Source organism: Phyllobates terribilis, unplaced genomic scaffold (assembly GCF_046119375.1).
Source record: "Phyllobates terribilis strain yellow unplaced genomic scaffold, ASM4611937v1 Scaffold_9__5_contigs__length_417890890, whole genome shotgun sequence".
Taxonomy (NCBI): Eukaryota; Metazoa; Chordata; class Amphibia; order Anura; family Dendrobatidae; genus Phyllobates; species Phyllobates terribilis.
In genome coordinates, this window is record NW_027362769.1 from 27460465 (window position 1) to 27532553 (window position 72089).

Here is a 72089-nt window from a genome sequence, read left to right on the forward strand (position 1 = left end):
AAAGAAACCATGCAAAACCAGAGCTGCCCAAACCTTGCCCTGGCAATCTGCGAGGGGCCGCACATGGCACTGCCTGCACGGAGGTAAAGGCGGGAGAACAGGGCAGACAGGGAGCCGCTCCATCCTGGAGGGAGAGCGGGGGCAGCCGGTGCCAGGGAGGGCCGCGAGCCGGGACACGACCCCGCTCCTCCGCCGCCAGACTCCCCATGTCTGCCCTGTGCACCCCCGGCTGCTCAGCGGCCGCCATTATCCTTTGTTCCGCGGCTCTCCGGCCGTCCTCCCGCACTCGGCTGCGGGGCCTCCATGGCCGCACTCCGCACACACAGCGGCCGCACGTGAAGCATCGGGGCCGGAGGAAGGAAGACAACAAATGCGGGGAAAAGGCTCCTGAGCGTGCCGAGCCCCGAGCGTGTGCGCCTGTGTGTGAGGAGAGCCCGCGGCTGCGGCCTGCCTGCTCCACGGCTCTCCTCCAGCCTCTCCCTCTCCTCCTCCTTCCTCTTACCGGGTTACACTGCCTCTCCTCCGTCACTGCTTTCGTTCGCGGCTGGGATCTCGCTGGGCTTTTTTTATTCTCTTCCCCACCACGTAACACACCGCGTCAAACTACACCTCCGCCGCGTCACTGTGCTGCTCGCTCCTCTCTGCTTCCTCTGCTGCTGGGCGGGCGGCTGCTGCTTTTTTTTCTGTTTTTTTTCCCTCAGACTATGTCGGGCGCGGCATTGTGCGGCCAGCCCTACTCCGGCAAGGCGCTGGCCACGCCCCAGCAGCCAGACAGCCAACCACCGGAGAGGGGGCGGGTCTAAGACAGTATTGCCTCTCCCCACTTCTCTTCGCCGCTCCTCCTACGCATGCGTGCTGAGGAGTGGGTGCCGGAAGTCTTGTGTTCAGGCTAGCTGTGTGTCTGGCCTTGGCGCTGTGGGGTGTTTGGTGTGGGGCTGTGCTTCCTTTAGCTGAGGGCTGAGTGTGTGCGTGGACGTGCTGCAGGTAACGAGACTCTTCAGGGTGGAGAGTAACCACTTGTGTACAGACCAGAGCTGTGGTGCGGCTGTTCACTATGTCCTAAGATGGTCGCACCTAGTGTTGTGATGGTAACCCAGTTATAATATTGCCTGATGGCAAACACTGACAAGCCTTGGCTGGAGGAAGAGCTGCCCCTGGACCACCGGCCCCTTGAGCTTCCGGATGGGCGAGATGACCAGTGCGCTAGACCTGAAAACGCCGTGGTGTAGGAGACCGCACACAATCCTTCCGCCGGTTGCATGGATTTATATAGTGTGACCAAATTGTCAAGCACTTTCCAAGTGATGCTAAATTTGCTTGGAAAGCGCTTGATAACCCGCATGCAAAATCGTTTGTGCAAAACGCGTGACAAGCGCTTGTTGCTAGCTGAAAAAACGCATGTACAATCCGCATGTCCCTGGCAGGAAAACGCATGTACAATCCGCATGTCCCTGGCAGGAAAACGCATGTACAATCCGCATGTCCCTGACAGGAAAACTCATGTACAATCCGCATGTCCCTGACAGGAAAACGCATGTACAATCCGCATGTCCCTGACAGGAAAACGCATGTACAATCCGCATGTCCCTGGCAGGAAAACGCATGTACAATCCGCATGTCCCTGACAGGAAAACGCATGTACAATCTGCATGTCCCTGACAGGAAAACGCATGTACAATCCGCATGTCCCTGACAGGAAAACGCATGTACAATCCGCATGTCCCTGACAGGAAAACGCATGTATAATCCGCATGTCCCTGACAGGAAAACGCATGTACAATCCGCATGTCCCTGACAGGAAAACGCATGTACAATCCGCATGTCCCTGGCAGGAAAACGCATGTACAATCCGCATGTCCTTGGCAGGAAAACGCATGTACAATCCGCATGTCCCTGGCAGGAAAACGCATGTACAATCCGCATGTCCCTGGCAGGAAAACGCATGTACAATCCGCATGTCCTTGGCAGGAAAACGCATGTACAATCCGCATGTCCCTGGCAGGAAAACGCATGTACAATCCGCATGTCCTTGGCAGGAAAACGCATGTACAATCCGCATGTCCCTGGCAGGAAAACGCATGTACAATCCGCATGTCCTTGGCAGGAAAACGCATGTACAATCCGCATGTCCCTGACAGGAAAACTCATGTACAATCCGCATGTCCCTGACAGGAAAACGCATGTACAATCCGCATGTCCCTGACAGGAAAACGCATGTACAATCCGCATGTCCCTGGCAGGAAAACTCATGTACAATCCGCATGTCCCTGACAGGAAAACGCATGTACAATCCGCATGTCCCTGACAGGAAAACGCATGTACAATCCGCATGTCCCTGACAGGAAAACGCATGTACAATCCGCATGTCCCTGACAGGAAAACGCATGTATAATCCGCATGTCCCTGACAGGAAAACGCATGTACAATCCGCATGTCCCTGACAGGAAAACGCATGTACAATCCGCATGTCCCTGGCAGGAAAACGCATGTATAATCCGCATGTCCCTGGCAGGAAAACGCATGTACAATCCGCATGTCCCTGGCAGGAAAACGCATGTACAATCCGCATGTCCCTGGCAGGAAAACGCATGTACAATCCGCATGTCCCTGGCAGGAAAACGCATGTACAATCCGCATGTCCCTGGCAGGAAAACGCATGTACAATCCGCATGTCCCTGGCAGGAAAACGCATGTACAATCCGCATGTCCCTGGCAGGAAAACGCATGTACAATCCGCATGTCCCTGGCAGGAAAACGCATGTACAATCCGCATGTCCCTGGCAGGAAAACGCATGTACAATCCGCATGTCCCTGGCAGGAAAACGCATGAACAATCCGCATGTCCCTGTCAGGAAAACGCATGTACAATCCGCATGTCCCTGGCAGGAAAACGTATGTACAATCCGCATGTTCCTGGCAGGAAAACGCATGTACAATCCGCATGTTCCTGGCAGGAAAACGCATGTATAATCCGCATGTTCCTGGCAGGAAAACGCATGTACAATCCGCATGCGTTTTTTCTGCCAGGGAGATGCAGAAACGCTCAGGAAAAATCCGGAGCATTTCTGCATCGTGGGCACATAGCCTAACAATCTGCGTTCTGGTGCTGGAGTTTCTGCAGCAAAAACTCAGTGTGCACTAACCCTACTGATGGTATGTTCGGCCCCATAAGGCCATGTTCCCGAATGCTATAACTGTTTATTTTTCACTGCATTGTTTCTGGAAGGGATCTACATTAAAATCCTCAATAGCAATCTGCTCTGATTATTTTATTTTTGCTGCATTTTTTTCTGCGTTTATCCCTTTTTTGGATGCAGCATTTTATTTTTCCACTGTTTCCAGACCACCCATAGACTTTAAACCTGCAGGCGGTCCGGCTCTTGCTCTGCAGTCACATTCTGTCACTGCATAAGAGCACAGCTGCATGTAACTGCGGGAGCAGGAATCTGGTTGTCAAGAGACCGCGAGAGTCCCCATAGTGAACAGATAGGGGGGTGGAAGTGGAAGCTCTGATGGCACTTCCTTCTCCATACACAATGGTCATGTGAACGCTGTTAGGCTGTGTGCCCACGATGCTTTTTTTAAGCGTTTCTGCAGCGGCAATTCCGCTGCAGAAACTCTTGGTAGAATGTCTGCCATGTTCCCCAATGATAATCCGCATGTGCTGTGCACATGCTGCGGAAATTTCCGCTGCGGGTTATCATTGCGGAAAAAAACAGCGCTACCAATTATTTTGCGGAAGCGTTGTGTTTTCGCCGCCATTGACTTGCATTGGAACGCTTGGATTCCGCATCACTGGATCTGTAGATGCGGAATCCATGCGTTTCAATGTGGGAGTTGTACCCGAGTCTGGAGGACTGCCAGGGAGATGCAGAAACGCTCAGGAAAAAATCCGGAGCGTTTCTGCATCATGGGCACATAGCCTTAATAGGGAGAGGGAGCAGGAATTGCTAAGTCAGCTCTGCTATCCTTCTAGGTGGCTGCATTTCCCTTGTGACTGGAGCTAATATACGAACCACAGTTACAAGGGAAATATTAAAATAAAAAGTTCAAAATGTAAATGTCCCCCAAAGGTCTTTTATGACTTTATGGGTGGCACACTGTGTGAAATAAAAAAATAATAGGTGTCATAGAAGTAATGGTAAAATGGGACCAATTTATAAAGCAATCTCTTGAGAGGGGACGTGCCACCTCATATTGCGGATTGAAGCATGGCTTCATCATAATTGTAAAGAGGTAGCACTCTAAACACTCCACATGACCCCTGTTCAGTTATGACCCCCTGCCATAAACAAGTAATTGAACTGGGTTATCAAATGGAGAGGAGACATAAAGTCTATACCAAAGGCTAGTAGGTGACACTTTTAGCGCCTGTGGAGATAACTCTTCCTGGGTTCAAAGGAAGTACAGTCAGACGCTCTGACACCAAAGTCTGGTTATGAATATTGTTTTTTTTGTGACAGGCATAGGTTCTATAGTTATGTGAGAAATATTTTCGACAAAGTGTGGAATATAATGCATTTACTTACGTCACTATGCGCTTACACATCAGCCTCAAATTAATATTTGCCAGATGGACTAAGTTATTTAAGCCATATCTACTTTTTATAGAAAGCTACAATCATGATGGGAAATATCACATTAATATCTTCTGCCTGGGACCTCCAGGGGGGGCAGATATCCTTACAATTGGGGATCACAATTTTTTGGGACCCATCCCATTGACCAGCCCCAACCTGAGGACACTAAAGTTGGTATGTGGGCGTCTTGTCTAATAAAAGTGGATTCTGAATTCTTGTCGTTCAGTACTGGAAAATACAGCTTGATCTAGGATTGCTTCTTTTTCCTAATAGGAGTACTTCCCTCCATAAAAGATTTGCACAATTCCTGCAACCACATGTTTAGTGCTTTGCTGTTATCCTTTTTATTTGATGTAATTGTATATATTCTATTGTTTTGTCCCCTTTTGTAATATCTTTTGTATATTTTTTTTTATAAACTTCCTACTTTTCGGATTAAATATATAAAATTGAATAGCTTTGTTCCTCTTGCTCTATAAATTGAATCCCTAAACCCTCATGAGGTCGTCCATTTGGCCTGTATAAACAATCAGATGTTAAGAATGCTGTTTTTCACTCATCACCTTTCCGAATGCATATCAAATTGTAAGCCCTTCTAAGATCAACTTTAGAAAACCACCTCGGTAAATGGACCTGCTTTGAGGAAGTATAACAGGCAGCCTGCTGTTTGCCACGTGTCTCATGGATTCTGCAGTCCATTCATATGGTCTGGGTCACGGCCTCCAGCAGAGAACATGAAGGACCAGAGCATGCTTAAGAGTTTTGGAAAGGCCTTTGTGAAACTGGCAGCTGAGAGCTGCATCTGGACCACTGCCGGAACTAAGTACAGTAGTCCTCAGCTGTGCGCACCCCCCTCACCCTGTGCCAGGTTCATGATCTTAGCCTCATCGACCTGGTATCGTCATAGTTTAGACCTAAACTGTCAAAAAGGCATCAACAGAAGACCGTTCTGGGGCTTGTGGGGACAAGGAAAATTCCCAGGTCTAAGCATCCCCTCGCAGTAGAGACAATTATTCCCACTGGCTGGAACTCATCCCATGACGACCAGGGCTGTAGGGTGAAAACTAACCTACAGCTCTCCCTGAACACCCTAAACTTTTTTTTTTCTTCTGAAATTATATCGGGTAGAGCCATTACAGGTTCGGGAGAGACCAACTGTATATCAGTGGGTACTGACGTCACAGCCACTGTTGGCAGTAGAGGGCTATAGGAAGTATCCATAAAATTAATTATCTGACTCTGCAACTGATATTGTGATGACCCCAGACACTGGCATTCCTTAGCCAGATCTTGAGTCCTCTGCGTCAAATTTGCCACATGGTCACTAAGCATGTAAACAGGATCCATACTGGCGAAAAAGAAAAACGTATTAGCCAGACATAGTGTGACGCTGAGTCACTTCTCACGGACAAGCTGTGAGTTGGGATAGTCAAGGAGTCAGAGGTTAAAAGCCAGGAGGGTACATCATAAATAAAGGAAAGAGACAAAGGCGTAGTCAGGTAATGGTCTAAGGTCAAAAAACCAGGAAGATAACGGATCAGAACAAAGGGGTTAAGCAGACAGATGATCAGAACGAGGTCCAAGTTCCGGCAATGAAAGATTTACAAGCAGAACACAAGGCACAGAGAGACAAAACACACAGAGCTGAATGTATGTCTGTCAGAGGTCTGGAGCTAACAGTCCTGCTAAGTAGCAGAGCAATCACCCGGGACAATGAACACCTGGAGACAGCCAGCACCTCCCAGTCTCAGATTGGACAGTCGAGCTGTCAATCAAAACACTGACCGCTCAGCACGCCCCTGCACCAGACTGGACACTGAGCTGTCAAAGTACTGACAGCTTCAGCTGAGCCGTCCGTAACTGCATCCCAGACACAGTGAGGGCTGGAATCGTGACAGAAACATTGCTAATTTAGATGTTGCTTCTGCCAGTCCTACCACGTTTTTTACTCGCCAAAGTCTCACTAAGGCTATGTTCCCAGGATGAGTTTTTGACGTTGCATAGTTTTGAAAAAATGAAAGTAACCTATTTTACTTAATGAGTGCAGAAATTGTGCAACATCAAAAAATTATTGTGGGAACGTAGCCTTAGATGTGTGATAGTTGCCCAGGGGGAGTAACTAAGTAACAATTCAGATACGTTTCAAGCACCTCCCATGTTTTTAGCTTACCCTATATTTGTTCAAAGACGGACATATTTATTTTTCTTTCTCGACTATTGGAGAGTAATAATACCTAAGCCCCGACTCATCGAGACTGACATGTGGTACGTCAGTCGTGATGAAGAGTGTGTTGGAGTAAGATGTGTTAAATCCTTTTTTAAGGCGTGCACCTCTTAACAATATGGTGCATCTTTCTTCTTTCGTTCGCAGATAAAAGAAATGTACTCCAGTCAGAGACTGAAGCTCGTTTCGGTAGTAATTTATGCCACGTTTTTGGAATAAATTATGATGAATTTGTCAACTGTACTCTGTCACGTCTCCTAATGACTAAGTCGCTACCAGTTTTTTAAAAAGTTGCTGGAGCTGGCCGGGACTAGCATAAAAATGGCAAAAGTAACTGAACTTTTGTGCAGTTTTGAATTGTGGCATTTTAGGCAGTTTTCATCAGAAAACACTTAAAAACTGCTTGATGATTCACGGTCCATGTTTATTTTGCTGTAGACTAAATATTTCTGAGTCCAGAAAGAATGAGCGCAGATAAAGTATTCCAAAAAATTGAGTATTAGAAGATTGTTAGAATATTTTAGAGTGAAATGTGTTCTCAAATATAAGAAAACCTGGTTTGCATCAAGCAGTTTAGGTCCTATAATAGGACAATGACCCAAAGCACACGCCCAAAAATGGTAAAAAAGGCACTTCCATGTTTGTTTGTTTTTAGGTCAAATATGCATGTCCTGTCATATTATTTGTATCACTATATTAAGTTTATCTTTTTACCTACTGCATTACCTTTTTCTAATACATTTCAGTAGTGAAGACTGGCGCCATCTTCTTCTGCTTTCACCAGAACGAATATGGCTAATTTTGTGTAAAAATGTGTGCATATTCAACTCAGCTTGTGCTACAAGTTCCATGGTTCTTCTCGACCAGTGACGCTCTTAAAAGCGCTGTTGTGCCCAGTGACGCTGCTGAAGGTGTGCTTATGCCTGGCGACGCTGCTGAAGGCATGCTCTGACCCTCCTTGCTCTGACGTTCCTTCCAGTCCTCTCCTCACAATTGTAAGTTCTGCGATCTCCTTTTGAAGAGGTGGTCCACTACATTGTACACTGCTCAAAAAAATAAAGGTAACACTCAAATAACATATCCTAGATCTGAATGAATGAAATATTCTCATTGAATACTTTGTTCTGTACAAAGTTAAATGTGCTGACAACAAAATCACACAAACATCATCAATGGAAATCAAATTTATTAACCAATGGAGTTCTGGATTTGGAGTCACCCCCAAAATTAAAGTGGAAAAACACACTACAGGCTGATCCAACATTGATGTAATGTCCTTAAAACAAGTCAAAATGAGGCTCAGTATTGTGTGTGGCCTCCACGTGCCTGTATGACCTTCCTACAACGCCTGGGCATGTTCCTGATGAGGTTTCGGATGGTTTCCTGTGGGATCTCCTCCCAGACCTGGACTAAAGCATCCGCCAACTCCTGGACAGTCTGTGGTGCAACGTGACATTGGTGGATGGAGCGAGGCATGATGTCTCAGATATGCTCAATCGGATTCAGGTCTGGGGAACGGGCGGGCCAATCCATAGCTTCAATGCCTACATCTTGCAGGAACTGCTGACACACTCCAGCCACATGAGGTCTGGCATTGTCCTGCATTAGGAGGAACACAGGGCCAACCGCACCAGCATATGGTCTCACAAGGGGTCTGAGGATCTCATCTCGGTACCTAATGGCAGTCAGGCTACCTCTGGCGAGCACATGGAGGGCTGTGCGGCCCTCCAAAGAAATGCCACCCCACACCATTACTGACCCACTGCCAAACCGGTCATGCTGAAGGATGTTGCAGGCAGCAGATTGCTCTCCACGGCATCTCCAGACTCTGTCACGTCTGTCACATGCGCTCTGTATGAACCTGCTTTCATCTGTGAAGAGCACAGGGTGCCAGTGGCGACTTTGCCAATCCTGGTGTTCTGTGGCAAATGCCAAGCGTTCTGCACGGTGTTGGGCTGTGAGCACAACCCCCATCTGTGGACGTCGTGCCCTCATGGAGTCGGTTTCTAACCGTTTGTGCAGACACATGCACATTTGTTGCCTGCTGGAGGTCATTTTGCAGGGCTCTGGCAGTGCTCCACCTGTTCCCCCTTGCACAAAGGCGGAGGTAGCGGTCCTGCTGCTGGGTTGTTGCCCTCCTACGGCCCCCTCCACGTCTCCTGGTGTACTGGCCTGTCTCCTGGTAGCGCCTCCAGCCTCTGGACACTACGCTGACAGACACAGCAAACCTTCTTGCCACAGCTCGCGTTGATGTGCCATCCTGGATGTGCTGCACTATCTGAGCAACTTCTGTGGGTTGTAGAGTCCGTCTCATGCTACCACGAGTGTGAAAGCACAACAAACTTTCAAAAGTGACCAAAACATCAGCCAGAAAGCATTGGTACTGAGATGTGGTCTGTGGTCCCCACCTGCAGAACCACTCCTTTATTGAGGGTGTCTTGATAATTGCCAATAATTTCTATCTATTGTCTATTCCATTTGCACAACAGCATGTGAAATTGATTGTCAATCAGTGTTGCTTCCTAAGTGGACAGTTTTATTACACAGAAGTTTGATTTACTTGGAGTTATATTCTGTTGTTTAAGTGTTCCCTTTATTTTTTTTGAGCAGTGTACAACCCCTGGCAAAAATTATGGAATCACCGGGCTCGGAGGATGTTTATTGAGTTGTTTAATGTTGTTGAAAAAAAGCAGATCACATACATGGCACAAAATTAAAGTAATTTCAAATGGCAACTTTATGGCTTTAAGAAACACTAAAAGAAAAAAAATGTGGTACTCAGTAAGGGTAATTTTTTTCAGACCAAGCAGAGGGAAAAAATTATGGAATCACTCAATTCTGAGGAAAAAAGTATAGAATCACCCTGTAAATTTTCATTTCCAAAACTAACACCTGCATCAAATTAGACCTGCTCGTTAGTCTGCATCTAAAAAGGAGTGATCACACCTTGGAGAGCTGTTGCACCAAGTGTACTGACATGAATCATGGCTCCAACAGGAGAGATGTCAATTGAAACAAAGCAGAGGATTATCAAACTCATAAAAGAAGGTAAATCATCATGCAATGTTGCAAAAGATGTTGGTTGTTCACAGTCAGCTGTGTCTAAAATCTGGACCAAATACAAACAACATGGGAAGTGTGTTAAAGGCAAACATACTGGTAGACCAAGGAAGACATCAAAGCGTCAAGACCGGAAACTTAAAGCAATATGTCTCCAAAGCAGGAAATGCACAACAAAACAAATGAGGAACGAATGGGAGGAAACTGGAGTCAATGTCTGTGACAGAACTGTAAGAAACTGCCTAAAGGAAATGGGATTTACATACAGAAAAGCTAAACAAAAGCCATTATTAACACCTAAACAGAAAAAAACAAGGCTACAATGGGCTAAGGAAAAGTATTTGTGGACTGTGGATGACCGGATGAAAGTCATATTCAGTGATGAATCGTGAATCTGCATTGGGCAAGGGGATGATGCTGGCACTTTTGTTTGGTGCAGTTCCAATAAGATTTATAAAGATCACTGCATGAAGAGAACATGCAAATTTCCACAGTCATTGATGATATGGGGCTGCATGTCAGGTAAAGGCACTGGGGAGATGGCTGTCATTACATCTTCAATAAATGCCCAAGTTTGCATTGATATTTTGGACTGTTTTCTTATCCCATCAATTGAAAGGATGTTTGGGGATGATGACATCATTTTTCAAGATGATAATGCATCCTGCCATAGAGCAAAAACGGTGAAAACATTCCTTGAAAGAAGACACATAAGGTCAATGTAATGGCCTGCAAATAGTCCGGATCTCAATCCAATTGAAAATCTTTGGTGGAAGTTGAAGAAAATTGTCCATGACAAGGCTCCAACCTGCAAAGCTGATCTGACAACGGTAATCAGAGAAAGTTGGAGCCAGATTGATGAAGAGTACTGTTTGTCACTCATTAAGTCCATGCCTCAGAGACTGCAAGCTGTTATTAAAGCCAGAGGTGGTGCAGCAAAATACTAGTGATGTATTGGAGTGTTCTTTTGTGTGTTTGTTTTTCATGATTCTGTAATTTTTTCCTCAGAATTTAGTAATTCCATAATTTTTTTTCCCTCTACTTGGTCTGAAAAAAATTACCCTTACTGAGTAACACATATTTTTTTTTATTTCTTTTAGAGTTTCTTAAAGCCATAAAGTTGCCATTTGAAATGACTTTAGTTTTGTGCCATGTCTGTGATCTGCTTTTTTTCAACAACATTAAACAACTGAATGAACATCCTCCGAGCCTGGTGATTCCATAATTTTTGCCAGGGGTTGTATAATGCCCCCATCGATTTACACTTTTTTGGTCATGGCCCCACTATCAGTATTTGGTCAGTATTCGGTCAGTATTTTTTCTCAGGAGTGGGAGCCAAAACCAGGAGTGGGTGATAAATGCAGAATTGGTGACTTATTTGTATTATACCTTTTCTCTGATTGTTCCTCACCCGGTTTTGGCTCTCACTCCTGAGAAAAAATACTGACTGAATACTGATAGTGGGGCTGTGGCCTTTCACTAAGTATTTTTGTAAATACCTTCTGCTTCCATATGTGCCTATGAGTGGTGCTATCGCTGACCAATCAGTCCGCATCTTGTGACCCCGGCTGCAGCCGCTGCCGAAGTCTGCTGATTCACCCAGGCGTGACCCAGTCGCACGCATCCCCCCTGATTGACTGGGTTGCAGCCAAGGTCACATGATGCGGATTGAGCTGTCAGCGATAGCGCCACTCACAGGCACCTATGGAAGCAGAAAGTATCTACAAAAATAATTAAAAGGTGTAAATCGATGGGGGGCATTATACAATGTAGTGAACTACCTCTTTAAGTATGTGTTTAGCCAAAACTCATACTTATCCTATCCTCCACTGACATACCAAATTTTCTTTCTAATAACCTTGCTTCCTTCCTAATATCTTTTGCTTTCTTGTGCTTTGTTTTTCTGAAAGACAAAAATATGTATATAAACATCCTCCAGCTATAACCATATATTTATAGCAATATGAAAATAAAGAAAAAATATATATATTTAGAGTTGGTGTCATAACTTTCATGGCTTTTTGCACAGCTCTTTCTCCATGCATTCAATACTTTTTCCCTGTGCCATTTCACATTATCACACACAACTTACTTTATGGACATCTATGGTTTGATTTCTTTGCCTGTGTGGATTGAATGCATTGTTACCTTCATCTGGTGAGAATTTCATGTCAATAGTACCTTTAGAATATATTTATTTAAAAAAAATATACACGTATATATGTATGTATATATATATATATATATATATATATATATATATATATATATATATATATATATATACACGAGGGTCAGTCAATAAGTAATGCCTCCTATTTTTTTCTTCTTTTAATTGGCAAGAAATTCAAATGCAATTACATAGGTTGAAAACCACAACATTAACGATTAATTTGTCACTTTTCAATATAATCTCCATCCATTTCCACAGTCTTGGTCCACCGTTTAACAAGGGCATGTATTCCAGCATGGTAAAAAGCATTCTTGGGACCCACCGTGCACAAACTTTTCTGTATCCCAGTTGTCCAATAATTTTCATCACACTGCCTTTACTGAGGCAGATAATGGCACACAATTCATCTGCAGTCACCCGGCGGTCACCACGAATGATGTCATCGACTCGCTGAATGTTGCTTGGAGTCACTGCGGTTACTGGCCTGCCACTCCGCATTTTGTCAGCCAACGGTGATGGCCCTTCAGCTGTATTACAGCGACGAACCCATCGTCTAACAGTACTGACATCCACTGTTGCATCACCGGACACATTTTTCAGTGTCTCATGAATTCGAATGGGCGTTTCACCTTCTGCATGCAAGAATTCAATCACAGAACGTTGTCTAATACAAACATCGATGTCAGCCATTTTGCAAACGGATACAGTCCTGCCACCTGTTGGTGCAGGAAGTTGCAATTGCTGTGGATTGGAGAAGAAGGTTTGAGGAATTGTGCCAAATTCGAATATTTAACATAACTACTAGTGTTGAGCGAACATGCTCGACACTGCTCGGTACTCGCCCGAGCATCACGCTACTCGGGATGTTCGGCGAGCACCGAGCATTTCCGGGTTACTCGGGCGGGAGCTCGGGTCTCCGCCCTGCATGTTTGGCGCTCTTTACAGAGCCAATGAACATGCAGGGATTGCCAGCCAGTCACTGTAATGCCGCAGCCATGTTGTTTGTGGGCATTACAGTGAATGGCTGGCCGCACAGCGTCACCTCGAGTATTTAAAACCGGGTGCCGCCATCTTGGACACAGTCACTCCGGATCAGACAGTGTAGGGACAGCGCTGCTGATTTAGGGAGAGATATATCCTGCAAATTAGTTAGTGTAGGGTCTGTAAAGGCTGCCAGATCAAACAAACAGTCCTTCTCAGGACTAATATCCATCCCAGGTATATCAGGCAGGCAGGCTGTATAGGAGACGCAGTGGTTATACCAGCAAACGCTGCATTACAGTCCTGTGTGCTGCTCCTGTTGCTGAAATTGCTGGACTTAGCTCCAGGTCCCGGGGGCCAGGAAAAATCCTTTTTTTTTATCTAAATCCTCTTTTTTTTTCCTCCTTCACAATGTACAAATACCCATCTTATTAACCTTTTGGTAACCCCCCCCCCCAAAAAAAAGTGTGCCTCTGATATTTCAGACACAAATATATCTGTTGAAAATAGTCTGGTGTAGGCCAGAGAAATAGAAGTGTGGTTTTGCAGTTCTATGGGCCATTTGTATCTAAAAAAAACAGTTTGAGTGTGTCGCTCACTGTTCAGCCGCAAATATATATATATTTTAAAAAGCCTGGTATACACCAGTAAATTATTACTGTGGTTTTGATGTTCCACGGTAAAAAATCTCTATTATCCTGTTTTTGGCATTTTTTGCTGTATAAAAATAATAATAGTGTCTCCCTGATTTTTCAGACACAAATATATCTGTTGAAAATAGTCTGGTGTAGGCCAGAGAGACAGAAGTGTGCTTTTGCTGTTCCACGGTAAAAAATCTCTATTATCCTGCTTTTTGCATTTTTTGCTGTAAAAAAAAAAAAAAAAAATAGTGTCTCCCTGATTTTTCAGACACAAATATATCTGTTGAAAATAGTCTGGTGTAGGCCAGAGAGACAGAAGTGTGCTTTTGCTGTTCCACGGTAAAAAATCTCTATTATCCTGCTTTTTGCATTTTTTGCTGTAAAAAAAAAAAAAATAGTGTCTCCCTGATTTTTCAGACACAAATATATCTGTTGAAAATAGTCTGGTGTAGGCCCGAGAAATACAAGTGTGGTTTTGCAGTTCCACGGTACAAACCTCTGTATTATCCACTTTTGGGCCATTTGTATCTAAAAAAAACAGTTTGAGTGTGTCGCTCACTGTTCAGCCGCAAATATATATATATATTAAAAAGCCTGGTATACACCAGTAAATTATAACTATGGTTTTGCTGTTCCACGGTAAAAAATCTCTATTATTCAGGTTTTGGTAGTTTTTTCCGTAAAGAAAAACAGTAATGTCTCCTGACTGTTGTGACACAAAAATATATCTGTTGAAAATAGTCTTGTGTAGGCCCGACATCCCAGTGTGGTTTCGCAGTTCCACGGGTCAAATCGCTGTACTATCCAGTTTTGGGCCTTTGGTATCTAAAAAAAAAGCAGTTTGAGTGTGTCGCTCACTGTTCAGCCGCAAATATCTCTATTTAAAAAAGTGTGGTATACCCCAGTAAACAATAACTGTGGTTTTCCTCTTCCACGGTTCTAATCTACTCTTTATTACCCTTTTTCCATTGATAGTGCAAGTGTAAACTATTTTACTTCATTTACAATGGGCAAGGCGCGTGGCAAGGGACGTGGAAGTGGACGTTCTGGTGATGGTTCGTGCAGAGGACGGGGCCGTGGCCAAGGTGAAAATGTGCCACAACCAACAGCCACATCTTCTCGCTCCCACTTCTTGACCGAATTACTAGGGAAGCACAGAACAACACCAGTATTGAGAACTGATCAATGTGAACAGGTTATTAATTGGATAACAGACAATACTTCCAGTTACCTGGGCACCACCACCTCCGGTCTGTCTTCCACACGGTCAACTCTTAGTAGCCGTGAGTCTCGACCGCATACTCCTCCTCACCCTGATGCTCCTTCCTCCCACCATGCCGAGTGTCGTCAGACAGCAAGTGATCCCACACTTGGACACTCTGAAGAGCTGTTCACTGGTCCATTTCCATATTTGGGCCCCTCGCCTGATACGCTTGAAGTGGTGGAAGAGGAGATCCCATGTTGCGATGCCCAAATATTTGAACAGCCACGGCCACAGGAAGTCGAGGTTGGCAATCTGTCACAAGAGGTGGACGATGACGAGACACAATTGCCAGGAAGTGAGGAGGAAGATCGTGGTGCGCAAGTGGAAGAGGAGGAGGTGGTGGATGATCTAGTAACTGACCCAACGTGGAAGGAGGACATGCAGAGTGAGGCCAGCAGCACACAGGGGGAGGGAGGCAGAGTACCCCAACAGGCAGGAAGAAGCAGTGTGGTGGCCGCAGACAGAAGGCAGGCAACCGTTCCCCGTAACACCAACACGAGGGACGTTGCCAGTACAAGCGGTAGGTCTTCCAGAGTCTGGAATTTTTTTAAAGACTCTGCTGATAACCCCTAAAAGGCCATATGTTCCACCTGCCATGCCATCATCAGCAGGGGTGACAAAACTACCAGCCTGACCACCACCAGCATGATCAGGCACATGGCAGCAAAGCACCCGACTTTGTGGGGCGAAACCCAGGGTCCACGACCAGTGTCAGCGGGTGTCACCACTGCTTCTTCCATTGTTGTGCGTGCAATAGAACCCCCTGTTGTGTGTGCAAGGCAATCCCCTGTCCATACTGCATGTAAAGATGCCCCCTCCTCTCAGTCTTCACTTGTTATGGCAGTTTCTCAAGAAACAGCATCAACGTCCACGTCCCACCGCAGCGTTCAATTGTCCATATCCCAGACCTTTGAACGAAAGCGGAAATTCGCAGCTAACGCCTGTAGCATCGGCGCCCCTGCCTCCTGCTAGGCAGGGACGCCGGTCCCCTCACCTCTCCACTCCGTGCCCAGTGTCCTCCTCCCGCTCTGCTGGCAGTGCGCGCTGCTTCCCGGCCACTGTGCTTAGGGCGCGCGCGCGCGCTCCCCCTCTCTTAAAGGGGCCGCGCGCCCCGTCCTAAGGAGTCCCTGGCCAATGGCCGGAGGACCTCACCATATATAAGGCACCTCCTCCAAAATGGAGGTGCCTGAGCAATGTTGTTGCAAAGCCTTCACTCTGCTTCAGCCCTCAGGTCCCGTTACCAGTTACCTGCCAGTCACCTGCCAGATTCCTGCTTGTTACCTGCCAGTCACCTGCCAGATTCCTGCCTGTTACCTGCCAGTCACCTGCCAGTTTCCTGCTTGATACCTGCCTGATATCCGCTTACCTGCTTGCAAGCCTGCGGTCCGACGGTCTGCCTTCCGACACCTGTCAGTCTGTCTATGGACCAGCCTGCCCGCTCACCTGGAAGCGCTCACCTGTTACCTGCCTGCTAGCCTACCTGGAGGCTCTGCCGTCACTTGCCGTGACCACCTGCCTGTCCAGAGACTCTTGCCCGCTCACCTGGGAGCGTCCACCTGCTACCTGTCTGCTAGTCTACCTGGAGGCTCTGCCGTCACTTGCCATGACCACCTGCCTGTCCAAAGACTCTCGCCCGCTCACCTGGGAGCGCTCACCAGCCACCTGCCTGCTGTCCTTCTACCCAGAGACTGTCCCTGTCACTTGCCGTGAGAACCCGTCCTTCTACCCAGAGACTGTCCCTGTCACTTGCCGTGAGTACCCGTCCTTCTACTCAGAGACTGTCCCTGTCACTTGCCGTGACTACCTGCCCTTCTACCCAGAGACTGTCCCTGTCACTTGCCGTGACTACCTGCCCGTCTCCCCTGGGAGCCACCCGCTTCCTTACAAGGACCGCCCCCTTGTATAGTTGCTCAGAGGTTCCGCCTCCCAGACCCGTTACAGTGCCCCACAGGCCACAGTCCTAAATTCGCACATTTCACGACTGCTTGCATTGGAAATGCTGCCTTTTAGGCTGGTGGAGACGGAATCCTTCCGCAATCTTATGGCGGTGGCCGTCCCTCGGTACTCGGTCCCCAGCCAACACTATTTTGCCCGGTGTGCCATCCCCGCACTACACAAGCACGTGTCCCAAAGCATCTGCCGTGCCCTCAACAACGCAGTTACTGGGAGAGTCCACCTGACAACGGACACGTGGACAAGTGCTTGTGGCCAGGGACGGTACATCTCTCTGACGGCACACTGGGTAAACATAGTGGAAGCCGGGACCCAGTCGGACCTTGGGACGGAACACATCCTCCCCACACCGAGGATTGCGGGCCCTATGTCAGTCAGAGTTGCCCCCACAGTGTACAGCTCCTGCGCATCCTCCTCCTCCTCCTCCTCCTCATGTTCAGCCTCCATCTCAGATATCACCACATCAGTTACAAGCTGGAAGCATTGCAGTACTGCCTCCGCCAAGCGGCAACAGGCTGTGCTGAAACTCATAAGCTTAGGTGATAAACCTCACACTGCTTGTGAGTTGTGGACAGCTGTGAAAGAGCAGGCAGATCTGTGGCTGAGACCGCTGAACCTACATCCCGGCATGGTCGTGTGTGACAATGGCCGTAACCTGGTGGCGGCTCTGAGGCGAGGTGAGATCACACACGTACCATGCCTGGCTCATGTGCTTAACCTCGTGGTTCAGCGGTTTCTTAAATCGTACCCCGAGTTGCCAGATCTGCTTGTGAAAGTACGCCGCCTGTCAGCTCATTTTCGCAAGTCGGCTACAGCTTCCGCTGCCCTTGCTGTGTTGCAGCAGCGTTTGCAGCTTCCGGCACACCGACTGGTGTGTGATGTCCCCACACGTTGGAACTCTACCCTCCACATGTTGCAAAGGATTTGTGAGCAGAAGAGAGCAGTTGTGGAGTACCAGCTGCAACAAGGCCGTCGATATTCAGGTCAGACTCCACACATAAGACCTCAGGAGTGGACCTGGATGTCTGACATATGTACCATCCTGACAAACTTTGAGGAGGCCACCAAGATGGTGAGTGGCGATGACGCCATCATTAGTGTCAGCATCCCACTCGTCTGTCTTTTGCAACGCTCTCTGCAGAGAATTAAAGAGGACGCATTGCAGCCAGAGTATGATGAGATGGATCAAGAAGCCGTAGCGGGCGATTACACACAGCCCAGCCTCATCTCATCCCAACGTGCATTGGGGGACAATGAGGGAGAGGAGGAGGAGGAAGAACAGGAGCTGCTATCATGCGTTGTAGACTGTAGTACCTGTACAAGTGTCATACCGTCGGTTCAGCGTGGGTGGCCTGAGGACAGGGGGGAGGAGGAAGAGGAGGAGGAGGAGAGCATGGTCAGTCGTCATCTTGGTGAGGACACGGAAATCTTGCTCGTTACCAGTCTGGCACGCATGGCTGACTTTATGTTACGCTGCCTTAACCGTGACCCTCGCGTTGTCAAAATGTTGGGTGACAGTCATTACTGGTTGGTGACACTTGTAGACCCCCGCTACAAGGAGAACTTTCACTCTCTTATTCCTGAGGTGGAGAGGTCTACAAAAATAGGGCAATACCAGAAGGCCCTTGCTGCAGAACTCTTAAAAAAATTCCCATCTGAACACGCTAGCGGCAGAGGTCACAGTTCGTTGCCCAACCAAGGCGTACAGGCGAGAGAGATGCAACTCCAATCCAGCAGAGGCAGGGGAACACTGTCAATGTTCTGGGACAGTTTTCTGACACCCGCCCAGCTTACAGGCCCTGAGGCGCGGGGTACTCTCACAAGGAGTGGAAAGTTTCAAAAGATGGTGAGGGAGTACCTTGCCGATCGTACCAGCGTCCTCCATGATTCCTCTGTGCCTTTTAATTATTGGGTATCCAAGCTGGACACTTGGAATGAACTCGCTCTGTACGCCTTGGAGGTCCTGGCCTGCCCTGCCGCTAGCGTGTTATCGGAGCGTGTTTTTAGTGCCGCTGGGGGAATTATGATAAGCGCACTCGCCTGTCAACTGACAATGCTGACAAGCTGACCCTTATCAAAATGAACAAGGGCTGGATTGGGCCAGACTTCTCATCACCACCAAATGACAGCAGAGTAACATAAAGTCAAATCCACTGTGTTATTTCGGGAGGTGTATTCCCATGCATCGCTTCACGCCCACACATGGGTATACGCTTCCTCATTTCGGCTGTTTTTTGCTCTTCTCCTTATCCTCAGCCTCCACGACCACTATACCACCAGGGTGACCGTGGTCCATGTTGCCAGCATTGCAAGTTCCTCTGTCCTAATTTTTGGCAGCTTTTGCTTGGAAGGCATAGGCAAAGACTATGGGAGACCCACTCCCCAATAATGTGAATAATGTTTTTAATATGCTGTACTGCATGGCTCTTGTAAGGGGCATTAAAATCGTCTTGTTAAGCTACTGTGACCTCCACGTCTCTTCCAAGGGTCGTTAATATTGTCTTTTTATTCCACTGCGACCTCCACCACTCTTCCAAGGGGCATTAAAACCGTCTTGTTAAGCTACTGTGACCTCAATGTCTCTTCCACGGGGCATTGATATTGTCTTTTTATTCCACTGTAACCTCCACCACTCTTCCAAGGGGCATTAAAACTGTCTTGTTAAACCACTCTGAACTCCACGTCTCTTCCAAGGGGCATTAAAACCATCTTGTTGAGCTACTGTGACCTCCACATCTCTTCCAAGGGGCATTAAAACTGTCTTGTTAAACCACTCTGAACTCCACGTCTCTTCTAAGGGGCATTAAAACCGTCTTGTTAAACCACTCTGAACTCCACAGCTCTTCCAAGGGGCATTGACATGTTGTTTTTAATTACCTCTAACCTCCACGACTCTTGCAACGGGCATTGCATTTCCTCCTAATTTTTGTCAGCTTTTGCTTTTCAATGCATAGGCGAACACTAAGGGAGACCCACTCCCCAATAATGGGTAGAAGGTTTTTAATACGCTGTAATCCACGTCTGTTTCAAGGGGCATTGCAGTGCCTAATAATTTTTGGAAAGCCTTCCATTCCCTGCTTAGGCCAACAGTGTACAGGAGACCCAGTTGCTATAAATGGAAAAAACGGTTTAGTTAAGGCCCTCTGACCTCCATGTCACTTCCAAGGGGCATTGGAGTGCCTCGAAATTTTTGGTAGGCATTGCATTCGCTGTATGCCTTATAACTGTGTAGCTGAACCGCTCCTTTTGGTACAGAAACATATCCTACAAGACATGTGTGGTTGCCTGGCCTGATATTGATGTGAATGGTCCCTGTTCCTCCTGCTCTTTCTCCTTTGCCACCACCTCATCCATCATTCATCACCTGAAGCTTTGTTTTAACGGGAGTCATAGAACTGGGATAGTAGCAGGAAAACATCCAGCAATCCTCGGAGGAGGTAGGATATGCACCAAAACGCTGACCACCTCAGGCCTAGCGGCTACTACATACATGCACTTGCATTCCAAGGAACAGAAAGCTAAGGAGGTGGATGGCCTCATGATCATGAATAATTTACTCGTTGTGTAGGAGGCCGACCACTGCTGCTGTCTACCTTCTGAACTTTGTGTTGAAGCCTGATTGACCCAGGACCCGCAATCCTCTATGTCTGGAGGACGTGTTGCATCCCAGTGTCCGACTGTGTCCCGGCTTCCACAATATTAACCCAGTGTGAAGGCGTCAGTGAGATGGGCCATTCCTGGCCACATTCACTTGTCCACGTGTTTGTGGTTAGGCTGTCCTTCCCACTAAATGCACTGGGGAGGGCACAGGTAATGTTTTGGTATGCGCGCTTGTGTATAAGGCGCACCGGGACAAATAGGGGCGGCTGGGGACCGTTTATGGACACCCGGCCACCCCCACGCGGCTGGGGACTGTGTGTGGGCACCCGGCCGCCAGGCGGCTGGGGACTGAGTATGGACACCCGGCCGCCCCCTGGCGGCTGGGGACCAAGCGTGGACACCCGGCCGCCGGGCGGCTGGGGACTGAGTATGAATACCAGGCTACCGACGCAGCCATGACGTGGTGGCCAGATTCCACCTCCACATGCCTAAAAGGCCCAATTTCAAGTGCAAGCAAGCTAGCAGTATGGTATTGCAGCCTGGGGGTGGGTGGGTGGCAGGCTGCATACTTGCGCTTGTATTGCAAGTTATGGGGGAGGTACAATTGAACACTGCCCTGGGACAAGGACTTGCACGGGGATAGTTGCAAGTCTGCATCTTCTGATGCGGCAAGGATCACTTCTGATGGGCACACTTTTAGGCAGTGACCTGGGTGTCAGAGATGCTTCCAGGGGTCTTACCCATGCTGTTCCCATGTCTTTTTAGCACTGTATGCATGTGTCACACAGCACATGGCCAGATAAGGTTGTAAAATGTTAAAATGACATTTCCCGGTGAATGCATTTGTCACGGTTGAAAGCAATACAAACGTGCAAAAACGCATAAAAAATGCTACTTGTGAACATAGCCCAAGGTGTGGAGGAGTATTTTTGTTTTTGGTTATTTATTTTACCTTATACACAAGTCTTTACCCTGGAAAGGATGTTCCTTAACCCCTTTCCGACCTGGTCAGTAATAGTACGCACCAGGTCGGGAAGGCCGGTTCAGCGGGGGCTCCGGCGGTGAGCCCGCACTGAAGCGAGCACATGTCAGCTGATTATTGGAATCGCAATCCACCCGCGGCTGTTAACATGTTAAATCTCTGACAGTGGCATTTAACTCGCGCTTCCGGGAGTCCTAAGCCCCGCCCATCAGTGACCCCGTCACCTGATCGCGGGTCACCAATGGGTGGGCATGACAACTCAGGGTCTGCAGCAGACGCCTGTGGTTGTCATGTCTCAATTGCTATGAGCACCACCTAGTGGTCAGCGCTCATAGCAAGTGAGCATTTCTCCTGCATACAAGCGATCTGCTCATCGCTTGTATGCAGTAGAAGCAATCAGACAACTGCTGCTTCTAGTCTCCTCTGGAGACTATAGAAGCAAGCAGAAAGTGTGAAAAAAAAGTTTTTAAAAAAATAAAAAAAATAAAAAATATATAAAAGTTTAAGTCACTCCCCTTTCGCCCCATTCAAAATAAAATATATATATATATAAAAAAAAAACATACACATATTTGGTATCGCCGCGTTCAGAATCGCCTGATCTATCAATATAAAAGAAGAATTAATACAATCAGTAAACGGCGTAACGAGAAAAAAATTTTAAACGCCAGAATTAAGTTTTTTTGGTCGCTACAACTTTGCAATAAAATGCAATAACGGGCGATCAAAACATCGGATCTACCCCAAAATGGTATCAATAAAAACGTCAGCCCGGCACGCAAAAAATAAGCCCTCACCTGGCCCCAGATCCCGAAAAATGGAGAAGCTAAGGGTCTCGGAAAATGGCGTCATTTTTTTTTGTTTTTTTAGAAAGCTTTGGATTTTTTTTTCACCACTTAAATAAAAAAGAACCTATACATGTTTGATGTCTATGAACTCGTAACGACCTGGAAAATAATGATGGCAGGTCAGTTTTAGCAATCTGTGAACGTGGTAAAAAAAGGACCCAAAAAACAACTGTGGAGTTGCATTTTTTTTGCAGTTTCACTGCACTTGGATTTTTTTTTCCCATTTTCCAGCACACGATATGGTAAAACCAGTGATGGTGTTTAAAAGTACAACTCGTCCCGCAAAAAATAAGCCATATTGAACGAAAATTAAAAAAGTTCTGGCTCTGGGAAGAAGGGGAGCAAAAATGGAAAACACAAAAACAGAAAGACCCATGGTCGTTAAGGGGTTAACATATTTCACAGGAAAGCACTTTCACTTTCGTTTTTGAACGTTTTATTGTGAGCCTGTAAAAGTGGCTTAATACCTCTGACCACGTTGTTGACAGCAGTGACCTGGGGGTCAGAAATGCTTCCAGGGGCGATCCCCATGCTGTCCCCATGTCATTTGAGCACTGTCACTATCGTTTTGGGCACTTTTTAGGCTTTCTACAGACTGCCGGGGGAGCCGCCGCAAAAATGTTCGGGTCTCCCATAGACTAACATTGGGCTCGTTGCTCGGGTCGAGCACCCAAGTATCACAGTGAGCTCGGCCCGAGCTTCGAGCACACGAGCATTTTAGTGCTCGCTCAACACTAATAACTACCTTATTTAAGGAGAAAAAAAATAGGAGGCATTACTTATTGACTGACCCTCATATATATATATATATATATATATATATATATATATATATATATATATATATATATATATATATATATATATATATATATATATATTTAAAACCAGAAGTTTACATACACTATATAAAAAGATACATTTGCATGTTTTTCTCAATGTCTATCATGAAATCAGAATAAACCTTTCCCGTTTTAGGTCAATTAGGATTACCATAATTTTTAATATTTGCCAAATTCCAGAATAATAAGAGATAATGTTTTAAGGCATTTTTATAACTTACTGCAAAGTCAAAAGTTTACATACATTTCATTAGTATTTGGTACCATTGCCCTTAAACTGAATGACTTGGGTCAAACGTTTGGGATATCCTTCCACAAGCTTCTCACAATAGTTGGTCGCAATTTGGGCCCATTCCTCCTGACAAAGCTGGTGTAACTGATCTAGGTTTGTAGGTCGCCTTGCTTGTGTTACGGATCCGGGTGGTGGAACCTCTGTGCTGCGGTGCAAGGAGGGACCAGAGGGGTGTAACTAGGTATCAACTCGGACTGACCAAGGTCGTACGGCGGCTCAATCGACTCCGTGACCAAGAAAGGACCGAGCAGAGGGACCAGGTGCTACTCTGGGACCGACCTTGTATGAGAGCAGGTGACTCTCACGGGTCAGAAGGCAGGGACTGACCGGTACAGCAGATGAGCACGGCAGGCAGGCTGACGGGTGATCCGGGCAGACGGATTGGCAGACACGGCAGGTAACAAGCAGGAGCCTCCAGGTACGCTGGCTGGTAGGCATGGCACTTAACAGGCAGGTGCTTCTAGGTATGCGGGCTGGCAGACTCGGCAGGTAACGGACAGGTGCTTCCAGGTAAGCAGGTGGGCAGAGCCCATAGACAGACTGGCGGACTGGACTGTAGACAGACTGTCAGGCTGGAGAGTAGACAAGCTGGCGGACTGGACTTGTAGTCAGGCTGGCGGACTGGACTTGTAGTCAGGCTGGCGGACTGGACTTGTAGTCAGGCTGGCGGACTGGACTTGTAGTCAGGCTGGCAGACTGGACTTGTAGTCAGGCTGGCGGACTGGACTTGTAGTCAGGATGGCGGACTGGACTTGTAGTCAGGCTGGCGGACTGGACTTGTAGTCAGGCTGGCGGACTGGACTTGTAGTCAGGCTGGCGGACTGGACTTGTAGTCAGGCTGGCAGGCTGAACTTGTAGTCAGGCTAGCAGCGGGACCTGAGGGCTGAAGCAGAGTATAACACACAAAGCTACAACCTTGCACGGGCACCTCCATTTTGGAGGAGGTGCCTTTTATATGAGAGGTCCTCCGGCCATTGGCCGGGGACTCCTTAGGACGGCGCGCGCGGCCCCTTTAAGAGGGAGGGAGCACGCGCGCGCCCTAACCACAGTGCCTGGGAAGCTGCGCGTGCCGGCAGCAACAGAGGCAGGAGCGCCGGAGAACGCCGGGCAGGGAGCGCGGCGGTAAGTGGGACGGCGTCTCTGTCTGTCAGGGGGCAGAGACGCCGATACTACAGCTTGCACCTGCCTTTTTTCCTATCACTCATAACAGCACCACAACGAGAGAGGGGATCCGCCTTCCAGGACAGGAAACCTACAGAATAAAAGGATGGCACCTCTCCACCACCTCAGTTGGTTTCCTGTCCTTAAGGGGGAACCTTGTTAAAACGGCGGCAGAAGAAAGAAGAAAAGATTATTCCCAGACCTGGGCCAGTTCTGTACAGCTGGTGGTGAGTGATCTTTGTGAATGTTTACCTTGTTTATGGGGCCCTTTCCTTGCTATGGTTACTAGGAAAGGCTGAAGGAAGTTAGCGCAAAACTCAAAAATGGGTGTGTGTACGCTCTGTAAGACCCCTTCTGGGCCAAGGGCCTTGTGCTTTAAACTTGGCTTCTGGACGGAAGCTGGACCTTAGACCTCTAGGCTAAATTTAGCCACATGTCTGGGCCGCACAGAGCCTCATGATTGGGCTTCAGAATTTTCCACAAAAATTAGCCTCAATCTGTCAGTAAATGTTAAAGTAAGGTTTTTACTGTTGTCCTCCAGTCTGTTTACTCCATCCATAGGACGGCACATGGTGTTAATACATCACATGGTCTCTGTGAAGGTCTGCTGTCTAGCTACGCCTCATCAGTTGGTTCCTTCGGGTGGGGCTAGTCTGTCAATTGAGATTTACCACCCAAAGGAAAAGTTTATCCTTCATTCAGATGGATTACTCTTTTAAATAAAAATCTGAGCGCAGTGCCTCACAGTGCCTCAGCCTCTTTGCACTTCACAAAGAGCACATCATAGTGCTTCATAGCATAGCGCTTTATAGCACATTATAGTGCCTCACAGCGCCTCATGGCACATCATAGTACGTCATAGCATAGTGCTTCATAGCACCTCATAGTGTCTCATAGTGCCTCATGGCACATCATAGCATAGTGCTTCATAGCACATCATAGTGTCTCATAGGACATCTTAGTGCCTCACACCATAGCGCTTCATAGCACATCATAGTGCCTCATGGCACATGATAGCATAGTGCCTCATAGCATAGCGCTTTATAGCACATCATAGTGCCTCACAGCGCCTAATGGCACATCATAGTGCCTCATGGCACAACATAGTGGGTCATAGCTTAGCACTTCATAGCACATCATAGTGCCTCATGGCACATCATAGCATAGCACCTCATAGCACATCATAGTGCCTCATAGCATAGCACTTCATAGAACATCATAGTGCCTCATGGCACATCATAGTGCCTCATGGCATATCATAGTGCGTCATAGCATAGCGCTTCATAGCACATCATAGTGCCTCATGGCACATCATAGCACAGTGCCTCATGGTACATCATAGCATAGTGCCTCATGGCACATCATAGCATAATGCCTCGTAGCACATCACAGTGCCTCAGCCTCTTTGCACTTCACAAAGAGCACATCATAGTGCTTCATAGCATAGCGCTTTATAGCACATCATAGTGCCTCACAGCGCCTCATGGCACATCATAGTGTGTCATAGCATAGCGCTTCATAGCACATCAGTGTCTCATAGTGCCTCATGGCACATCATAGCATAGTGCCTCATAGCACATGATAGTGTTTCATAGCACATCTTAGTGCCTCATAGCATAGCACTTCATAGCACATCTTAGTGCCTCATAGCATAGCACTTCATAGCACATCATGGTGCCTCATGGCACATCATAGCATAGTGCCTCATAGCATAGCGCTTTATAACACATCATAGTGCCTCACAGCGCCTCATGGCACATCATAGAGCCTCATGGCACAACATAGTGGGTCATAGCTTAGCGCTTCATAGCACATCATAGTGCCTCACGGCACATCATAGCATAGCGCCTCATAGCACATCATAGTGCCTCATAGCATAGCGTTTCATAGCACATCATAGTGCCTCATGGCACATCATAGTGCCTCATGGCATATCATAGTGCGTCATAGCATAGCGCTTCATAGCACATCATAGTGCCTCATGGCACATCATAGCACAGTGCCTCATGGTACATCATAGCATGGTGCCTCATGGCACATCATAGCATAGTGCCTCATGGCACATCATAGCATAATGCCTCATAGCACATCACAGTGCCTCATAGTACATCACAGTGCCTCATAGCACAGCGCTTTATAGCACATAATAGTGCCTCATAGCGCTTCACAGTTCCCCATAGCACTATAGTGCCTCATAGCACTTCACAGTGCCTCATAACGCATCATAGTGTCTCATAGCACATCATAGTACTTTATAGTTCCTCATGGCATAGTGCCTCATAGCACTTCATAGCGCCTTATGGCTTTTCATAGCGCCTCATAGCATAACATATCATAGTGACTCATACCATATCATAGTGCCTTATGGTGCATTCATGGTGCATTCATAGTGCAGTATAGCGCCTGTTAGTACCTCATAGCTCTTCACAGTGCCTGGTAGTACCTCATAGTGTCTCGGTGCTTCAGGGTACCCCTGTGCCTTGTAGTGCTTTATAGGGTGTTTGTGCCTTGTAGCGCCCCTGTGCCTCATAGTCCCTCTTTGTAAAGGTACTGGTTGCACAACTAAGTTTATGTTTGACAAAACCAAGTTCAGCGACTGTAAACTGTGCATGGCAAGCTTACCGAATACAGGGGGAAAAATATCCTAGCCTCTATTTTGAGACAGAGGGTGGCAGTATTCCGGGCTGGTGCTCAGCTGGCTCAGTGGAATGTCGATTGGAGGCAGGTGACAATAAGAGCGCTTCCTTAGTTTTGCAGGTTAATAATAAACCTTGTAGGGTTTCACTCTTAAAGGTAGTAGGCATCATGTAGTGCTCATACAGCCATTGTGGGTTTGGTCCAATCAAGCGCAGTTTTATTGCTTTCTACAGGTTGCACAGAAGTCATAAACATTAGTGTTGAGTAGAGTTGAGCCACTCCCGTAGTGTTTGGTTCGTCGAACACCGGTATGTTCGCCGAACTGTTCGTCGAACACCGTCGAACACCGTTAAAACCAATGGCAGGCAAACAAAAACACATAGAAACATATAGAAAACACATAGAAAACACCTTCAAAGGTGTCCAAAAGCTGACAAACTGCTCAGAAGACACAACTAACACATGGAAAAGTGACAAGTACATATAGTCATGCGAAAAGAAAAGAGGTGGAGGAGTAAAAGGAGGAGGAGACACAGATATAGGCATGTCATGCCCTTCTAAAATCAAGAAAGGCTGGAGTAAAAATCTAAAATCAGCCTACCAACACCCAGACGTCGTGACAAGAAAATTAAAAAAAGAAATATGTTTAGGTAGAATGGCTGTTCCATTCAGAACTCTTTCCTTACAAGACGTAGTGGTATCCCTGTTGGGAGTCGTGCCAAAAACGGAACCCAATACATTCGGACTAATCCATTTGTCATATCCAAGGGGCAGGTCAGTAAACGACAACATCGACGCAGAACCAAGTACAGTAGTATATACTGTACATCCTTTGACAAGGCAATCAGGCGGGTCAATAAGTTGGGAAGGGGCACCCTAATGGCCAAAACAGACATTGAGGGGGCGTTCCGGTTACTTACTCCCTGTGCCTCTGAATAGTGTCCGCCTATTGGGCTGCTTCTGGGAAGGAGCATACTATATAGATCGCTGTTTGCCCATGGGGTGGTCCAGATCCTGCTCACAATTTGAGGCGTTTAGGTGCTTCCTCGAATGGGTCGTCATGGACATTTCTAAGGGGGCATATATTATCCATTAGCTCAACGACTTCTTATGCCTGGGCCCAAAAGATTCGCCACAGTGTGAATACACGTGGTAGTCCACCTGTGAGAAGGAGAGAGCTGGAGGGAGAGTGGACACCACAGAGCCAAGGGGTTAGATGGAGAACGGAAGAAGGAAAGAGGGCGAGGGAGGTAAGGGAGTACGGTGGAAGGCCCACCTGAGCTCCCCCACGTTCCTACTGCTGGGCGGGGAACAGCCCTGGGAAGAAAAGCCGCTTGCGCATCCCTTTGAGATTACGGGCGCGAGCGGGCAGAGGGACTACGCTGGAGTGCGAAGCCGACACGGCCAAGCCGTTCCTGCCCGTGCGACCTCCGTGTCGCTGGGTTTGTGCCAGAGCCGCGGTGGACCCTGACTGCCAACCCCCCTCTTCCAATACTGGTGCCTGTCCACTGGTGGGTCGAGACCCCCTGCGGTGGAGGCAGGTCTAAGCTCTTTAATTTGAATGAGTACACTTTAAATCCTTTTACAAGGATCTATTGGAGGGCTAGTCTGTGTTATGATCTGCAACATAAACTAAGGAAAGATAGGGGAAAGCTGTCCCTACAGTAAGACTAAGCTGAATCCCTGCGATGTAGCGGGCTGCCTGTTCCTTGTGAACAGACCCGCCTTCGTCCTCGGCTAGTCTGAACGGAGACCTATAGAATCAAGGGAGGGGTCCCTAAATGAACTAAGGACTGGGACAAAAATGGGACACCTCCTAAACAGAAGTTGTTGCAGAGCAAAAAGGACAAACTGACAAAAAGTACTAAAGGTCCCAGAGGACCAAGAACTGACAGAGATAGGCACCGAAGCACCTGGCTAGACAGACAGTCTAAACAACACTGAAGTCCAGCAAAGCCAGAAGGGCGGAGCTGGAATATATAGGCAGCTGGTCACGTGACCGCAAAACACAAGATAGCAAAAACTAACAGGAGGGTTCTAACAGTACCCCCTCTTCTATGAGGATCCTCCGGATCCTCCAGGCCCAGGCCTATCAGGAAACCTCCTGTGGAAAGCTTTAACAAGCCTAGGAGCAGAGACATCATCCGTCCTTATCCAGGAGTTGTCTTCGGGACCGAAACCCTTCCAGGAGACAAGATACTGTAATTTCCCTCTATGCCATCTTGAATTCAAAATACGAGAAATTTCATATTCGCTGTCTTCCACCACAGGATGAACTGTGACAGTGGTGTCCCTATTAGAAACGTCAGCCTTTTTCAACAAGGAAACATGAAACACAGGATTAATCTTCCAGGAAGTAGGGACATCCAACCTGACAGCAGATGGGTTAACAACCTGAAGCACTTTAAATGGACCCACAAACTTAGGACCCAATTTCTTAGAGGGAATCCTCAACCGCAGGTTCTTCGAGGAGAACCAAACCATGTCACCCACAGTAAACAAAACCTCTTTACGTTTCCTGTCAAAATACTTCTTGGACTTCTTGTTAGCCTCTTGCAGGTTACAACGTACATTAGTCAAAACTCTCTCCAAATCACCGGAAAAATTCTCCTCCTCCGGCACCGCCAACCCCAATTTGGAGAACGAACCAAAAGACGGATGTCTCCCAGTACAACAAAAAAAAGGAGAACACCCAGCAGAGGAGGATGTATGATTGTTAAGAGCAAATTCTGCGAGAGGCAGAAACTCAGACCACACCTCTTGATTGTCTGCCACAAAACAACGCAAAAACTGTTCAACATCCTGGTTCTTTCTTTCAGTCTGTCCATTAGACTCAGGATGATAACCAGACGAAAATGACAAATGAACTCCCAAGCTGTCACAAAAAACACGCCAAAACCGAGCCACAAACTGAAGTCCTCTATCAGAAACAATATCCGTGGGAACGCCATGGAGCTTGACAATCTCCTTAACAAACGCCTTAGCGAGTGTCTTGGCGCAGGGCAACTTAATGAATGGAACCAAATGACACATCTTACTAAAATGGTCCATGACCACCCAGATGACAGTAAAACCCTCAGACACAGGAAGATCAGTAATAAAATCCATAGTGAGATGGCGCACTAGGAACCTTCAGAGGGCAAAGCAACCCCGCAGCAGGAGTATGTGAAGCCTTTGACCTAGCACACACAGTACACTGACGCACCCACTTGATGACTTCCTTCTGCCATCCAGGCCACCAAAAACTGCGACTGATAAGTCTTAGTCTCCGAAACTCCTGGATGACCTGCCAACCGAGACTCATGACACTCCACAAACAAATCTCTCCTAAAGTCTCTAGGCACAAACAACCTCCCATGGGGAGTGTTAGATGGAGCATCATCTTGAGCATTAAGAATCCCATTCTCCAAATCGGAGTCCAATGCCGCCACCACAACTCCTTTCTGCAAAATGCTCTCCTCCTCCTCGGCACCGACCGTAGGAGAGAAGCTGCGAGATAAAGCATCGGCTTTAACATTCTTAGTACCAGGGATATAGGTAACAGAAAAATGAAACCGAGAAAAAAAAAGTGCCCACCTAGCTTGACGGGCATTCAAGCGCTTGGCAGCATCCAGATAGATCAAATTGTTATGATCAGTGAAAACCTGAATAGGAAATCTAGCGCCTTCCAAAAAATGACGCCAGTGTTCAAACGCAAGTTTAATAGCCAGCAACTCCCAATTTCCAACATCATAATTCAGTTCGGTTTCCGAAATTTTTTTCGAAAAGAAGGCACAAGGATGTACTCCACCCTTGTTCTCCTGAGACAAAACTGCTCCGACCCCCACTGATGAAGCATCGACCTCGACCAAAAAAGGTTTGGTCTCATCAGGCTGCAGTTCTCAGGACTATGAGAAAAATTGATATAGGGGCAATTTCATGGTCGGATCATGCACCGGTGATATTAGACATAAAATCAATGGGCCCCCCAATGCGAACATGTCACTGGAGGCTTAACGAGTTTCTGATTAAAGATCCAACTATTAGGAAGACCCTCGAGTCCCACCTAACAGACTTCTTCAATTTGAACATGAATTCAGTATCCTCACCGGCTGTACTGTGGGAGGCCCATAAGGCGGTGATGAGGGGTTTTTGTATCAGGGAAGGGGCCAGATTAAAAAAAAATACCCAAATTCAAAAGTCTAAACTAACCTCTCAACTTAAATCTCTAGAAAATAAACTGTCCTCCTCCCCGAATATTGGTATCTTGAGAAAGGTGATTGCAATAAGAAACAAACTGAAGGATTTGGCCATATGTAAGGTGGAAAAACTACTCCTCTACTCCAAACAGAGGTATTATGAGAAGGGAAACAAGGCTCACACTATATTAGCCAGACAGCTCAAAGATAGACTTACAAACTCAAACTTTCCTCATCCTATAACACCCTATATGCTAGGAATTTCCCATCCCTATTTAGAGAGCTGAAAAACTTGCTAACAAAATGGAAATCTATTTCTATCTCCATGATGGGGAGAATTGCCTCGGTCAAGATGACCCTCCTCCCTAAATTAATTTATCACTTTGAGACCCTTCCGGTGAGAGTCCCTATGGGAGAACTCAAATCCCTTCAAGTGGCAATAATGAGATTTATATGGAATGATAAAAGACATAGAATAGCCAACCAAATCTTAACCACTCACAGAAACCAGGGAGGTATGTCGGTACCGGATGTTATTAAGTATTATTGGGCGGTTCATCTCAGAAGGGTCCCCTCGTGGGCTTCGTTATGGGCATACAATAAATGAACTGAAATAGAGAAGTTATGGCTGGCTCCCATTCATCCAAACGCCCTGCTTTGGACCAGTAGACCCTTAAAGATAAGTCGTCCCCTTTTGGGTCCTATCAGGTTCACAAGGGAAATATGGCAGACCTGTGGTAAGAGATTTGAACTAACTTCCCCAAGATCGCCAATGATATCCTTCATATACCAACCGCTAATTCCAAATAGCTTGAGCTCGGACATGGTGCTCCCATGGATAAAGGCAGGCCTTTTTAGATTTGCAGACCTGGTGGATGGAACCTCATTGGAATTACACACTTTTGACCACATTAAAGCTAACTTTAGAATAACAAACAGGTAATTCTTTCAATTTATGCAGATTAAATCTTTTGCAGTTTCTTTGTTTGGGTCGTTAAAGGTGTCCTCTCCTACTGAGTTTGAAAAGATATGTAAAAGGGGCCCGTCAACAAAGGGTCTGATATCGGACATATATGGTCTAATTAACACTCCCCGGGGGGATCCACCTCCTAAACACTCATACATGACTAAGTGGGAGAGGTTTCTGGGAAGGGAGCTATCACCGCAGTGTTGGCAGTCCATCTGGGATAAAGCATCCAAAACCTCTCTTTGCACTTTATACAAGGAGAACCAATATAAATTGATGATGTTTTGGTATCATACCTCTGAACTACTACACAAATTAAACCCCTCTATCCCGGATTGCTGCTGGCGCTGTGGAGCTGCTACAGGGTCCCTTACCCATATTTTCTGGACATGCCCGATCCTGACCCCATTATGGGAAAATGTCAGATCCCTCCTGCGGGAAGTATTGTTCGCTGAAATCCCTCTAGACCCGGCTATATATTTATTAAATGTTACTCCAAGAGAGATGGGTAAAAACTCCTCAAAGCTGCTTCTCCACATCCTAACAGCAGCTAGATGCCTCATAGCTCTTCATTGGAAAAAAACGCTACCCCCCTCTAATAGAGATTTACTAAGTAGAATTGCGGATGTACGAAAAATGGAACACCTGATGGCAGTAATAAACGCCAAATTAGATGTATTCAATAAGGTGTGGGGACCATGGGACTATTACTGGGCCCAATTTAATACCTGATATTTGTTCAAGGAAAGGAGAACAGAGTTTACTGCTGAAATCTTCCAGTATTTTGCCTTATTACCCTTCCCCTTCCCCCTGTTGTTTTCCTGTCTGTGTCATAAAGGTTTGTAGTGTTTCTCAAATTGTAAACAAATATAGATTATAGCAAATGATTGAGTAAGCGAGCAGCTCCTACAGTTACACCAACTATGGAAATATTCAGCTCCTCGTATAATAGTGCATGGACTAAACACTGTTTATTAGAAGACTACAAGAAGAACGCACATAAGTGTATGATCCATGGCAAATTTCCAACATGCTGTATTAATTTCAGTTTATGCGTTATTTCTTTGGTTTTATTGTTAAATCTATAAATTTTCAATAAAATTTACAGTATTAAAAAAAAATGGTTGGTGAGGTGATTTTCCCAAATCCTCAAGCTTTTAGTCTCCCCAGGATGACACAGAGGTAGAAAAGTCCTTGCGGATCCATGATTTGTTCATCTTTATGAACGCGAGTCTGTCTACATTGTCAGTGGACAGCCGCGTGCGCTTATCTGTCAGCACACCACCAGCAGCGCTGAACACACGTTCAGAGAGAACGCTGGCTGCAGGGCATGACAAGATCTCCAAGGCGTGAGTGGCGAGCTCAGGCTATTTTTCCAGATTGGAAGCCCAAAATGAGCAAGGGTCCAGTGACACAGTCATGGCTTCGATGTTCACTTGGAGATACTCCTATACCAGACTCTCTAGGCGTTGACTATGTGTCAGACTTCTTGTCTCCTGTGGCCTTGCAAAGGATGGTCTAAAAAATTGGTGAAACGATTCCACAAAATTGCTGTTACCAGCAGATACTGTGTTACTGTTACGGTTTGAGTGATGAAGACTCGACAGTCCCACGGTTGGCAAGTTAGAACTGTGAGATTCACTACGTGCACTACTGGTGTTTTGTGGAAAAGCAGATGTAAGATTTTGTAACAGCCTCTGCTGATACTCCTGCATGCGTGAATCCCTTTCTATGGCAGGAATTATTTCGGCAAATTTACTTTTGTACCGGGGATCTAAGAGTGTGGCAACCCAGTAGTCGGGATTACTTCGAATTCTGACAATCTGAGGGTCATGTTGCAGGTAGTGCAGCAAGAAGGCACTCATGTGTCTTGCGCATCCAGGAGGACCAAGTCCTTGTTGTGTTGGTGTCGAGGTAAGAATCATGCTTCCTTCCTCTGCCCTCTCCCCCCAACCTCGCACAACAGAAATGTGATCAAGGTCTCCCTCATCTGATGAGTCTTCCATGCCTATCGCCAGTTCGTCCTCCACTTCTTCCTCGACTCCTGCACCTTCCTCAACAGTTTGGCTGCTACCATGCGCCCTTGTTAATCCCTCTCCCCCATCCTCCCATGCCTGCCGCCTTGGTGCTGCCGACCGTCTGGACCTTGGAGATGTTATCCCTTCCGCATACGACTCCTCCTCTACTTCCTCCCCCTCCTCTTGTCCCACCACCTGACTCCGAATTCTGTTTAACGTGTGCTCCAGCATGTAAATCACCGGAATAGTCATGCTGATAATGGCATCGTCAGCACTAAACATCTTCGTCGCCATTTCAAAACTGTGCAGAAGGGTGCATAGGTCCCTGATCTGAGACCACTCCTGCAGCGTGATTTGCCCCACCTCTGGATCTCGTTGGCCCAGGCTATACGTCAGAACATATTGCACCAGGGCTTGTCGGTGCTGCCACAGTCACTGCAAGATGTGCAGAGTTCATTTCCACCGCGTCGGCATGTTGCATTTCAGCCGGTGAACTGGCAGGCCCAACGACTTCTGTAGAGATGTAAGTCGTTGAACTGCGGGATGCGAACGGCGGAAGTGAGCACACAGCGACCGTGCCCTCTGCAGAAGGCCATCTAGTCCAGGATAGTGGGCTAAAAATTGCGGGACAACCAGGTTCAACACGTGAGCCATACAAGGCACGTGTGTGACATTGCCCCGGCTAAGGGTCGCACCCAGGTTTGCAGCATTGTCGCACACGGCCTTCCCTGGCTGCAGGTCCAGTGGAGCCAACCATTCATGAAACTCGGTCTCCAGAGCTGACCACAACTCCTCAGCTGTGTGACTCACATTTCCCAGACATTTCAAAGTAAACACCGCCTGATGCCGTTGAGCCCTGCTGCCAGCATAGTAAGGAGGTGTGCAGGATTCCTTCTGCGCAGTTAGAACGCGGGTAGCATTACCAGACAGGCTTTGGGTGCAGGTGGAGGACCGAGAGGAGCTTGAGGAGGCAGAAGCAGTGGAGGAACTTCGAGATAAAGAAGATTGACGCACAACTCGTGGGGACGGCAAGACTTGGACAGCAGCCCCTTGTCCTGCTGTCACCATAGTTACCCAGTGCCCAGTCAGCGACATGAAACTCGCCTGTCCATGCCTACTCGTCCAAGTGTCTGTGGTGAAATGCACCCTGTCACACACAGAGTTTCTCAAAGAAGTGGTGATGTTGTGTGCGACATGCTGGTGGAGCGCAGGCACACCTTTCTTTGAGAAGTAGTGGCGACTGGGCATCTGGTACTGGGGCACTGCAACGGACATAAGGTCTCGAAAATCCTCTGTGTCCACCAGGAGGAAAGGCAGCATTTCTGTAGCCAAAAGCTTGCAGATGGTGAAATTCAACCTCTCAGCTTTGTCATGGCTAGGAGGAAATGGTCTTTTACTTTTCCACATCTGAGGGACCGAGGGCTGGCTGTTGTGCTCAGACGGGGTTGAGTAGGGTGTCCCCGGCAAACTGCCGGTCTGTGAGGGAGATGCAGGCGGACATGTTAGGTTGCCTTGATCCAAAGGTGGTGCTCTCGATGTCGGAGAGCACTGAACACCAGCTAGTGTTTCCACTTCCAAATGAACCGATGATCTGCCAATCACACTGGCTGTTGCGGGTAAAGAGGTGGCAGGTCTGCGTCCAAAAACATGTGTGACTGCTGTCCCCCCAGTCACAGAGGATGAAGAGGCCACGGATGCACAAGATGGGGCAGACGGTGGTTGGCCCGGCCCGCTAGGCCGCATTGTAGCACAGTGAGCTTCCCACTGCAACTTATGCTTCATATCCATGTGACGGTTCATGCATGAAGTACTCAAACTATGGATTTTTTGGCCTTTACTTAGCTTTTGGTGACAAATGTTACAGATAACATGAGTTGGGTCATCCTTATCGATCTGAAAAAATGCCCAGGCTATGCAAGGCTTAGAGCCCATGCGACCTGAAGAGCCACCACGACTTGTGGTCAGAGGCAGAGTTGTGGTTGAGGATGCAGTTGTTGACGTGCTTCCAGTACTCCGTCTCTGTCCAGGAAGGCGCAACCTAACCTCGTCGTCAATAGCATCCTCCTCCACCTCCTCTGCTGACCTCATCGAATGGCTGACTGTGGGTTGACAGTAAGTGGGATCTCCAACCTCGTCATCATCACCCTGTGTGTTCTCACACCCGTCGTCTTCAGAGCCAACCTCTTCCTGCCCTGACCGAAAAGTCAAGTTGTCACTCCAATCAGGTATCTGAGTCTCATCATCATCTTCATCATTGTCTCCACCAACAGGAGTTACAGTTTGGGAACGAGGGTCTACATTATGCTCAGAACCTTCTTCATCTGGGCCTGGATCCGACTCATAAACATTCTGGGCATCAGTGCAGATCATTTGCTCATCTGGATTCACAGAAGCTCTGGAGCAGACCTCTGATTCCCAGGCTATAGTATGAGTAAACAGCTCTGCAGACTCAACCATCTGTGGTACTCCATACTCAGACGGGCAGCTGTAGACTTGGGAGCTGTGAGGAAGCAAGTGCGATTGGGGTGACACCTCTGAGGACTGGAGTATTTGTGATGTTGAAGTTGAGGTGGAGGAGAGCCCACTTGAAGGAGCACTTGATATCCGTTGAAGCACCTGCTGTTTTTGTGCCTCTTCTGGAATTTGTATCATGGGCATGTCCGTAAGAAAGGGATCATATCACATTGTCCACGAAAAGAAGTAGACATCTTAGTTTGGCTGGAAGATGGTCTTTCTTCTGCAGATGTTACTGTTGCTTTAACACCTACCCCACGGACACCTTTTTTTCCCTTTCCAACACGCCTATTCCCCTTTCCACCAGCAGCAGGCCTTTTGCCACTCATTTTGGTGGTTAACTAATTGGCAACTCTGTAGTTGTTTGCACAAAAAACGATGGATGGATACCGAGCAGAGCTGAGTGGCCAAACTGTGGTACTAGCCCAAAAGGATTGGCTGGGTTAGATGCAGTAAAACAATTTTATTAGATACACAGGCGGTGTAGCTTGCTTCACAGGTGGGCTACTCCGCTGACTACGAGACACTGCTACTATGTCCAAAAGGATTTACTGGGCTAGATGCAGTAAAAAATTGTTATTAGATACACAGGTGGTGTAGCTTGGTTCAGATGGGCTACAACAATGAGTAACAGACACTTCTACAGGCCCAAAAGGATTTACTGGGCAAGATGCAGTAAAAAATTGTTATTAAATACACAGGTGGTGTAGCTTGGTTCAGATGGGCTACTACAATGAGTAACAGACACTGCTACAGGCCCAAAAGGATTTACTGGGCTAGATGCAGTAAAAAATTGTTATTAAATACACAGGTGGTGTAGCTTGGTTCAGATGGGCTACTACAATGAGTAACAGACACTGCTACAGGCCCAAAAGGATTTACTGGGCTAGATGCAGTAAACATGTGTTATTAGATACACTGGTGGTGTAGCTTGGTTCAGATGGGCTACTACAATGAGTAACAGACACTGCTACAGGCCCAAAAGGATTTACTGGGCTAGATGCAGTAAAAAATTGTTATTAAATACACAGGTGGTGTAGCTTGGTTCAGATGGGCTACTACAATGAGTAACAGACACTGCTACAGGCCCAAAAGGATTTACTGGGCTAGATGCAGTAAAAAATTGTTATTAAATACACAGGTGGTGTAGCTTGGTTCAGATGGGCTACTACAATGAGTAACAGACACTGCTACAGGCCGAAAAGGATTTACTGGGCTAGATGCAGTAAAAAATTGCTATTAAATACACAGGTGGAGTAGCTTGGTTCAGATGGGCTACTACAATGAGTAACAGAAACTGCTACAGGCCCAAAAGGATTTACTTGGCTAGATGCAGTAAAAAATTCTTATTAGATACACAGGTGGTGTAGCTTGGTTCAGATGGGCTACTACAATGACTACCAGACACTGCTACTATTATTTTTCGCAGCTTTTGCTTGGAAGGCATAAGCAAAGACTATGGGAGACCCACTCCCCAATAATGGGAATAATGTTTTTAAGATGCTGTACTGTATGGCTCTTGTAAGGGTCATTAAAACCGTCTTGTTAATCTACTGTGACCTCCACGTCTCTTCCAAGGGGCATTAAAACTGTCTTGTTAAGCTACTGCAACCTCCACGTCTCTTCCAAGGGGCATTAAAACCATCTTGTTAAGCTACCGTGACCTCCACGTCTCTTCCAAGGGGCATTAAAACCGTCTTGTTAAGCTACTGCGACCTCCACGTCTCTTCCAAGTGGCATTAAAACCGTCTTGTTAAGCTACTGTGACCTCCACCACTTTTCCAAGGGGCATTAAAACCGTCTTGTTAAGCTACTGCGACCTCCACGTCTCTTCCGAGGGGCATTAAAACCGTCTTGTTAAGCTACTGTGACCTCAACCACTTTTCCAAGTGGCATTAAAACCATCTTGTTAAGCTACTGCGACCTCCACCACTTTTGCAAGGGGCATTAAAACTGTCTTGTTAGGCTACTGCGACCTCCACGTCTCTTCCAAGGGGCATTAATACCGTCTTGTTAAGCTACTGCGACCTCCACGTCTCTTCCAAGGGGCATTAAAACCATCTTGTTAAGCTACTGTGACCTCCACGTCTCTTCCGAGGGTCATTAAAACCATCTTGTTAAGGTACTGCCACCTCCACGTCTCTTCCAAGGGGCATTAAAACCGTCTTGTTAAGCTACTGTGACCTCCACGTCTCTTCCAAGGGGCATTAAAACCGTCTTGTTAAGCTACTGCGACCTCCACGTCTCTTCCAAGGGGCATTAAAACCGTCTTGTTAAGCTACTGTGACCTCCACCACTTTTCCAAGGGGCATTAAAACCGTCTTGTTAAGCTACTGCGACCTCCACGTTTCCTCTGAGGGGCATTAAAACCGTCTTGTTAAGCTACTGTGACCTCAACCACTTTTCCAAGGGGCATTAAAACCGTCTTGTTAAGCTACTGCGACCTCCACCACTTTTGCAAGGGGCATTAAAACTGTCTTGTTAAGCTACTGTGACCTCCACGTCTCTTCCAAGGGGCATTAAAACCGTCTTGTTAAGCTACTGCGACCTCCACGTCTCTTCCAGGGGGCATTAAAACCATCTTGTTAAGCTACTGTGACCTCCACGTCTCTTCCGAGGGGCATTAAAACCATCTTGTTAAGGTACTGCGACCTCCACGTCTCTTCCGAGGGGCATTAAAACCGTCTTGTTAAGCTACTGCGACCTTCACGTCTCTTCCAAGGGGCATTAAAAGCGTCTTGTTAAACCACTCTGAACTCCACAGCTCTTCCAAGGGACGTTGAAATGTTGTTTTTAATTAACTCTAACCTCCACGACTCTTCCAACGGGCATTGCATTTCCTCCTAATTTTTGGCAACTTTTGCTTGGAAGGCATAAGCAAAGACTATGGGAGACCCACTCCCCAATAATGGGAATAATGTTTGTAATATGCTGTACTGCATGGCTCTTGTAAGGGGCATTGCAAGTTCCTCCATCCTAATTTTTGGCAGCTTTTGCTTGGAAGGCATAAGCAAAGACTATGGGAGACCCACTCCCCAATAATGGGAATAATGTTTGTAATATGCTGTACTGCATGGCTCTTGTAAAGGGCATTGCAAGTTCCTCCGTCCTAATTTTTGGCAGCTTTTGCTTGGAAGGCATAAGCAAAGACTATGGGAGACCCACTCCCCAATAATGGGAATAATGTTTGTAATATGCTGTACTGCATGGCTCTTGTAAGGGGCATTGCAAGTTCCTCCGTCCTAATTTTTGGCAGCTTTTGCTTGGAGACTTTGGGAGACCCACTCCCCAATAATGGGAATAATGTTTGTAATATGCTGTACTGCATGGCTCTTGTAAGGGGCATTGCAAGTTCCTCCATCCTAATTTTTGGCAGCTTTTGCTTGGAAGGCATAAGCAAAGACTATGGGAGACCCACTCCCCAATAATGGGAATAATGTTTGTAATATGCTGTACTGCATGGCTCTTGTAAAGGGCATTGCAAGTTCCTCCGTCCTAATTTTTGGCAGCTTTTGCTTGGAAGGCATAAGCAAAGACTATGGGAGACCCACTCCCCAATAATGGGAATAATGTTTGTAATATGCTGTACTGCATGGCTCTTGTAAGGGGCATTGCAAGTTCCTCCGTCCTAATTTTTGGCAGCTTTTGCTTGGAGACTATGGGAGACCCACTCCCCAATAATGGGAATAATGTTTGTAATATGCTGTACTGCATGGCTCTTGTAAGGGGCATTGCAAATTCCTCCATCCTAATTTTTTGCAGCTTTTGCTTGGAAGGCATAAGCAAAGACTATGGGAGACCCACTCCCCAATAATGGGAATAATGTTTGTAATATGCTGTACTGCATGGCTCTTGTAAGGGGCATTGCAAGTTCCTCCGTCCTAATTTTTGGCAGCTTTTGCTTGGAAAGCATAAGCAAAGACTATGGGAGACCCACTCCCCAATAATGGGAATAATGTTTGTAATATGCTGTACTGCATGGCTCTTGTAAGGGGTATTGCAAGTTCCTCCGTCCTAATTTTTGGCAGCTTTTGCTTGGAAGGCATAAGCAAAGACTATGGGAGACCCACTCCCCAATAATCGGAATAATGTTTTTAAGATGCTGTACTGTATGACTCTTGTAAGGGGCATTAAAACCGTCTTGTTAAGCTACTGTGACCTCCACCACTTTTCCAAGGGGCATTAAAACCGTCTTGTTAGGCTACTGCGACCTCCACGTCTCTTCAGAGGGGCATTAAAACCGTCTTGTTAAGCTACTGTGACCTCCACCACTTTTCCAAGGGGCATTAAAACGGTCTTGTTAAGCTACTGCGACCTCCACCAATCTTCCAAGGGGCATTAAAACCGTCTTGTTAAGCTACTGTGACCTCCACGTCTCTTCCAAGGGACATTAAAACCGTCTTGTTAAGCTACTGCGACCTCGACCACTTTTTCAAGGGGCATTAAAACCGTCTTGTTAAGCTACTGTGACCTCCACGTCTCTTCAAAGGGGCATTAAAACCGTCTTGTTAAACCACTCTGAACTCCACAGCTCTTCCAAGGGGCATTGAAATGTTGTTTTTAATTACCTCTAACCTCCACGACTCTTCCAACGGGCATTGCATTTCCTCCTAATTTTAGTCATCTTTTGCTTTTCAATGCAAAGGCGAAAACTAAGGGAGACCCACTCCCCAATAATGGGTAGAAGGTTTTTAGTACGCTGTAATCCACGTCTGTTTCAAGGGGCATTGCAGTTCCTCATAATTTTCGGAAAGCCTTCCATTCACTGCTTAGGCCAACAGTGTACAGGAGACCCAGTTGCTATAAATGGAAAAAACGGATTAGTTAAGGCCCTCTGACCTCCATGGCACTTCCAAGGGGCATTGGAGTGCCTCGAAATTTTTGGTAGGCATTGCACTCACTGTATGCCCTATAACTGTGTAGCAGAACTACTCCTTTTGGTACAGAAACATATCCTACAAGACATGTGTGGTTGACTGGCCTGATATTGATGTGAATGGTCCCTGTTCCTCCTGTTCTTTCTCCTTTGTGACCACCTCATCCATCATTTATCACCTGAAGCTTTGTTTTAACGGGAATCATAGAACTGGGATAGTAGCAGGAAAACATCCAGCAATCCTCGGAGGAGGTAGGATATGCGCCAAAACGCTGACCACCTCAGGCCTAGCCGCTACTACATACATGCGCTTGCATTCCAAGAAAACAAAGCAGATGCTAACTTCTATCATCATCATCATGCTACTCACCTTGGCACTCTCAACTCCCCTGATGGAGAAGCCAGGGCCCACCGGAGGAGTCTGGTTCTCTGGTGGGCTCGTCCAATGCTGCCCTAAAGCAGGCCAGGCTAAGAAAAGTGTGGGGGAAGTTCCCAGGAGAAATAGGGGCTGCTGGGGACCGTGTGTGGACACCCGGCCGCGGGGCGGCTGGGGGCCGAGTATGGACACCCGGCCGCCCCCTGGCGGCTGGGGACCGAGCGTGGACACCCGGCCGCCGGGCGGCTGTGGACTGAGTATGGATACCTCACTGCCGAAGCAGCCATGAGGTAGTGGCCAGCTTCGGCCTCCTCCAAACTAAAAGGCCCCATTTCAAGTGCAAGCTAGCAATATGGTATTGCCGCCTGCGGGTGGGTGGTTGGCCGCATATTTGCGCTTGCATTGCAAGGAATGGGGGAGGTACAATTGAACACTGCCCTGGGACAAGGACTTGCACAGGGATAGTTGCAAGTCTGCATCTTCTGATGCAGCAAGGATCACTTCTGATGGGCACACTTTTAGGCAGTGACCTGGGAGTCAGAGATGCTTCCAGGGGTCTTCCCCATGCTCTTCCCATGTCTTTTCAGCACTGTATGCATGTGTCACACAGCACATGGCCAGATAAGGTTGTAAAATGTTAAAATGACATTTCCCGGTGAATGCATTTGTCACAGTTGAAAGCAATACAAAAGTGCAAAAACGCATAAAAAATGCTACTTGTGAACATAGCCCAAGGTGTAGAGGAGTATTTTTGTTTTTGGTTATTTATTTTACTTTATACACAAGTCTTTACCCTGGAAAGGAAATTCCAGCAGTCTGACTAAGGTGAATGCCTAGCCTGCTCTGGTGCTTAGCTCTCCAGATGCCCTAATCAAGACCTGTAAAGCTATTATTTAACCCAGGCCTACCTGGGTTTGCTACAACCCGAATGGGCTGTACAGATTCCTGAGAGTTAGATCATTGGAAATGGACTCTATAAGACCTGCTAGTAAATCTGCAGTTCCAGATTGCTATATAGTAGTATAGGCGTTTAAAGAGGTATACAATCAGGTTCCAATTCACATGAAACATCAAATTTCTTGAGAATAGTTCTTGGCATAAAATGAGGATTTAGGCTTTCAGTTTGTTTCCTTCCTTTCAGATGTTAATGAGCCTTAAGGCTTTATGGAGAATTATAGTGGTTAGGACAAATCTCATATTGAAGGAAGAGGCATTGACAATAGTTTACCTCAACTATTTCGGGATTATGGGCAGATCCATCGAGCACTGCAGAACTCACTGGGCAGTGAGTAAGAGTTGTGGTCTCCCAAGGTAGCATAAGGAGTCCTGCTATATGTCAAAATTAATAAGCAGTCTGGCCACAACTCTAAACAAGGCAATATTACTATTAATAACTCTAATCTCCTTCATTCCAGTAGTGGCATGGTCATGGGTACACACCCGTGGGCAGCCTCTAAAGATCCGGTTCCTCTAACCTAAAGAAGCTTTAGGCAGTATATAAGAAGGCTCCATTCATCTATACATGGTCACCATGTAAAGGTCTTGTCATACAACAAAGTAGCTTTATCTTACGTAAACCATTATGGAGGAACTCTGCCAAGATTCCTAATGACACTTATGTCTAATCAGTTCAGATGGCGAAGTCTCACCTTTTATCTTTAACAGCACCTCATATAAAGAAGAAGAGAATTGCAAGTGGACCTTTTTAGCCATAGACTACTGGAACAGTGTCCGACCTGCATTGAATAAGCAAGGCATGTGAAAGTGAGCTTTGGATCTAGGCCCATTTTCAGTCCAAAGATGGCGCCCTGGGATCTGAATCCAGTGTTTACAGCTCTAACAAGCCTTTGCTTGAACCAATGGATCCAGGGTCTTCAGATTAAAGACTATTATCGCGGTGGCCCTGACTTCAGCATGGTAAGTTAGTGACATTCAAGCTTTGTCGGTTAATCCTTTGTTTATACAGATCCTAGAAGATGGGTCGGTTCCGGAGCTACCCTATCTTCCGAAGATGGCTTCCAATTTCCATAGAAGTCAGGAAATTGTGCACCCTACTTTCTGTGCTAATCCGGGGAATCCATGGCAGAACAATAAGAAATCGGATGTCCCCATCAAGCATTTTGTAAGCTTGCGATTCAGTCTTCACCTTGCACCTCCTATAGACACTATAGGCTTGACCTGTGATCTTCTGCTGTCCTTTCCTTTAGGAAAACTGTTCTACAGGCTGTGGTCCCACCCTAACTTTAAAGCTTTCTTGCTGTAAATCTCTCGTTGTGGTGCTGTCATGGGTGATAGGAAAACACTAAATTACTTACCGGTAATGTGATTTTCCTGAGCCCATGACAGCACCCTTATATTCCCTCCCATCACTGGTAGAAGTTGATCACTTCATTTCCTTCGTGGTGTTTGATTCACGTGGTGTGTAGAAGGAAAAATCATGGGATATATAACTATTAAGTAGTGTCCTCTCATGCTCTGTAAACAACTGAGGTGATGGAGAGGCGCCGCCCTTTCATTCTGTAGGTTTCCAGTCCTGGAAGGGTGGATCCCCTCTCTCGTTGTGGTGCTGTCATGGGCTCAGGAAAATCACATTACCGGTAAGTAATTTAGTGTTTCAGCTTTGCCCATAAGTTTTCAATAAGGTGAAATTAATATCCGACCGCTCATGGATTCTGAGCTTAATACAATCAGGCCTGAAACTCCAGTTCCTCACATTTCCTCAGCCAAACTTTGTCTTAACCCCCAAAAGGTCCTCAAACAAGGAACAGCTGGCCTTGGAGCAGGAAATCCGGGGAATGGTAGGGAAGGCGGTCCTTAAGGAGGTCGCGAGTGGGGAGGAAGGCAAGGGCTTCTATTCTCCGTTATTCCTAAGTAAAAAAACAGATGGGACTTACAGGACGATTATAAACCTAAAAAAGCTGAACAGACTTATGAAGGTGGAAGCCTTCAAAATGGAGACAATTAAAATCATCAGTAAAAATGCTGTTTCCCGATTGTTTCATGGCCGTCCTGGATTTAAAAGACGCTTATTATCACGTCCCAATACACAAAGATTACCAGAAGTTCCTCAGAGTAGCTGTTCCCATACATGGAGTGGTCAAACAATATCAATATACGGCCCTCCCATTCGGCATCACCATAGCCCCAAGGGTTTTCACCAAAGTTATTGCGGAGGTGATGGCACATCTAAGGGAACAGAACACTCTAGTCATAGAATCATAGAATGTAGAGTTGGAAGGGACCTCCTGGGTCATCTGGTCCAACCCCCTGCTCAAAGCAGGATTCACTAAATCATCTCAAACAGATGTCTGTCCAGCCTCTGTTTGAAGAAGGCCAAATGAAGGTGGAACTCACCACCTCTCGTGGCAGCCTGTTCCACTCATTGATCACCCTCACTGTCAAAAAGTTTTTTCTAATATCTAATCTGTGTCTCCTCCCATTTAGTTTCATCCCATTGCTTCTAGTCTTTCATGTGATACCCTAGGATAAACAAATTAAACATCGCAGTTTGGCGATGCTTTCCAAGCAGCTGATCCCGGCTGTACCCAACGATCTTCTAGCTGAAGGAGACTCTTTGCTTTTCCCAGAAGGCACCTGGAATATGCAAATTGTCCTCTTCAAGCTTCAATCCCTGGTTTGGCGATGCTTTCCAAGCAGCTGATCCCTGCTGTACCCAACGATCTTCTAGCTGAAGGAGACTCTTCGCTTTTCCCAGAAGGCACCTGGAATATGCAAATTGTCCTCTTCAAGCTTCAATCCCTGGTTTGGCGATGCTTTCCAAGCAGCTGATCCCGGCTGTACCCAACGATCTTCTAGCTGAAGGAGACTCTTCTTTTTTCCCAGAAGGCACCTGGAATATGCAAATTGTCCTCTTCAAGCTTCAATCCCTGGTTTGGCGATGCTTTCCAAGCAGCTGATCCCGGCTGTACCCAACGATCTTCTAGCTGAAGGAGACTCTTCGCTTTTCCCAGAAGACACCTGGAATATGCAAATTGTCCTCTTCAAGCTTCAATCCCTGGTTTGGCGATGCTTTCCAAGCAGCTGATCCCGGCTGTACCCAACGATCTTCTAGCTGAAGGAGACTCTTCTTTTTTCCCAGAAGGCACCTGGAATATGCAAATTGTCCTCTTCAAGCTTCAATCCCTGGTTTGGCAATGCTTTCCAAGCAGCTGATCCCGGCTGTACCCAACGATCTTCTAGCTGAAGGAGACTCTTCGCTTTTCCCAGAAGACACCTGGAATATGCAAATTGTCCTCTTCAAGCTTCAATCCCTGGTTTGGCGATGCTTTCCAAGCAGCTGATCCCGGCTGTACCCAACGATCTTCTAGCTGAAGGAGACTCTTCGCTTTTCCCAGAAGGCACCTGGAATATGCAAATTGTCCTCTTCAAGCTTCAATCCCTGGTTTGGCGATGCTTTCCAAGCAGCTGATCCCGGCTGTACCCAACGATCTTCTAGCTGAAGGAGACTCTTCGCTTTTCCCAGAAGGCACCTGGAATATGCAAATTGCCTCTTCAAGCTTCAATCCCTGGTTAGTCGTTCCATACATGGACGATTTTCTGGTAATAGGCAGTTCCTTCCTAAACTGCAAAACCCATCTGGCAAAGGTCATAGATTCCTTGACACACTTAGGATGGCTTTTGAATCTGGAAAAATCCAAAACAGAACCATGCCAGAAACAGGAATACCTAGGCATTGTGCTGGATTCAAAAAGACAAGAGTGTCGTCTCCCCACATGGAAAATTCACAAAATCATAGACCAAATATCGGAAAGCCATGTCCCTTCTAGGCTCCCTGACGGCATGTTTCCTGGCCATCCAATGGGCCCAAATGCACACCAGGACCGTGCAGTGGGAAATCCTAAAGGCAGAAAAATCCCTAAAAAGGCATTTAGAAGGGCAGCTAACGCTATCTGCAGAAACCACACTTTCTGTAGAGTGGTGGGGGAAGATAGACAATCTAACCCGGGATATTGCTTGGACAATCCCTACACCTCAAATCCTGACCACAGACACAAGCCCCGGGGTCTGGGGGGCTCACCTCAACAACCATGTAGCTCAGGGGGTCTGGACAGAACATCTAAAGCTAGTTTCCTCAAACATGAAGGAGCTTCTAGCAGTGAGTGGGCACTCCGGGAATTCATGCACACGCTGCAAGGCTACCACGTGAGGGTGTTCTCAGACAACTGAGTAGTAGTGAACCACCAGGGGGGTACACGGTCCCATTCTCTGATGCAGGCGACAGAGGTCATCTTTCATTTAGCTGAGGAAAACTTACAATCCCTATCAGCCCTACACATAAAAGGGATAGAAAATCGCACCACAGACTTCCTGAGTCGGACACAGCTAAAGCAGGGTGAATGGGAGTTAAATCAGTCAGTTTTTCGTCAGATTGTACAAATGTGGGGACGTCCTTCCATAGATCTATTCGCCAACAGTTGAAACAAGAAAACGCACTCTTTCTGCTCTCTAGACCCCAGAGGAAACCCCATAGCTTTAGATGCCTTCATGATCTCATGGAGTCACCCTCTAGCTTATGCTTTTCCTCCGACCACCCTGATTCCAGCTGTTCTGAGGAAAATCAGGGAAGAGAAAGCGAGAGTAATCTTGATAGCCCCCTTCTGGCCAAAGAGGGTGTGGTTTTCTTGGCTGAGGATGCTGTCAATCTCCGACCCATGGGTTCTTCCGGAGCTTCCGGACCTTCTTTCTCAGGGTCCGGTTCTCCATCCTCAGGCATCAAACTTACACTTGACAGCCTGGCATTTGAGGGGGCTCTTCTGAAGGACAAAGGTTTTTCCCCTTATCTTATCACCGCACTACTTCAAAGTAGGAAACCCGTGACCACCAAACTTTATGGGAAAACCTGGAGGAAATTCCATTCAGTCTCATGTTCCAGGCTAGGAGGGGAGGTTCCATTAACAGCTATCCTGGAATTTGGAGGGGTTTGGAACAGGGTCTGACCACAAGTACCTTAAAAGTCCAAGTTGCGGCCCAGGGAGCCCTCTACAATTTCGATCTGGCTAGGGATAGATGGGTATCCAGGCTCATTAAAGCATCATCCAGATCCCGACCCATCCCCTGCCGAAATACTACACCTTGGGATTTAAACTTGGTCCTTTCAGCTTTAACGAAGGCCCCTTTTGAACCTCTGTCAGAAGCGTCTCTAAAAATTCTATCCCACAAAACAGCGCTCATAGAAGCTCTCACATCCGCACGTAGGGTTAGTGATATTCAGGCCCTATCTGCAAGCCCCCCGTCACACAAATCTTGGAGGATAGGGTTACTCTGAGAACTGACCCTGCCTACCTGCCAAAAGTGGCGTCAAGATTCCACAGGTCTCAGGAAATCACCCTCCCTTCTTTCTGCCCCAACTCTAGGAACATGAAAGAGAGAGTCTTGCATACACTAGACGTCAGAAGGTGCCTAATCCGTTACCTAGAGGCGACACAAGAGTGTAGGGAGGATAGTTCTCTCTTTGCTTGCTTTCAGGGCCCTCGTAAGGGTAAGAAAGCTTCTAAGGGCACGCTGGCCAGATGGATAAGGGAGGCCATCACACTATCATACTCCTCACGCGGGGAAGCTGCCCCAGAGAAACTGAAGGCCCACTCAACAAGAGCGGTGGTAGCCTCCTGGGCGGAGAAGGCCGGTGCTACAATAGAGCAGATATGTAGAGCGGCAACCTGGTCTTCCCCCTCTACCTTCTTCAGTCACTACCGGCTAGACTTAACCTCTTCTTCAGACCTTACTTTCGGGACAAGGGTTCTGGAAGCTGTGATCCCCCCTAATGAGTCACTTCTCTGTAATTCTCTCTGTGGTGCCGTCATGGGGGAAGGAGAAAGACGTAGTTACTTACCGGTAACGGGATTTCTCAGAGCCCATGATGGCACCCGTACATTCCCTCCCTTCACGTGTGGGTGCACACACTTATTGGTTGCCTGTTCGTAGCCACGTGGTGTTTCTGACAAGTTCTTAAAATGTAAAATTTTGTGTTACTAACCTGGTGGTCCTCTCATGATCTGTAAACAACTGATGCGGGAGAGAGGTACCGCCCTTTTATCTGTAGGTTTCCTGTCCTTGAAGGGCGGATCCCCTCTCTCCGTGGTGCCGTCATGGGCTCTGAGAAATTCCGTTACCGGTGAGTAACTTTATCTTTTTTTATATAAAAAAAGGGGGGAATAAAATACCCCTCCTTTTTCTTCCTTTGGAACCTCATAAAAGACCTGTTTCCCTAGCAAGCTCAAGACCTCTGTCTCTAACGCTAACTGTTCCTCTGATGACCTCCCGGTGGTGTCACTATGAAGGTCTGACGAGGCAATTGACAAAAATCTATGTTTAGACCTATTCTTATTATGTCCAGAATCGTGCTGCTGGAAGAGATGTTTTCCCAGGCCTGGAAGAAGAGGGAAAGCCTTCCCCCTACTTGTAGTTAGGCATCATTGAGAGGATTTCTTGGTTCCTGAAAAGGGACCTCCAAACATAAAACCGGGCTCTTTCTTACTCCTAGACTCCAAGTTTCTTCTCTCTCCCAGAGGACGTCCTCTATTATATATTTTCCTCTGATAGAAACTCTTTTTCGTATTTGCTGTGAAAACCCCGGGAAAGCCCTTCTTTTTATCTCTGACTTTTTCTAAAATATCATCCAGTTTCTTAGCAAACAAGAATTGGCCATCGCACGGGATAGAGCACAGTTTATTTTTAGACTGGAGGACTCGTGGAAAGACTTTAAGCCACAAGGCCCGTCTAGTCGCATTGGACAGGCCTGTGTGCCTAGCCACTAGTCTCCACTAAAAAAGCTGTGACTATGGCAGGTTAGCCACAATCTTATCTCTTGGGGTTTTATTTTTTAGCTGCTCCTCCACTTGTTGAAGCCACATCATTAGGGAACGGCCGGTACAGGTTCCGGCAATTGCCAGTTTCAACCCCCTGCTGCGGCTTACCACGTTTGTCTTAGATACCCATCTGCTTTCTTATCCAAACGGTCTCTTAGCACACCAGATTCTTCAAAGGGTAGAGCCGCCATTTTTGAGGACTTTGATACCACCCCGTCAATCCTAGGGACATTGTCCCATACCTCTGAATCTTTCTTCTCAAAGGTATATCTCCTTTTGGAAGATGAGGGTAAGGCACCGGTCTTTTCAGGTTTTTTCCATTCCCTGTTAATAAGTGCCTGGATCTTATTATTGAAGTGGATAATGGGTGCTCACTGCTGAAAGTGGTGCTCAGGAGTAATTGAATAGTCAGTAAATGTATATAAACTCCGGCACTCAAATAACGTGATCCAAAAGGATTTTATCAAACAGTCAAATGAAAAAAGTTGGTAGACCCAAATGAAAACAGATATAAGTTCCCGACGTTTCAGCCTGACATAGGCATTTCTCAAGGTATCTGTATTTATAAAACAACAACAAAGGAATATAACATTACATAGTTCCAATACTTCATAGTATATCATATATCATTTCCAGGTCACCAAAACATAATAAATCACTGATGCATAAAAAGTATTGCATCATGTAACAACATATAGACAACTCTTTCAATTTCATTAATTTTTGCATATCTTTAAAGAGCCACAATGGGGTTCAGATATGTATTTAGATAATTTTCCAATGGAAGTCATATAGTGGTTTGGTAAAAGGTTGCTGCGATCCGGAAAGAAATTGTTCTATTTTCTAAGAAGGGCAAGAGAAAAAAAAGGGAAAAGAAAAGAAGATGCTAGTAAAAGGGAAGGTGCAGGTCTAAAATGAGTGATAAATAATGCAAAAATTAAACAACAATTAATGTATCACCATGCGATGACAGGAGACTAAAGCTAGTCACACTGCAAGTATTTAAGAAAAAGGGTATTACCTGGTGGCTCCGGGTGTTTGTGGAAGCAGTTAGTGTGCAGATCGCCATATAATACATGTGTTGACGCGGTCTTTTAAAGACGGGAGCGGAAGGTGAGGGCACGTGACTTCCGGTGATGCAGCAGCCCTCTCGGGGTGTGAGTGTGTGGCGCCCCTGCGGGTCCAGTTGCCACAGAGGTACTGCATCTCAGCCAGAGGTGTGGTACCCCACTCTCAGGTAAGGAGGAAGCACTACCCGGGTCCCAACCACTCACATCCAACACTACACCACTCCGGAGGGAGGGTCCAGATAGCTCCTAAGGGAGAGCACAGACCTGGTCCCTGTATGGAAGGTGAAACTAAGTAGAGGAGGTGGGTGGAGGAAGCAGTTTAGGGGAGCACTGAAGGAAGAGTATAAAAGAAGGGTAGAAACATCTATAGGGGGTCAGTTCAGTAAGAGAGAACTGTGGAGGAGTAGGGCCCAGTCACGGAGGCCCAGTAGGAGAGTGAGGAGAGAAGACCAGAGCAGTGAGGAGGGCTCCAGTGAGAGAGAGGATCCTAGGGGCATGGGAAGTGCAGAGTCCACCCGTGCGCCCGAGTTCACGCTGACCGTGAAGGGATCAGGTCGCAGTAGGGGACTGGCCCCAGACTAGTGGAGGACTGCAAGACTCAGCTAGCAAGCCGGAGGTTGCGGTATCTTCACGTGCCGTAGCTAAACACCACACACATTCGCTGAAAAGGTGGCCATATAGGACAAAGGAGATAGAAAAGACGTCGCCCAACAAGGCCCCCGGCCAATGGCTCGGGACACTGTGTGTGAGGCGCAGGGCAGGAGGGCGAGAGCCAGCGCAGAGAGACGACCTGGGAAGGTACACAAGAAGGGGGTCCTGATCAAGTGCACCCAAGTTATCTGAGAGTTGGCTGGATCATTTCCCCGGAGGACACAGGACGACGTGGGCGGTTATATTCTGGCAATTGTAACCCGGAGCATCTTAATAACTGTGAGTAAACACTTGAAGACTGCACCCCGCTGTGTCCTTCACTTAATTGCTGCGTCACCTGCCTTGCACTACACCACCAACATCCTAAATCCCCTTTTTAACTATCCTGGGGCCTAGCTCTACCCATGGAGAGCTGAACCATCTCTGCTGCATCACCAATAGCCCCAGTGGATCTGAACAGCAGCGGCGGCCACCTATAGACACATACCACGGGTGGCGTCACAAAATTTATGCCCAAAACTTTATTTTCCCAATTTACTTTTTTTGTTGACCGCCCTCGGCCACGGACCGGGTCACTGCCACCGTGACTACCCCAAATAGAACCGACCAGCCCGGCTACCGAGTACCCCACGGCCCCAGGGGTCGCGTCATGAGCTGAAGGCCGGCGAAAAGTGAAGAATAACACCGAGAGAAGTTTGCGCATGCGCAATAAAGGAATAGAGCGCCAGCAAGGAGAACATGAAGGGGAACAAACGAAAGAAATAAAGAGAGATGAGCGCTTGCGCAATAGAAATATAAAGCACAAACAAAAGGGACTTACAAAGACGAGATAGAAAGGAACAATAACACTAATGAACATGTCGCTAATAAACAAATAGGGGTAACAGACTAGGGTTACTAGAACTACAGAGGACACCACAGAAACAAAAGGAAAGTAAGAAAGAAAGAAAAGTAATACCTGCCTGCAGATTACTGTGGAATCTAAAAGAAATAAAATATATATTAGCAGTTATAGTCATGTATTACAATGTACAATATACAAAAAGATTGACTGCTATGGATCCACAAGCGTAAGCAATAAAAACACCAGAGGAACAATGACACTAATGAACATATATATTAGCAGTTATAGTCATGTATTACTGTACAATGAACAATATACAAAAGGATTGACTGCCATGGATCCACAAGCGTAAGCAATAAAAACACCAGAGGAACAATGACACTAATGAACATGTCGCTAATAAACAAATAGGGAGTAACAGACTAGGGTTACTAGAACTACAGAGGACACCACAGAAACAAAAGGAAAGTAAGAAAGAAAGAAAAGTAATACCTGCCTGTAGATTACTGTGGAATCTAAAAGAAATAAAATATATATTAGCAGTTATAGTCATGTATTTCAATGTACAATATACAAAAGGATTGACTGCTATGGATCCACAAGCATAAGCAATAAAAACACCAGAGGGTCTAGAATTTTAGGACATCCGGTAATAATAATCTAGAAACGTATGTAGGTGTATATAAGTCTCAATGGTAGATTTCATACTCTCTATTAAGACCTAATGGTGTCAGAGTCTGGAGTGTATGGATCCAGTATGATTCACACTGCTTTAATTTTTTAATTTGATTACCCCCCCCGTCTAGAAGGCGGGATATGGTCTATCACCTGGCATCTTAATTGGGCTATTGAATGTCCACTAGATATAAAATGAGCCGGGATCGGTAGGAGGGTGCGTCCACATCTTATGGCCGATTTGTGCTGTGAGATGAGGTCTCGGATATGTTGTGTGGTCTCTCCAGCATATCCGAAACCACATGGGCACTTAATTAGGTATACTACAAACGATGACTCACAACTAAAGTGACCTTTGATTTAGAGCCTTTTCCCTGACCTAGGGTGTGTAAACGAGTCCCCTTTAGACAAGGAAACGTGCCCATACGGGCTGGAGCCAATGTACGTTGGATACTAATAGTTTTTTTGGAACCCCTATGTCTGCTCTAACAAGATAATTCCGAATATTACTCGGACGTTTACTACAGAAAAGTGGCGTAGTCTTAAATTCAGGTATGTTAGGGTTCGATTTTTGAAGCAAATTCCAATAGGTAAGTATACATTTGTTAATCCGATTACCAAAAGGATATGTGCTGACAAACGTCACTCTTGATGAACTGTCTCTTGCCAGTGTAATGGATGAGGTCATATTTAACACATCATTAGGATAACCCCTGCTACGAAATTTTTGATTCATCTCCTCATGTCGGGTAAGTCGGATGGAATACCTTGAGACAATGCGGTCTATTCTATGATGCTGAGATTTAGGTAAAGCTCTCTTGATATGTTTAGGGTGGCAGCTAGTGTAATATAATAAACTTTCTGTCCGTTGGTTTAATAAATAGATCAGTATCTAAGGTACAATCATGATTTACAATAACCCAGGTATCTAAAAAGTGGATGCAGTGATTGTCGTGATGAATTGTGAAAATGAGACCTGGAAGGTAAGTAATCATATCCTGGAAAAAGACGAAGTTCTTCACTGCTACCTGACCAAATGAAAAAAATATCATCAATGTATCTTTTCCAGTGAATGTCATTCTTTTGGAAAAGGGGATGAGTGTAAATAAACGTAGATTCAAAGTTGGCCATAAATATATTGGCATAGGGAGGTGCCACGTTGGACCCCATGTCTGTCCCCTTTAGCTGCAAATAAAATTGGTCTTCAAATAAGAAAAAGTTTTTTGTGAGGATTAATGTTACAATATCCACACAGATTTGTACCTGATCTTCAGTGAGATTAGTATGTGTATTCAAAAATTCTGCTACTGCTTGTATCCCTTTACAGTGCTCTATACTCATATAGAGACTATTTACATCTAGTGTAACTAGAATGTTGTCCTGTGTGATTTGACCAATGGTTTTAATGGAGTTTACAAAATCTGATGTATCCTTCAGATATGATTTAATTTTAGAAACATGAGGAGTTAAGATTTTTTCCAATATGATAGCGAGCGGAGACAAAATAGAGTCAGTAGATGCAGCGATCGGTCGTCTTCAAGGTTTATTAAGGTTCTTATGCACCTTCGGTAAGATATAAAAAACGCGTATCAATGGATATTGTTTGATCAGAAATTCTCCTATCTTAGAGTCTATCGTACCTAGTTGTAGATAATGTAAAAAATAGGAGGATACTTGAGTACTGTGGCAAACAATTAGTGCAATTTTATTTGAATACATCATTCCAAATTTATAGAAAACATATAAAAGCTAAAATAGCACAGGGGGGTAAGGTGCAAGGTGCCCAAAGCTGGTGAATACCTTGGGGGAAATGAGCAGTTTAGAATAGTCAATTAATCCATATAGTCAATATAGGTTGCGGTGAGTCATCATTAATACATATAACATGAAGCAAGTAATGCCCAGTGAAGAACAAAGTTGATGCAGTATAGCAAACAGGGAGACCTTAACTTAATACAAAAGTATCCTAACACCGAATAAAGAGGTATTGGTCAAGCTAATGGTCCCTATAGCACACCATTATATCAACTCACCACAAACTGGCGATATAGAAGAGGCCCACGACCCCAACAGAGAGTCCCCAGCCATGCGACGGGTGAGAACGCGCCCTGACGCGCGTTCGGCATTCTTTTTCAAGAGGCAGCGCTAACGTACACACATCCAGGACCTGTAGAAATACCTCCCATTCAGGTCATGTGATCAAAGGAAGGGAGGAAGCTGATTGGGCTGACGCGGCGCGTGTATCCGGAGCCACACCTCCTCACCACGCGCGCCGAGGCCGTCAAGTCACAGGCCTGCGCCCAGGAGCGCGCTGCAGGCACGCCCCCTGAGGCACGCCAGGGACATAAAGATAGCCCAGCGCGAGCGCAGGGAGGCCATGCACCGGAGCACACGCGCACCACCCCAACAGCATAGGGGCTCCCATAGGGGGAAAAGATGGAAGGAGGATGAGCATACCTCCTAACAATCCCAAGAGCATATAGGGATACATAAGGGACATCTAGTATTTGTCCAGTCCTAAGCAGGAAAATAGAGAAGCCCTCCCTCTCAGATATGAATAAACCTCTTACATCTATAACAGGGTTATTAATATATATAGTTTAAATATAGGCAATTTTGGAGACATGAATAAAATTCAAATAATTTTCATCACATGAGGGGAGATGACAACAGTATCTTCAGGAATTCTTCGCTCCAATTGAAGGGAGTCATTATTTTATTCATGTCTCCAAAATTGCCTATATTTAAACTATATATATTAATAACCCTGTTATAGATGTAAGAGGTTTATTCATATCTGAGAGGGAGGGCTTCTCTATTTTCCTGCTTAGGACTGGACATATACTAGATGTCCCTTATGTATCCCTATATGCTCTTGGGATTGTTAGGAGGTATGCTCATCCTCCTTCCATCTCTTCCCCCTATGGGAGCCCCTATGCTGTTGGGGTGGTGCGCGTGTGCTCCGGTGCATGGCCTCCCTGCGCTCGCACTGGGCTATCTTTATGTCCCTGGCGTGCCTCCGGGGGCGTGTCTGCAGCGTGCTCCTGGGCGCAGGCCTGTGACTTGATGGCCACGGCGCGCGTGGTGAGGGGGCGTGGCTCCGGATACACGCACCGCGTCAGCCCAATCAGCTTCCTCCCTTCCTTTGATCACATGACCTGAAAGGGAGGTATTTCTACAGGTCCTGGATGTGTGTACGTTAGCGCTGCCTCTTGAAAAAGAACGCCGAAACGCGCATCGGGGCGCATTCTCACCCGTCGCACGGCTGGGGACTCTCTGTTGGGGTCGTGGGCCTCTTCTATATCACCAGTTTGTGGTGAGTTGATATAATGGTGTGCTATAGGGACCATTAGCTTGACCAATACCTCTTTATTCGGTGTTAGGATACTTTTGTATTAAGCTAAGGTCTCCCTGTTTGGTTTGCTATACTGCATCAACTTTGTTCTTCACTGGGCATTACTTGCTTCATGTTATATGTATTAATGATGACTCACCGCAACCTATATTGACTATATGGTTTAATTGACTATTCTAAACTGCCCATTTCCCCCAAGGTATTCCCCAGCTTTGGGCACCTTGCACCTTACCCCCCTGTGATATTTTAACTTTTATATGTTTTCTATAAATTTAGAATGATGTATTCAAATTAAATCGTACTAATTGTTTGCCACAGTACTCAAGTGTCCTCCTATTTTTTACATGAATCTATTTGAGTAGGCATTACGGACGTGGCGCCTGACGTTTGGTCTTGGTACCATGGTCTGTTTAGCATGTAACATTTGGCCTGTTTTTCTCTAGTTGTAGATAATGTGTAACTAAGTTCTTGATGATACCCGCGATTTCAAAGGTAGGCTTATGTGCAATTGGGATATAGGTACTGGTATCATTCAATTGGGAATGGATCTCCGCTATATAGTATGAACGATCCATAATCATTATTACTCCGCCTTTATCGGCTGGTTTATCCCGAGCATGCGCAAAACGCCGCTCCCATGGAGCGCGCTGCTTCCCTCAGGCCCCATTTGGCTGAGTACTGCCAGCGGAGCGGAAGTCTGTGACTCACCGTCGCTTGCGCAATACTAGGCTGTGGCACAGTATGCAGCCGAACGGGGCCGGAGGGAAACAAAGCGCGCTCCATGGGAGCGGCGCTTTGCGCATGTGCGGGAGGAGAGGCAGAGCAGGGCATGTCACAGGGCCTGTCACAGGGCCCTGTGACGTGCAGAGGGGGGGGGGAATATGGAATATGGTAATCTAGCACAGAGGCGGCGATTTAGGGAAATAGTAAGCAGATAGGGGTTTGCTTGGCGTCCCCTGGACGCCAAGCCTCTGGAAAACAGACTTTATAAAACCAGATTTCTCTGCAATCAGACCTCTGCTATGGGCCATACAGGTATGTATAGATTTACGTTTCTATCATCTGTATGGCCATAGTAGAGGTCTGATATCGCCCAGTGGGGTGACACATTCCCTTTAATAAAATCCTTTTGGATCATGTTTACTGGATCTTACTATTAACAGGAAAGGTATGCTTTTTCCTTTGCTCTAACCCCCCCGTACATTACATCTTCTAGGGTTTTAGCAATCTTCTCATTTAAGCCCATTGTTGACCTAACGGCTTTGACTAGTTTGTCCCTGTCTTCCACCAGAAAACATGGTCTGCCTTCTGTGTATCTGCCCGAGGAATATGAGGAAGAAGATTAACTGTGATATTCCCCTTCTGATAATGGGGAAACGTCAGAAGAGACTTCCATAGATTTTCTTTTCCCTTTTTCAATAGGGATTTCAGGGAGCCTTCCACCTCTGTTCTGATGGCAGAACTAAGGTTTGAGGCAAAGTCAGGGGTCTACTCACTAATTGTCTTGTGAATACAGGCTGAACAGAGACTTTTCTACCAGTCACCTGTAAGCAGGATTTTAGACAGTGCACATTCCCTGTTCCTCTTGGAGCTAGATTTTTTAGGCCTTCCCTAGTGATTGAAACAAAAAAACAAGGAGGCCTATTACAATGGGGACATTCATGTAGATCACTTACCACCCACTATCCCTTTAAGGGTATCTGATTCGGAGGCTGTTCTGAGATGTATGATATATCCTCTTTGGACACAGAGGAGTCAAGAGACACTCTGCTCCTCTGACTGGGATGGCTGCCGCTCCCGCCACTTGAACAGCTGCCTCCTTTGCTGTGTCCATGCTGCGGATGAGAAGCTGGCTACTGCTGATCCTCCATGATATTCGAGGAAAGGAGAGCTGGATCGTGAGCGCTCTGTCTGTGATCTGTTCCCAATTTATATGGGATACACAGCACCACCTTCCTGATATGCTTCCTCCGGATTCCTCTGTCAGCTGCCCCCCCTCTGTGAGAGCCTACCAGGGCGTGCCATCTCCCTGCGTGCTGCCATCTTTCCTGGCATGCCCCCTCTGACGTCACTCGGGCACGCCTAATCCCAGCGTGCCTTGCACCCGTGACGTTGTGAGATGTGTCTCGGTTCACCAGAGTGATATAATTGTAAAAAAACAAATATACATCCCAGTATAACACTGTACTTGTTGTAAATTGAATTGCTTCTTTACAAAAATGTCGCTGTTGTCTAAATATTGTTAAAAGACTGTGTATACAGGGTGGGCCATTTATATGGATACACCTAAATTAAATGGGAATTGTTGGTGATATCAACTTCCTGTTTGTGGCACAGTATATGAAAGGGGGAAACGTAACTTTATTCTTTCATGAGTTTTTTACAAGTTTATGACCACTTATAAAATGTGTTCAAAGTGCTGCCTATTGTGTTGGACTGTCAATGCAACCCTCTTCTCCCACTCTTGACACACTGATAGCAACACCGCAGAAGAAATTCTGGCACAGGCTTCCAGTATCCGTTGCTTCAGATGCTGCACATCTCGTATCTTCACAGCATAGACAATTGCCTAAGGGGGTCAGATTGGGAGACCTTGGTGGCCATTCAACTGGCCCACGATGACCAATCCTCTTTCCAGGAAACTGCTCATGTAGCAATGCCTGGACCTGACACCCATAATGTGGTGGTGCACCATCTTGTTGGAAAAACTCAGGGAATGTGGCATCTTCAGTGCATAAAGAGGGCAACACATCATCATGTAGCAATTTCAGATATCCAGTGGAATTGAGGTTTCCATTGATGAAGAATGGCCCCACTGTCTTTGTATCCCATATACCACACCATACCACCAAGATAAGAGATGTGCAGCATCTGAAACAACGGATACTGGAAGCCTATGCTAGCATTTCTTCTGCGGTGTTGCTATCAGTGTGTCAAGAGTGGGAGAAGAGGGTTGCATTGACAATCCAACACAATGGGCAGCACTTTGAACACATTTTATAAGTGGTCATAAACTTGCAAATAACTCATGAAAGAATAAAGTTACATTAAAACCAAGCACACCATTGTTTTTCTTATGAAATTCTCAATAAGTTTGATGTGTCACATGACCCTCTTCCCATTGAAAAAAATAAAGTTGGATCCAAAATGGCCGACTTCAAAATGGCCACCATGGTCACCACCCATCTAGAAAAGTTTTCCCCCTTTCATATACTAATGTGCCACAAACAGGAAGTTGATATCACCAACCATTCCCATTTAATTTAGGTGTATCCATATAAATGGCCCACCTTGTATATTTTTATTTAAGGTTTTAACTCTATGAATGATTTAAAATGCACTTCATGCTTCCCTCTGCCGACAAGCTTTTTGGAGATGGAAATTTCATTCTCCAGCAGGACTTGGCACCTGTCCACACTACAAAAAGTACAAATACCTGGTTTAAAAACAGTATCACTGTGCTTGATTGGCCAGCAAACTCGTCTGACCTTAACCCCACCAGACCCAACAATGCAGACGAGCTGAAGGTTGCTATCAAAGCAAACTGGGCTTCCATAACACCTCAGCAGTGCCACAGGCTGATCACCTGCATGCCATGCTGCACTGATGCAGTAATTGATGCAAAAGGAGCCCCGACCAAGTATTGAGTTCATTTACTTAACATATATTTCATTAGGCCAACATTTTGGATCTTAAAAACATTTTTCAAGCTGTTGTTATAAAGTATTCTAATTTACTGAGATAATAACTTTTGTATTTTCATTGGTTGTAAGCCATAATCATCAACATTAACAGAAATAAACACTTGAAATAGATCACTCTGTTTGTAATGACTCTATATAATATATGAGTTTCACTTTTTGATTGAAGAACTGAAATAAATTAACTTTTTGATGATATTCTAATTTAGTGAGATGCACCTGTAATTGCTCTGCTGGACAAGGTCCATGGGACCCGTGTGCAGGTAGCGCAGCCGAGAAGCAAATTCTTTAACTGGCCACATCGTGAGGGGGAAACACTAATGCGTTAGGCAAACTCCCTTCAGGAAGCAATGCAGGAAATCCAGAGACGCGACCCAGCAGGCATGGGCGCCTTTCAGGAGGTGGATCAGCTCCTGAGAGACCAGTTCATTGCTGGGATAGCTGATAAGTCCTTACTGGACAAACTTCGAAAGTTGACTCGAGGTAACTGCTCCTGATGTTTGATGACATTTACTTGGTTGCCTTAGAACGGGACGAAGTGCCAAATCCAGTGATCCAAGAAGTCAGTGAGTAGTACCTTAATTAGAGAAAGTGAGACCGGATCAAGAGAGCAGGCGGCCCCTAGGGAGGCAGTCCAGACTCTGACAGGCAGTAATGCAAGAGCAAATACGGGATCTTCGTTTAGAGGTAGCCCAGATAAGAACTTAGTCCCTCCATATACCGACAGTGGCTCCGCGGTCTCAATGCCTTACGACAAGACCAGCGAGGATGTGAAATCTCGTGGATCTTGTCACATTGGGACCACAACCCTGTCGAGAGCCCAAATTTTGGCACTGCCGACGATATGATCATATCATTAGGGACTGCTCTGCAAAGATATATGTTGAGCCAGTGTTAAAACTCCCGACCTGACTCCTGCGGCGGGCCACCAAATTCCAAGCCCCAGGCGAGCTAAACATGACCTACAGTATATTCCAACGGCCCTGTTATGGAGGCCGAATTAGAAGGCAAGAAGGTATGCTGTCTAGTTGATACAGGGTCATAATGCACTATTATGCCCCTTGAGTTATTTGATAGGCATTTTGGGCACATGATGAAGCCGGAAGATGGAAATGTCACCAGGCTGACGGCGGCCCACAATCTTGAGATGGATGTGCAAGAAATAGTCTGAATGCAAGTCCAATTGTTCGGGCAGGACATTGGCAAGAAAGGGATCATGCTCGCAGACCATTCGACCTGGAAAGGATTGGATGTGACACTGAGCATGAACGTACTAAGGGATCTAGACCACACTCTCTATGCCAGAGAAGGGCCTAAATATTGGCAGCAGGCCTCCACACACCGGTCGACTCAGAAGATTCTGCAGCTGATGGTAAGGAGCTGTAGCCTACAGAAAAGTCCCATGTGCGATCAGCCTGTCGGATGAGTGAGAGTACCGTCGAAGACTCTGGTAAAAATCCTGCCATGGCAGTAACGGATATTGATGCTGGCAGTGGGAGCCGGGCACCGACTAAGTGGACTGGAGATTTGGATCGAGCCCGCTACTCAGGAAGAGACGTCGGACAGACCACTGGTAGCTTGGGCCCTCGACACTGTGAAAAATGGATGTGTGCCTGTACGTTGTATTAATGTTCTAGACAGTGAGTTAACCATCCCTGGAGGTACCATGCTGACCAAAGTCTATGTGTCTGATGGAAAGGTCCTGCCTAGAAGAGACTTCACATTACATCCAGATAGTAAGTCGGCCTGTACTTATGATATAGACGTCCAGCGAAGGCTGGCTCCAACAGTAGAGTGGAATTGGCGGACGATAATCGACCTCATTGGGGGTGGACCACCAGAGGCTAACTCTTTGGGGAAGATTGAATTCCCAGACTGTCCGGGATGCCTACCCTCTTCCGTGGATCGAAGAGTTATTATCCGCCCTGAGTCATTCAAAGTTCTTCTCAACCCTTGACCTGGCCAGTGGTTACTGGCAGGTACCGATGGCCGAGAAGGACAAGGCGAAGACTGCTTTCATCTTACCCTTGGGACTGTACGAGTTCAACAGGATGCCGTTTGGCCTGTCTAATGCCCCAGAGACAATCCAACAGTTGATGGAGCATTGAATGGGCGACCTCAACTTCAATATTGATATACTTGGATAATGTGGTGCTATTCGGAGCCTCCTTCGAGGATGACTTGCAGAAGCTGCGACAAGTCCTGGGGCGGTTGCGAGACCATGGCCTCAAGATTAAACCCAGGAAGTGCCAACTGTTTTGACATCGAATCGAGTACTTGAGACATGTGGTCACCCCAGAGGGGGTGCAGCCGGCTACCAGCAAGGTAGACGCTGTCCAAAAATGGCCTCGGTTGAATACCCTCTGAGAAGTGCGAGCTTTTATAGGTCTGGCCGCATACTATAGAAGATTTATACCCAAGTTTGCCCATTTGGTTGGCCCACTAAATGAGCTACTGAGGGGCATGGCAGGTACCGATGGCCGAGAAGGACAAGGCGAAGACAGCTTTCATCTTACCCATGGGACTATACGAGTTCAACAGGATGCCGTTTGGCCTGTCTAATGCCCCAGAGACAATCCAACAGTTGACGGAGCATTGTTTGGGCGACCTCAACTTCAATATTGATATACTTGAACAATGTGGTGGTATTCGGAGCCTCCTTCGAGGATGACTTGCAGAAGCTGCGACCAGTCCTGGCGCGGTTGCGAGACCACGGCCTCAATATTAAACCCAGGAAGTTCCAACTGTTTTGACATCCAATCGAGTACTTGAGACATGTGGTCACCCCAGTGGGGGTGCAGCCGGCTACCAGCAAGGTAGACGCTGTCTAAAAATGGCCTCGGCTGAATTCCCTCTGAGAAGTGTTAGCTTTTATAGGTCTGGCCACATAATATAGAAGATTTATACCCAAGTTTGCCCATTTGGTTGGCCCACTAAATGAGCTACTGAGGGGCATGACAGGGGGGCCCAAGACTTGACCCATCAAGTGGGGACCACAGCAGCAGGAAGCTTTTGAAGCATTGTAGAAGGCCCTGACCAGCGCTACAGTCTTGGCGTATGCTTAGTTGGATGCTCCATTTTTATTGTACACTGACGAGAGTCTACATGGATTGGGGGCTGTCTCAAGTTCAAGACGGATGTGAGAGGGTGAATGCTTATGGCAGTCAATCTCTGAGAGAATCGGAGCGCAACCCTGACAACTGTAGTCCTTTAAGTTTGAGCTTTTGCCACTGCAAAGTATCTGACAGGTGCCGAAGTGACTGTAATGATGGACAATAATCCATTAGCGCACCTGGAAAATGCTAAATTGGGGGTTCTTGAACAAAAGTGGATGGCTCACCTTTCAAAGTACCAATATCACATCCGGTTACACTCGGGAAGAGAGAACGGCAATACTGATGCCCTCTCCCGAGTTCCGGTAAGATCGTCGATCCAGGATTAGAAATGAGCGGTGTTCGACTCGAACTGTTCGCCAATCTCAAATTTGAGCTGTTTTGGGCAGTGTTCGAGCCGTTCGGCGAACACGAACGATTTGAAAAAAATTCGGCTGTTCGAGGTTATGTTCGATAACTGTTCGTGCACCAAAATCATAACTGGATTTTTTCTCAGTAATGCTGAAAATTAATGTTAATACGCAGTTTGAGTGTACAGCGGGGCGGGGGGAGGGGCAGGGGATGGATCTCTGCAGGAATAATGAAGATCTCCTTTTTTTTTTCTCTTTCCCGCATTTACAGTGGGGAGGTGCAGTCTGTCAGCCTATCAGCAGCGCACACACGGAGCGAACTGCTTTTTTTCACACAAGCAAGGGCATGTGTCATTGGCAGTGTATGTCACATGTCCTTGCCCTATAAGACCCAGCCATTTTCCCCGTCGCCACCATTTTCTCACTGCTGCAGCTGCGTGTTAGACGGCACCGCTGTAGCTGTGTCCGCTATACTTTGTTAATTTCAAGCCAATTTTCGCACAAATCTACAGATAGCTTGGGAGTAGGGAAGAGTTGTGATTGCAGTCCTTTTAAGGACTAGGTTACAGCATTTCATACGACTTTTATCAGGCAGGTCTGTGCTCTTAAATAGATAGGTTGGGAGTAAAGACTAATTGTAATTGCAGTCCTTTTCAGGGCTAGGTTACATCAATTCCTATCACTTTTTGCCAGGCAGGACTGTGCCAGTGCTGTGCAAGTTTTTTTCACAACATTTGGCTAAATCTAGCAAAGCAAATCCTTTTTGGCCTATTGCAGAGTGTGTTAGTCAGTGGAGTAGCCTATCTGTGTTGCAAGCTACACCACCTGTGTATAGAATACAATTTTTTTACTGCACCTAGTGAAGTAAAACCTTTTGGGCATAGCATCATTCTATTAGTCCATCTATACTAACCTCCACCAGGTTGCAAATTCATTATAATATTTTTCTGCATCGAGCTCTGAAAAAATATTTCAGCTTCTAGCAGTGTGTGGGACTTGTTCTATTAGTCCATCTATACTGACCTCCATCAGGTTGCAAATTCAATATAATTTTTTTCTGCATCTAGCTCTGAAAAAATATTTCAGCTTCTAGCAGTGTGTGGGACTTGTTCTATTAGTCCATCTATACTGACCTCCATCAGGTTGCAAATTCAATATAATTTTTTTCTGCATCTAGCTCTGAAAAAATATTTCAGCTTCTAGCAGTGTGTGGGACTTGTTCTATTAGTCCATCTATACTGACCTCCATCAGGTTGCAAATTCAATAAAATTTTTTCTGCATCTAACTCTGAAAAAATATTTAGACTTCTAGCAGTGTGTGGGACTTGTTCTATTAGTCCATCTATACTGACCTCCATCAGGTTGCAAATTCAATATAATTTTTTTCTGCATCTAGCTCTGAAAAAATATTTAGGCTTCTAGCAGTGTGTGGGACTTGGTCTATTAGTCCATCTATACTAACCTCCACCAGGTTGCAAATTAAAAATAATTTTTATCTGCATCTAGCTCTGAAAAAATATTTAGGCTTCTAGCAGTGTGTGGGACTTGTTCTATTAGTCCATCTATACTGACCTCCATCAGGTTGCAAATTCAATATAATTTTTTTCTGCATCTAGCTCTGAAAAAATATTTAGGCTTCTAGCAGTGTGTGGGACTTGTTCTATTAGTCCATCTATACTGACCTCCATCAGGTTGCAAATTCAATATAATTTTTTTCTGCATCTAGCTCTGAAAAAATATTTCAGCTTCTAGTAGTGTGTGGGACTTGGTCTATTAGTCCATCAATACTAACAGTCCATCTATACTAACCTCCACCAGGTTGCAAATTAAAAATAATTTTTATCTGCATCTAGCTCTGAAAAAATATTTAGGCTTCTAGCAGTGTGTGGGACTTGGTCTATTAGTCCATCTATACTAACCTCCACCAGGTTGCAAATTAAAAATAATTTTTATCTGCATCTAGCTCTGAAAAAATATTTAGGCTTCTAGCAGTGTGTGGGACTTGTTCTATTAGTCCATCTATACTGACCTCCATCAGATTGCAAATTCAATATAATTTTTTTCTGCATCTAGCTCTGAAAAAATATTTAGGCTTCTAGCAGTGTGTGGGACTTGTTCTATTAGTCCATCTATACTGACCTCCATCAGGTTGCAAATTCAATATAATTTTTTTCTGCATCTAGCTCTGAAAAAATATTTAGGCTTCTAGTAGTGTGTGGGACTTGGTCTATTAGTCCATCTATACTAACAGTCCATCTATACTAACCTCCACCAGGTTGCACATTAAAAATAACTTTTATCTGCATCTAGCTCTGAAAAAATATTTAGGCTTCTAGCAGTGTGTGGGACTTGTTCTATTAGTCCATCTATACTGACCTCCATCAGATTGCAAATTCAATATAATTTTTTTCTGCATCTAGCCCTGAAAAAATATTTAGGCTACTAGCAGTGTGTGGGACTTGTTCTATTAGTCCATCTATACTGACGTCCATCTGGTTGCAAATTCAATATAATTTTTTTCTGCATCTAGCTCTGAAAAAATATTTCAGCTTCTAACAGTGTGTGGGACTTGTTCTATTAGTCCATCTATACTGACCTCCATCAGGTTGCAAATTCAATATAATTTTTTTCTGCATCTAGCTCTGAAAAAATATTTCAGCTTCTAGCAGTGTGTGGGACTTGTTCTATTAGTCCATCTATACTGACCTCCATCAGGTTGCAAATTCAATATAATTTTTTTCTGCATCTAGCTCTGAAAAAATATTTCAGCTTCTAGCAGTGTGTGGGACTTGTTCTATTAGTCCATCTATACTGACCTCCATCAGGTTGCAAATTCAATATAATTTTTTTCTGCATCTAGCTCTGAAAAAATATTTCGGCTTCTAGCAGTGTGTGGGACTTGGTCTATTAGTCCATCTATACTAACCTCCACTAGGTTGCAAATTAAAAATAATTTTTATCTGCATCTAGTTCTGAAAAAATATTTGGGCTTGTAGCAGTGTGTGGTACTCATTGTATTAGGCCATCTATACCAAGCTCCACCAGCTTTGAAATTAATAATAATTTTTAGCTGCATCTAGCCCTGAAAATAATTTTTCTTCCCAATAGTGGTAGCAATACAAATATGGGGCGCGCGCCTGGCTAACAAAAATATACGCTTCATAACAAAAAACACCAGCCTAGCGCATTGCATTAATAAGATGGCATCATCGTCTCTCCCAGTGCTAGGCCTACTACGCCGGCTAGCATTCCTGTGCCTAAAACGCAATGTATGGGTCCGCGCTAACCACTATGCTGAGGGGTCTAAAGCTGCTGCTAACGCTTTATAACAATTCAATTGGCAGATTTTCACAGAGCTCTTCCCCAACGCCCACCCATCGGGCAACAGTTGCCCACCCTCCCTATGGGATCTAGTGGCGAATAGTTGATGCCATTAATCAGAGCGTCAGTTGCCCCGTCGACGTGGAAAGCATACGGTAAGGCATGGGAAGAGTGGACACGACTAGTAGCAGGCAGACGGGTTGACCAATGTGAACAAGCCAGATCACAAGTCACCATAGAATTTCTCCACCAGCTAATGGTGAGGGGCATATCAGGGGCGTCAGCGCAGTGGTGTCTGACCGGAGTAGCATTTCACTTCCAACTACTGAATTGGGGAGATGTGACAAAGATTCATCATCAGACAATCCATAAAAGGGTGGAAAAGGGGTCAGCCAAGTCAGGAGTGTAGACGTCCCATCCCGTGTCACTAAAACTGATTTCTCACATCATATCCCTAACACCATTAACATGACACTCACAATTTGAAGCAACACTACTGTCTACTGCATTTGTGATCGCCTTCTTCGGGGCGCTATGCATAAGCGAATTAGTCCCTCAATCCAAAATTACCACCAGTGGAGGCTTATTACACCAGGACGTAGTCATAGCCAATAATGCAATACGTCTACGCATACGCCAATCGAAAACGGTTCCAGCGGGCAGGGGCACTTGGGTACTTCTACAACCCACACACGGTACACTGAGTCGGGTAACAATAGTAAAAACATATCTAACCATCAGATCACCAATTAATTTCTTCCTATCACACATTGATGGAACGCCATTATCAAGATACCAGTTCCAAGCTATATTTAATAAATGCATAACATCGGCAGGGAACCACCCCAAAGATTACGGGACACACTCATTCCGCATAGGCACGGCCACGGAAGCAGCAAGAGCAGGACTGTCAGAAACGGAAGTTCAGAGGATAGGGAGATGGCGATCCACATAAGACCGGACTTGTTATCCTAACGTGGTTTGTTTCTTTTACAAGTGACGCTAAGCCAACAGTGTGGGTGATAGGCCACTCGTATATATATTGGGCAGAAAAAAGGGCAAAAGTCCACCCAGGCGGGAGGAAATTAGAGTTTCATAACACATATTTCAACTGGAGAGGTATTAGAGGCCTGCTATGGCCACAGGTACTAATGGAGGTAATCAAGGTAGGGAGAGAGGCAAGAGGTCTGGTCATCTTAGTTATACAGGCTGGGGGAAACAACCTAGGTCATCACAAGAGCGCATAACTAATGGCAATAATGAAACTAGACACTGAGCACTTCAGAGAATTTTTCACAAAACTAGCTATAGTATGGTCAGAGATTGTGCCGATAGCGCTATGGCAAGGTGCGCGAGACATCACGGTCATCGAACGGACAAGGTGGGTAATAAATATTCGGATGGCAAAATTTAGAAGAGACAGAGGCGGTGTAGTGATACGACCCCGACAACTGGAAGGAGATAAAGCAGGCCTCATACGGCCCGACGGTGTTCACTTAATGGATATTGGACTGGACATATTCCTGTCAAGACTCCAGGACGGCGTGGAACAAGCGTTAAGAGTGATGGGTGGGGGTCCGAGTCCTGCATACGAGTACGCAGGATCCTCCGTGGCCTGGAAATAGAAAGGACATGTTGGAGAGTTGCATGCTGCAACAAGCTGAATTATTTTAGAAATAAAATGCCTTTCTAATGGAATGAGTATAAAGAGTTAATAAAGCTGTGACCGATCCTCACCCATCCAGTTGTAAGAGTTACATTACTGTATTGTCAAGGAAAGGGGGGCAGTAGGGGGGCTGAGTGTCTGGGTTTGGTTGGGGTCCCCACAGTCTACCTAGGCTAGATGCAGTTAAAAATTCTTATTAGATACACAGGCGGTGCAGCTTGCTTCACAGCTGGGCTACTACGCCCAAAGTATTGCCTAGGCTAGATGCAGTTAAAAATTCTACGCTGACTAGCAGACACTGAAGCTTTGGAGCAGACCTCTGAGTAAACAGCTCTTCAGACTCAACCATATGTGTTACCCCAAGTCATAGTGTATGTAGTTTTTTACAGTTAAAAGGGGGGGGGGGGGCGACCCAACCCACCTGGAATTGACGATGCCAACGTCACGTAAGACACAGCAAGGGGACTCCAAAAAGAGTCTCCATTTTTTCCCAAAATTGTGGCACAGACACCACTTAACCCTAGAACGCATACCTGGGGCCTCGCAGGCCCGCCCTGTTAATTGTTTTGTATTTTCTGCAAGATTACTTTAGTTAGAATTTTGAAACTCTATGTATTCTTCATGTATATAGTTGTTTGTCATTTGAGTTTGAGTTATTCCATGTTATTTGCACACGGGCCTAAAAGGCCCCAGGTATGTCAAAGTGTAGATTTTTATGGTCATGCGTTCTAGGGTTAAGTGGCATCAATTGCCCCACAGTTGCTTAAAACGGTTGGTGAGGTGATTTTACCAAATCCTCAAGCTTTTAGTCTCCCCAGGATGACACAGGGGTAGAAAAGTCCTTGCGAATCCATGATTTGTTCATCTTTATGAACGTGAGTCTGTCTACATTCTCAGTGGACAGCCGCGTGCGCTTATCTGTCAGCACACCACCAGCAGCGCTGAACACACGTTCAGAGAGAACGCTGGCTGCAGGGCATGACAAGATCTCCAAGGTGTGAGTGGCGAGCTCCGGCCATTTTTCCAGATTGGAATCCCAAAATGAGCAAGGATCCAGTGACACAGTCATGGCTTCGATGTTCACTTGGAGATACTCCTGTACCACCCTCTCTAGGCGTTGACTATGTGTCAGACTTCTTGTCTCCTGTGGCCTTGCAAAGGATGGTCTAAAAAAGTGGTGAAACTATTCCACAAAATTGCTGTTCCCAGCAGATAATGTGTTACTGTTACGGTTTGAGTGATGAAGACTCGACAGTCCCACGGTTGGCAAGTTAGAACTGTGAGATTCACTACGTGCACCACTGGTGTTTTGTGGAAAAGCACATGTAAGATTCTGAAACAGCGTCTGCAGATAATCCTGCATGCGTAAATCCCTTTTTATGGCAGGAATTATTTCGGCAAATTTACTTTTGTACCGGGGATCTAAGAGTGTGGCAACCCAGTAGTCGGGATTACTTCGAATTCTGACAATCCGAGGGTCATGTTGCAGGTAGTGCAGCAAGAAGGCACTCATGTGTCTTGCGCATCCAGGAGGATCAAGTCCTTGTTGTGTTGGTAGCGAGGTAAGAATCATGCTTCCTTCCTCTGCCCTCTCCCCCCAACCTCGCACAACAGAAATGTGATCAAGGTCTCCCTCATCTGATGAGTCTTCCATGCCCATCGCCAGTTCTTCATCCACTTCTTCCTCGGCTCCTGCACCTTCCTCAACAGTTTGGCTGCTACCATGCGCCCGGGTTAATCTCTCTCCCCCACCCTCCCATGCCTGCCGCCTTGGTGCTGCCGACCGTCTGGACCTTGGAGATGTTATCCCTTCCGCATACGACTCCTCCTCTACTTCCTCCACCTCCTCTTGTCCCACCACCTAACTCTGAATTCTGTTTAATGTGTGCGCCAGCATGTAAATCACCGGAATAGTCATGCTGATAATGGCATCGTCGTCAGCACTAAACATCTTCGTCGCCATTTCAAAACTGTGCAGAAGGGTGTGTGGTGCCCCTGAGGGTTCAGTCGCCACAGAGTTACTGCATCTCACCCAGATGTGTGGTTTCTCACCCTCAGGTAAGGAAGGTGTATGGCTCGGGACCGTAACACCTGCATCCAACACATACCCGCAGTGGGGGTAGGGCGAGATTGCTCCTAAGGGAGAGCGCAGTCCCAGGTCCATAGCTGGTGGGAGGGTCCTATTTAGTGGGTGCTTAGGGGAGCAGCTTAGGGGAGCACATGACAGGGAGAGTATAAATAGGAAGCCATCTTAGAAAGAGCAAGCCAGTCAGAGGAGGAAAAGTGACAGGAGCAGAGGCTCTGCATGAGCTCTGCTCTGGAGGCGGGCCTAGCCTGGGAGGCCCAGGACTGAAGGAGAGAAGAGAGGAGTGGGAGCAGGAAGGCTCCAGGAACCGAAGGGACCCTAGGGGTACGGGCCGTGCAGAAGGCCACCCGTACTCCCGCTGCTACCAGGAGGTAGAGGGGTCAGGCCAGATAAGGGGAACCGGTCCCTCAACTAGCGGAGAAACAGCAAGGCTCAACTAGAAACCGGAGGCTGCAGCATTTCATGTACTGCAGGCCAAAGTCCGCACCAGTCTCACTAAGAAGGTAGCCACATAGGACCCAGGGGATGGAACACACGTCACCCGCCAAGGCCCAAGGATACCAGATAGAAGTGTCACTGGGTGTGAGGTGCAGGGAGAAGTCCAGAGAAAGGACACACAGAAGGGGGTCCTGCTAAGTACTCCGGAACTATCTGGGGGTGGACTGAGCCCCTCACTGAGTACGCACAGCACGACGGGGGAGATTGCTCTGGTACCTGTAATCTGGACTGCAACAACTGTGAGTAAAGATCTTGGGACTGCTTCACACGGACTCTGTGTTCATTACTGACTCCCTGCACTACAACCACCATCATCCACCCACACTGCCCTGAAACTACACTCTTCCTGTGGGGAGTAATAATACCATTGCTGCAAAACCACCAGCTTCAGAGGACTGTTCCGCAGCAGCGGCCCCTTTGGCCGCACTCCACAGTTGGCGTAGTCGGACATTATAAAACCCATATATACAAATTACCCTTGGATTGACCGCCCTGGGTCACGGACCGGGTCACCGCCACAGTGACTACAACCCCAAGCGTCTACCGGCCCGGCTCCGGGTACCCCACGGCCCAGGGGGCGCGTCAACTTCATAGGTCCCTGATCTGAGACCACTCCTGCAGCCTGATTTGCCCCACCTCTGAATCTCGTTGGCCCAGGCTATACGTCAGAACGTATTGCACCAGGGCTTGTCGGTGCAGCCACAGTAGCTACAACATGTGCAGAGTTGAATTCCACCGTGTCGGCACATCGCATTTCAGTCGGTGA

General features: G+C 46.4%; 1 protein-coding gene across 2 annotated transcripts in view; it reads right to left on the minus strand.

The window, feature by feature from the left end:
* The window catches only part of CREB1 (cAMP responsive element binding protein 1), a 119768-nt gene extending 119018 nt beyond the window's left edge, over window positions 1–750 (minus strand). Inside the window, exon 1 of one of the 2 annotated variants that reach the window (XM_073646345.1) lies at window positions 503–750. The gene's annotated coding sequence lies outside the window, so the exon portion shown is untranslated. The remainder of the gene's footprint in view (window positions 1–502) is intronic. The other variant, XM_073646346.1, reaches the window with a different exon arrangement.
* Between the last annotated feature and the right edge of the window lie 71339 nt (window positions 751–72089).